The sequence below is a fragment of the Lissotriton helveticus genome, chromosome 7 (assembly GCF_964261635.1).
Source record: "Lissotriton helveticus chromosome 7, aLisHel1.1, whole genome shotgun sequence".
Classification (NCBI taxonomy): domain Eukaryota; kingdom Metazoa; phylum Chordata; class Amphibia; order Caudata; family Salamandridae; genus Lissotriton; species Lissotriton helveticus.
Window position 1 is genome coordinate 450032501 of NC_136068.1, and position 72089 is coordinate 450104589.

General features: G+C 47.6%; 1 protein-coding gene across 1 annotated transcript; it reads left to right on the top strand.

Moving 5' to 3' along the window:
• The first annotated feature begins 33142 nt into the window (after nt 1-33142).
• On the top strand, nt 33143-56559 carry YPEL3 (yippee like 3). The gene is made up of 5 exons (XM_078652387.1): nt 33143-33387; nt 42247-42414; nt 52818-52861; nt 53984-54092; nt 55060-56559. Exons 2-5 carry the CDS (start codon nt 42298-42300, stop codon nt 55147-55149), a joined length of 360 nt encoding a protein of 119 aa, XP_078508513.1. The 5' UTR covers nt 33143-33387; nt 42247-42297; the 3' UTR covers nt 55150-56559.
• Nucleotides 56560-72089: the final 15530 nt, after the last annotated feature.

A 72089-nucleotide genomic window follows, 5' to 3' on the forward strand; every position in this document is an offset into this window, starting at 1 on the left:
CCCAAAAACAAAAAAAGTTATACAAAAAAATGACAAAACAAGCATTGACAAAGTCAAAAGCAGATGGTCAGCGTGAGACCTAGTCGGTTTGCTTATGATTGTTGTGTTGTACTTTTTTCCTATTGCAACCTCAACTTCCGCAGAAACAGGTTTCTTGATTGCACAATTATTGTGATGTGCTTTATGTAGCACTTGCTCCAGCAGATTTCCGCAGTCTGCTGATTGATACACACCATAAATTTAAGAAGGATGAAAGGCTGTGAGGCCCCTGTTGAAATTAATAACTGTGCCCTATAGGGTAGACACAGATTCCTGCAAAAGTCACAATAGTGGACCAGGTATCCACATTAGGCCATGGCATCATTTTCATTACATCATTTGAAATTCACAAATTCGTGTTTAGGTAAATTTTGCTAAATGTTTTTGCCATTTCATGAGTGCAACTTCTGTCTTAAATTGTGCACACTACTACTACTAGAGAGGTACATTTTGTGAGAGGTCAACCTGGCATATGATGTCCACTATTCTAGTGGGCACCTTGCACCAGTCTAAACGACCCTTATTGATGGTGGTTGTAAAGTCAACCTTATAGACAAGCTATCCTAGTGGTAGCATGGACCAGCAGTCTTAGGCTAAAACTTCAGAGAGCATGTGAAGCCAGCTGATTTACCATATATAATCCCTTGAATACCAAATGAAAGGACACCACACAAGGTATATATCAAATATATAGATATTTATTACTAACACAACCCCTCTGCGCTCTTTATGAGGTCAGAGTTCGAGCTACGTTACAAGTTACTCATTAAGCATACTATAAGTTGCTCAAATACAATTCTGCCCTAGGGGCCTCACGAACCATATACTAAGTAAGTGATATAAGAACCACTTCAGGAATAGTGAGTAGACCTAAGACCTAGGGAATCGCTGGGGCTACACTACAGAACCAAAGGTTAGGAAGTAGGAGACCCACGGAAGACGCGTGCAGTGTGGGAACACAGTCGCAAGCTACCATTGACTTACAATGGGGAACGAAGATGTCACAAAGTTACTGATTAAGGACACTTCTGAGTGGACTACGGTGAAACCCCTTTTAACTAGGACACTTGAAGAATCAATACCCACGGGAGCACCGGAGTACTCGAGTTACCTCACCGAGGGAAGCCGGGTGCATAGGTGTCTTTTCGTGTCGGGTTTCGTCGATGCTTTCAATGGAGACGGATGTATGACGGTACAACGCGTGGTATTACCAGGCGTACCGTTACAACGCGTTTTTTACAACGCAAGTCATTACCACGACTTGCGCTGTAGGGGTGCTGGACTTAGAATAGTTACATTTACTATTCCAACACCAGCCTACGTACAGTAGGGAAGGTGTTGGAATAGTAAATCTACTATTTCTTGTCCTTGAGCGCCCTCCAGCGCAAATCGTGGTTACGACTTGCGTTGTAAAAGATGCGTCGTAACTGTAGTGCGGGGTAACATCCGCATTGTAAAGGATGTTCCCCATGGAGACCTGCAAAAGAAGTGCTGCAGGCGGCCGAAGGAAGAGTGTCCGGGTGGATCCAAGGGTGGATCGAGGAGCTGAAGAACCTGAAAGCAGAGGGGACAGAGTCTGGGTCACTAGCCAGTGACCAGGAAGGAACCAGGATGGAACTAGGTGATGTCGAGATGCAAACAGGTGAAGAGGTGAAGCTTGTCTCTGCAGCCACGAGGACCAGGAGGCGTCGACGAAGACCAGGAGCTGGATTAGAGCTGCCCCACGAAGGATCTAGTTGACTGCAGTGTCGGTATCCGGATTGGACCCAACAAGCCTTGGCAACCGCAACCCACGCAGGAAGTGAAGATTGGCGTCAAGTCAGACCAGCAAGGTCTGAGGAGCTTCTCCTTTGCGAGGAAGCTGGAGCAAGCCTGGGGCAACCAGGAAAGAAAGATGATTTCAAAGGTTCGCCTTCAGGGGGCTCACTAGCCAACGGGCTAGCAACTGGGAAGACGCGTCAAGCTGAAATGCAGAAGCGGGCCCCACGAGGCACTCGTGGAGTGAGGGGGCTGAGCTTTGGTGCAAACGGTGCTCGGGTCTGGGGCTTCTCGTGCCCCAATGCACAACTGTGAGTTACCTCAGGAGTCGATGCAGTTAGCAATTTGCAGGATGTCCAGGGAGTCTGGTTACACGTCTCTCGTGTCCGCCACGGGTCTCAGCTTTGCTGTGGATGTGGGTCGGAGTCCAAGAAGTCTGGAAGTCCAGTCCTGAGTAGCTGAGTCTTCGAGTTCCATCGGGAGCGTCAACAAAGCAAACCGGCAAGTTACTGGTGGTGCCTGTTTGAACAGGGTGGTCACTCCTTGACCACAAGGAAGATGTCTTCCGTCTTCTAGTCGGTATAGAAAGTCGAAGGTCCAAGAGTTTCATTTCAGAGTTTCGTTCCAGGATAATCTAATGTTTCTAGACAAAGCTCCTATCTTTATACTAATCTAAGGGGCTAGATTACCTGCTAGGTCCCTCCTATGGGTGGACCCTGAGAAGGGGGTGGTTACAACCCTTTCTCTTTGTCCAGTTTTGCGCCAGAGCGGGGCTGGAGTGCCTCAGCAACTGGTTTGAACTGGGCTATGCATGGAGCACCTTGTGTGCCCCAGGCAGTGTCTCATTTTGCAGCCCTCCCTGCCCCAATACACTAAAAGCCTGTCTGGGGAGGTGCTAGCACCTCCCAAGGCAGGAAACCTATTGTCCAGGCCTCCCCTGCCGGAGTTTCGTCCAGCAGCAGGAGGTCAGGCTTGTGTCTGTGGCAGCAGCATCCATTTTGTGGTGCTGAGGCTCTGTTTAACTTTAATCGGGTAAAGCAGTAACCAACATGTCTTCTCCCTCTAGAAGGGTGGAATGCTACACCCGCCGCCAGAATTGGCAGGAGGGTAGTATTCCAAAGTGTTTGACACCTTACACTACATGTTTTGATAAAACCAAACCAAAGTTAGCATTAACCGAGAGGATTATCATGCACTTAAGAGTATAAGGTATGGCTATATCATAGAACAGCTATAAGGACATGGTTCTGAAAGCTGCAGAGGGGCTCAGCTCATGCTAGGGCACCCTCTCACATAAAACCAAGCACTCTGCCTGCAGGATGGTTAAGGCCTGCCATAGGAGTGACTTATAGGTTACTATGTGTCTATATATAAGGTAGATATAGATATACTATATCTAAGTAAGGGGTGATTACACCACCTTACCCAAACTGAGTGATCAGCCTGTGGTGTCAGTTTGGATGGCCAGCCAGGGGTGGCGTAATACATGCTGCAGCCCCTGGTAGGCCTTGGATGCACCTATGCCCTGGGTACCTATGGTACACTATACAGGGGCTCACCAAGGTGACCCAATACCCAATCAGGTATGTACCTAAAGTACATGGTATCAATTCAGAGAGAGAAAAGCTGGGCTGTGGGTCTGATTAGCAGGCCCATAGCCACACTAAAGTTAAAAAAACAGAGAATCACAGCAAAAAGTGGGGGTGACCATAGGAAGCAGACCCCACTCTCCTACACATTTTTCCTCAAACGAATCTCCTACTGAATTCCCATGTGCTTCTTGTACAAAAAGCAAGCCCTCACGTCCAATTTTTACTCAAGATATGGGGCCAACTATTTGTAAACATTACTTGCATTTTGGAAAAAATGCAATTGTGGCCACTCCTAACCCACATGTAACACTATACTATGTATACTAAATACTACCCAATGGCAGATTGTAAAATATATTTTGTACATTTCAAGTCAAATAGTGCCACGTGTATTATCCTTACATTAAAAAAAAAAGAAAACATACAGACTACCATTAAGATGTATTTACTAATGTGACATACACTTTTCTTTGTCTTTGGAAAGCACACCGCGTTTCGGAATATTTCCACACCGATAGTAGCTTCCCTTTTCTGCTTTTGTTGCAATGGGAGCCCTGGAAGGCTACACCTTCTGTTTATATCACATTTGGGGCCACTGCTATTTCAAACCTACACCTGGACACCTTATGTAGCCCAGGTGACTGTTTATTATGATGAAAGCGAATCCACGAGAAGTAACAACAAAATAAACTAAACGGAAGCCAGAAAAATTATAAATGTCTCTCAGACTTGAAGTAGGATGAGTTATCCTTGGCCCACCTGCTGCAGCCCAACCGCCCCCCCTCTTGCGGCCACTGACGGAGGGGGGCTGAAGCTCTTTCAGCCCTATGTGTGTTGCGCTCTTGACCCAATCCACGTTGAACTTGTCTGCAGGAGTGTTGTACACATTCATTATATGTACTTTAGTGGACGGGATGTGACGTGATTTCTTTTCCAGTGAAACATGTTCTGAGCACCTCTAAAGGTGGCCTTATGATGACGAGGCTGTCGTGCATATGTAGATTTTGCTTGTCAGATTTTATTCCACCCTATGCTCTTTGCCCCTAATTTTAGTGATTCTCAGGAGATTAGGGTCCAATAGTAGTCTGTTGAGATTATGGGCGTACCTTGCGGTTTGTACCGAATGTGCTTCTGTTACAGGCTGATGCTAAGTACAGTGATCACCAGTGGTCACTGGGTGTTTGTATGTGATTTGTTTTACTCTGACTAATTGTGCTTTGTGATGGTTTTGACAGTGGGACAGTTGGTCCTATCATATGTATACTTTTCCTTGTAAACATTATCTTGTGCCAGTTGGCTTCATGTATACCTTGATGAAGGGCCCAACAAATACCCACTCTCTTCCCGGACGGCACATTAGTTCAGATTTCCTCACCCGACGTCTGGAATATGTGCCCCCTTTTAGTCCTTTTACTTCTCCTCACCACCGATTTCCTAGTAACACCCTTCTCATATCCCCCCGCACTCCTTCTCCCCATTTTCCCAACATGGCCACCACTCGAGTTAAGGCTGGAATTAATTGCTACAAAATCATTTATCCTCCCGGCCAGACTAAAGCTTCAGTAAAACTATTGAAGCATAACACTATTGACCGTTTCCCTGATTCCCTTTTTGTTGATCAAGTTTACAATGGTCGTTTTGGGAGGCGCAAAAAACGATTTCATTTTCGTCACTCACGACACCCCCTCTTGGTCCACAGCTTATATAATTCCCTTAATATCACCTCCTCCTCCTCTATCCCTCATGGGAAACAACTAAAGATTTCCCCCTCTGCGTATTTCAACGGCTCCCTCACCATCTCAATCTATAACAACGGTACTGTCATGATCCAAGGCAAAGACACCTGTCTCTCTCTCTTGGACCACCTCTTCCCCTCCCTACTCCCCTCCTCTGCGACCGGGTTTTCCCCTGACTCTCCGTCTAGCTCCACCCATTACTCCCTTTCTCCTCCCCTGACACCCCTATACTCCATTAGGCTGCACACTCGGGAGGCACAGGTCGGCCCTCTTCCCTCCCCCTCCCTTGTGCCCTCCTCTCCCTTTCCCCCCACTTCACAGTATGCCCCCCCTTCATCACGTCAGCCTTACCACTAGCTAATACGCTCCTCGTCCAATCTGCACCATCCCAGTTCTCCAATCTCATCTCCTCCCCCCTATTCCTACCTGCTACTCCCTTTTTTAGTCCACCCCTCCTTCAACCTCCTCCCCCAGCTAACCTTCCTTATGCTCCCCTCATTCCTCCCTCTCCCTCTCTTCTTTATCCCCTCCTCCCCTCGCTTCTTACCCCAATTTCTCCACAATCCCATTGCATCTCTCTCCTTCCCCCCACTCCACCAGCAATGCTGTGCTACCCCCTTTCCCCCCTTGGTAACCCTTTCCATCTCCCTCCATCAGGCCCAGCAGAACCATCTCCTTTCTTCAACTTCCCCTTCTCCCAACCCCCTCACACTGCCAGATGCCCGTTCCCTCACAGCCACCTCTCCTAGCCAACAGGACCTCTCCAACTACCTCCCCTCTTTTCCTCCCAAATCTCCTACACTCCTATGACACCTCACAGTCCTCCCCTCTCCCTCTCCTTCAACCCCACCGCTTTGATCCGCAGCCATCTCCCCCTAAATATGTCCTTAATTCCTTTCCTTCGTACAACGCCAACAAAGACAACTCTCCCTTCACCTCAGATACACCAACCCCCGCTCTCAACCCCCACCTTTCTTCACCTATGAACCCTTTACCCCAACTCTCCTCCTGTCCCCCCACCTCTCCCTACCTTTCACCACCAATTTCACCCCCTCCTGTTGCCATCGAGACACCCAACCTTCCGTGCTCTGCCCTACTCTCTCTTGAAATTAAGCTAGGCTCTCTTATCACCTCCATCTCCCAGCTTGTAGCTTCCATTTCACTTTTAAGCTCCAAGATTTCCACTTTCCCATTCACCTCAACTCCTTTGGAAAATTCTCACCTTCCCACGAGATGCACCTCGCCCCCTCACCCCATCACAACCAAGCATAACCTGTTGTCTGCAAACATTGTTCACTCACACAAGCCCTTGAACACCACCCTTCTTCAACCTGCATCTCCGAGTAACCCAACTATCTACACTATTGCGACCATCTCTTCTGTCAGAACCAAGCATCCACCTAAACCCTCCTGTGCACCCCCATATAAGTACAATATTCCTATCACCCTTCTTAGCCCAAGTACCCCATCACCAAAACAGTCTCGACAGGCTGCGCTGTCTGCTCCACAACTGCAGATCTGCAATAAAACACAAACTCGAAATCTCTGATACCATCACCCTTCACAATAGTGACATGTTCTTCCTAACAGAGACCTGGTTCAACGATACCTCTCACTCTATGTTTGATCTCCTATTACCCACAGGCTATTCTATTTTTAGGAATGACAGACCTATAAAAGTTGGGGGAGGTGTTGCAGTCATCTTTAGAAACTCCCTTCAACTTAAGGCTTCTCCCATCAGCGCCTTCCGCACTTTTGAATGTCTATCTCTTGAGCTTCAACTACACCACCACTCACCCCTCAGATTCCATGTCATTTACCTGGCAGCGGCCCTTCGTTTATGGAGGAACTCACTGACTTCATCATCGACCAATACTTGCAAAGTGACAATCAGATATTTGTGGGTGACTTCAATCTCCACTGGGGCTCTCTGCAAGACTCTTCCGCGAATTTGCTGGCCACCTTCCTCTCTACAAACGATCTTATCCAACACTGCACAGAATCAGCACACTCTAAGGGCTCAATCCTGGACCTTGTTATTTCTAAAGCAGGCATGCTTTCTATCGCTACCCCTATTTACGTAGACTGGTCGGACCACCTCCTCATCCCATTCTCTCTAAAAGGGCTACCTCCTGGTTCCGTGACACTAAAAATATTGACACCATTTCCCTCTGTGAATCTGCTTTGCTGTCCCTTCCAAGGCTAGACCCGAACCTCGATGTTGACGTTCTCACCTCCCAATGCCTCTCAGTCCTTGCAGTCAAAATCAATAACGTCGCTCCTCTCCGAAGCAAAAAGAAAAGGCCCATTCCCTCAGCACCTTGGTTCAACAAATCCCTACATGAAGAAAGGAAGCACCTAAGACTCCTGGAGAAACAATGGAGGCAATCGCCCTCCACCGATAATTTGGCCACGTTCGTTCAGCAAGATCCAAGTACCACAAGCACATCTTCCTTGGGAAAGCATCACACTTCAGAACCCTTCTTGACTCAGCCAAAAATAGACCCAAAAACTATTTGATCTCATCAAGAATACTAACTGCTCTCTCCCAACCTCCAAGTTGGAGGATTCTACAAAGAAATCTGCGGATTTCGCTGTATTTTTCGATGAAAAAGTGAAATCCCTTGTGGATCAGGTCGCTCATCCTACCCCTCCAGAGGAGGGCAAATCACTAGTCATTTGGCAGAACTTCGACCCCATCTCTGAAGATGTCCCCCACGTGCATCCTCGAAACAAAGCCCTCCAACCATTCTCTTGACCCCATCCCTAGTGCCATTGCCATGGACTTCTATACCCATTCTCTTCCCTATTGGACCACTCTGGTCAACTTCTCCTTCTGTCAAGGCTCCCTTCCTGTTCCCTTCAAAACTGGGCAGGTCACCCCTCTGCTAAAAAAACCCACTGCTGATGCGAATGACCTTAACAACTTCCGCAACATTACTAACCGAACCTTTCTTGCGAAGATCACAGAAAGATGTGTTGCGAAACAACTCTCTCGTCATATCAAGGACAATGATCTTCTTGACAATTTTCAGTCCGGCTTCATCCAAAATTGCAGCACTGAAACAGCCCTGCTGCAAGTGATTGATGCCGCGCTGCGGATACTCGCTTCGGGGGGTCTTGTCTTCTTATTCTCCTTGACCTTTCTGCAGCCTTTGACACTGTCAATCATAACACCCTTCTCAACACTCTTCAACAGAGAATGGGCATGGAGGGCACTGTGCTTAAATGGTTTGCTTCCTTCCTCTCTGATAGATCCCAAATGATCAAAATAGCGGACAGTCTTTCATCTCCTTTGGCGGTGGTTCAAGGTGTTCCTCAAGGCTCTATACTTGCACTCACATTGTTCAATCTCTACTTGGAACCACTGGGAAATCTCCTAAGTAAATCCGGGGTCCACTATCATCTCTACGCAGACGACACTCAAATCTACCTCAAGGTTGCCTCTACTCACGATCTCTCCGTCCTAAGCTCTACTCTGGACTCCATTCAAAACTGGATGTCAACCCATCAGCTGATTCTGAATCCCTCCAAAACTGAATTCCTCCTTCCCTCCTCCTCACTTTCTCCTCCCCCGGTTCAATCATGGATGGACCAGATGAATCTACTGAACAATAAAACCATCATTGTCGACAGCGCAAAATCCCTTGGTGTCATATTCGACACAAAACTAAATCTATTGTCCCACATTAATTCAATTACAAAGTCTGCTCGATACCAACTGAGCCTTCTTTGGGGGATTCGTCGCTTCTTCCCGGAGCATGACCTTAAAACCCTGGTCCAATCGCTGGTCCTCTCCAGACTGGACTACTGCAATTCTCTTCTTACTGGCCTCCCCAAATCCCACATGTCCCCCCTTAAGTATGTTCTCCATTCAGCAGCTCGTTTTATTTATGGGGCCAAAAGAAGCAACCACAACACACCCATGTTATCCACCCTCCGCTGGCTTCCCATCGAGGCAAGATCTATCTACAAGACTGCCTGCATCACCCACAAAGCCTTGCACTCCTTCTTGCTACCTGGCGAATAAACTGAAACTCTCTAGAGGCTCTAGACCATCACAAATGCGGAAAATCTACTGCTTGAACCTCCTACTTTCAAGAAGGAAAGATCGATGGCCCAATCCTTTTCAGGCAACGCAGTGAGAATCTGGAACTCACTTCCGCCTCAGCTCCGGACCACCACCTCCTCCCAGGCCTTAAAAACTGACCTCAAAGTTCTCCTCCTTCAAAGACACTTCCAAAGTTACTTCATGCCCTCTCTATTATCTGAAGGAAGACCTTTTAGTATACAAAAAATTCTATTCTCCATGACTATGGAAGTGCCTTCCCAGTGTGTTCCTGTGGTTTGAGAGTCTGCCATTTATTGCAGTACTACCCTTTTACCTGTGTTTGGTACTCTTTTGTAACATGCACACTGTCGTGGGCCAAGGTCGCAGGCGCATGGTGGGACTTGCGCTGCGACGGTAATCAGACTCGGGACACGGTGTACTGTTTTACCGCGTGGTCCGGACTGCCCGCCGGCCACGCCTCCTTTATTTTATATGCGAGCGCGTTACGTCATGCGCTCGCGTGTGCGCACCTCTAAGTGCGCGGCTAACTAGACCGCTGACTCGCGGCCACAAACATTACATTCCTTTTAACCTTTATTTAAAACAATAAAACAGGCGTACAGTCCTTATAGTCACAATAAATTGAAAAACGGGGCCATCCGGCCAGTTACCAGCATGATGGGTAGACAGTTCATGATCAGCCCACGGCAAAGTCTGCAAGTCGGGATGGCGGCGCTGGATTCCTTCTCAGCCCATACCCAGCCGCTTCACCCCAGGCGGGAGCCTTCCGTGGGGTCGCTTGAAGGGACTCCCGGGTGCACCAGGGCTCACCTGAGGACTGGGGGGGGCTGAGCCTGGGGGTTCTGGATAGTGGTGAGCTTGCCTCTCCGCCTCCGTCTTGGATGGCACCGTCATTTTCCTCTGCTCTGCTGGGCTCTTCTGGTTGGCTGGAGCCTTCTCTCTCCGGTTCCGGCTCTTGGGAGCTGGCGGGGTCCTGGTGAGCTTTTTTGAAGGACACATTGCGGGTGACAGTTTCAGGTCCTCGTTGAGCCGTTACCATTGTGCCCATGCAACGTGTGACAGTCCATGGTTGGGGTTCAAATGAGAGTCGGAACTTGCTCCCTGGATACCTGTCCTTCACGTATACACGGTCTCTCTCGTGGATCTCCGGCTCCTTGACCTTTCGCCTAAAACTGGCGTAGTTGTTTGATCGAGTCCTGTTGGAGAGGGCCCTTTGCGGGTCTACCTGGCTTGGAGTCCAGTTAGGGTGACTGGGGAGTGTGTCTCTGACCACTCGTCCTAGAGCGGATGGACCTGGCGCCACTTCGGTGGTTCGGTATGGCGTGAGACGGTACTCCCTCAGGAAACTGTATATTGCCTTTTCCATGGAGACTTCTTCGGCATGGGCTATTCTGATGACTTTATTCAACGTGCGCATGAATCTTTCTACCTCCCCGTTGGCTTGAGGCCAACGGGGGGTCACCTTCCGGTGATGGATTCTCCAGCTCTTCAGATAATCAGCGAACTCCTGCCCTTGGAAGGGTGGCCCGTTGTCTGTCTTGACACTCTCAAAGATTCCATGCGTAGCTATGGTCTTCTCAGACTTTGCAATAACCTCCTTTGCTGTAAGGGTTGTTACAACTTCCGCTTCGGGGTATTTGGTGAAATCATCAATGATGACGAGTACATATCTTCCGTCTGGGAGGTGCCCGAAGTCTGCACTGACACACTCCCACGGCCTCTGCGAGTTGTCCTCTGTGATGACCGGGGGTGGCCTTTCGGGCTGTCCTGCTGCTTGGCACCTTTGACACGCCCTGACTGTTTGTTCCACCATACTGTCCATCTCCGGGAACCACACTTTGGCGCGGAGCCTGCTCTTGGTCTTGACCATGCCTTGGCGTCCTCGGTGTGCTAGCTCCACCGCTTGCTGGGTTAGGCTCTCAGGTATCACGATCCTCGGACCTCTCAACAGGCACCCTTGGTTGTCCAGCGATAATCCTTCTTTTACTCTCAGGAGCGCTTCTATGGACGTCTTGGCTTGTGGTGTCCGTTTTGTAGTGTTTTATCTAGGAACCCGCATCAATATTCCTATTTTATGCCCTTGTCCGGCTATAATCAATAATATCCATACAACGGCATAATAACCATATCCATAATTCAGTCGTAGCACATGCTGTCACATTAAGCAAGGCTACTTCTCCGGCCCCCTAGTAAGCACACCGAGTTCTCTAAACAAAACCAAGCCTCCAGCAACCTGGGAAATCCCCCTTGCTTTTGTTTTGATTTCGTCCTAGAACTACTGTAAAGCACTGTAAAAACGGCCAGTTCTTAGTGACATCTTTATTGACGTCTTATGTCCAACCTTACGTCAAACCCAGGCACCTTTCAGGTATAAATATACCAACGTTGCCTTAAGCAAACACACGGTGGTGATTCTGGAGCAGAGCAGCAATCTACTTGCCCGAGAGCCCAGCTGATGCGAGAGCCCACGGAAGCTGCCCCTCCTCCTTGACGCACTGAGAGAGACGCTGTCTTTTCTCCTGCCGAGAAATCCAGCTCCGGTGTTTCCAGATACCTTCGCGGGTTACTGGGATATCGAGTCCTGAGAAAGAGATACAAGACCTCCTGCTTTCTATTACCCAGGTACGGAGCTGACTAAACCCTTACAGAGAATTCTTGAGTCAGATTCTTGGCAAAACAAACTTAACTTAAACTGCTACTTACTTACTCCTTCCAACGTATTAGGCTTAGATCAGGTACACCGGGGTAGGCGTATTTAGAAGCACCAGTTGAGTAGGATTAGTCAATGTATATATGTATGTATATATTTTAGCTATTTTAAAGTATCATATGGCTAAGAAACCATATCAATGCTTTTACAGTATTATTTTATAATCCTCCTTTTACTGTATGCACTTTACTTTACCATGAGCATTACAATCGTGGCAATTCATTTCTCTTGTATGAGGAAGAAGACTGCTCAATAAATAACACCTTTTATTGAAAACGCCCGTCTCTCTTTTCTCTGCATTCTGGTGAAACTAAGTACGCACATTTGACTGAGTGAAATAGTTGTCTATTGTTTTCACACGACTCTAGAGATACACTCTTATTCAGGGAGAGCAAAGTTGTCATGTTTTATGGTTGTCAGAAGCTAATCCCTTCTTGTCTATCCAGGGAGGTTAAACTCCTCCTCGTATATTTGAGAAAGTTCCTAGTGACCTCTGAGCTAGCTGGCAAACCTTAAGTCTAATATAGTCAGTAGAGACCTAGATAACCTCAGTCCTACGTCTACACTGCTGAATATATTATTCCAATGCGCAGAGCCTATTGGGAATATAGGAACTACACTACATGGCACCCAACGTTTGATAAGGCGATAAATCTAACTCAAGACGTTAGAGTAACTCAGTCTTGCTTTTTCACACAGACCCTTTTTCCCGTAAATACTCCAAAAGACGTCTGGAGTGGGTAAAAGGTTGAAATCCGCCGGAACTTAGTAGGAAGAGATTTCTATGTATAGTTTTTGGTTTAGTCAACGTTGAAGGATACAGTGTTCCAAAAATATTGTGCACCTAATCTTTGTTTCCTTGAAACCTGACCTGCAACAAAAACCTTTCTGTCAGTAAAAATGTCAGAAAGTGAAGAAGAAAGGGAGGCAGCTAGAATAGCAGCTCGACTCCTAGAGGATGACACTAGTCTCCTGCAGACCGACCCGAATGCAATACTCATTCCGGTCAACATAAGAAAAACTATAACTCTTAAACTTATAGAGAATGGACTAACATCGAGAGGTGGTATAGTCGTATTCGTAATTGAGGCACATGAATATCGGCAGACAGAGGTATTCTATTCATGGATAAACTTTCCAGCAGCAAATGCTGTCACACACGAGTTCCACTATTACAAAATAGAGGAACCTCCGGATGAATACACTCCTTTCGAGGAGGTGGATATCCCATTAAAATACCAAGAGCACCTGCTCTGGTTTAAAGGCGCCCTAACACATAATAATCACATCACCAGGCTCGGTCCACTAGGTAGACCAGGAGCAACATGGCCGGTTCTAGCCAGCTACACACCACATCCAGACATTGAAAAAATGTCAAGTGAAGAACTCTTAGTTAAAATAAAAGAATTAACACAGGCATATAGAGAGTTGGATCAATTGGCAACGGAGGATATAACTTTCCTCCAGAAACTGAAAGAAACAGATATAGCAGAACAGCCATTTGAACTTGCCAGAATCATAGAAAAATCCTATGAAGAACTAGGAAGAGATAGTTTGGGTGGGAAACCAGTAAAACCCCAACTAACTGAAATTCCTGAAAGAATATTTATTAAAAATAATCTAAGGGGGCGTGGCCAAGATGGCGTCGAAGTAGGTCGCCTTTCCGAGCCTCTCCGGCGCCGATTCCACACAGCTTCTAATAGCACGGTGCTGGGGGAGCTTCCTGGCTCCAAAAGGTTGGCAGAGGTTGCCGAGGTCTAGCGGAGCGGTCCGGTGCCATCGGCGGGGCTGAGCGGCGTTTGTGGCGGCCGCAGGAGCAGCAGCGCTTTGAGGCCTACGAAGCCCCGGCCTTGCGTAGATCGGAGGCCGGCTCGGTGGGTCGCGGCGCCCGCTGTGGAGGAGGAAGGACCCGCCCGCGACTCGCCCACGATTTTCCCCTGCGCCGGCCGACAGAGGAGGAGCGCTCCTTGCCGGTGGTGGGCCGGACCTGGTCGCCAGTGGGCTCCGGGGGAGATACTGGCCTGAGGTGTGAGAGGAGGCCCAGAGGCGACGGAGCACAGAAACGCCGCAGCGCCCGCCCGGGGGACGGCCAGAGGCGCCTGAGTGCTAGCGGTGGCGGCGCTCACGACGGCTGCGGGGGTCAGTTGGCTCAACTAGCGGGCCCGCATTGGACACGGGAGGAGGCGAGTGGAGCCTGGGCCGGCGGGAAGGGCCCGGCCGGTGGACTGCGCTGAGCGCTGACAGCCCGCATTGAGGACGCGGCCTGGGGATAGCTACGGCGACTTGGCCGCCCGGCCTCAGCTTATGGATCTTCGGGGTGCTACCTGCCCCGGCCGGTGGGAAGCGTGACGCACGTGGAAGCCTGTACGGCCCTGTGGGCCGCGTGAGGGGACCGGGACGCCTCGCAGCACGGACTGCGGTCTGGAGGGTGCGAGGAAGGGGCACTGGGAGCACGGACCTCGACTTTGGGTCGGAGATGGAGTAGGCTGCTGTCACTGGAGCCCTGCACCGACTACCCTGGGAGCGCACCCAGGCAGAGGACATCGCGGGCCATTTTGTCTGGCTATCACTTGCGCCTGGATTGAAGGAAGCTACCTTGCCTTTCCACGCTCTACCTTCCGGGGTGCAGCCATCGGGGGTCGGGCGCCCCTTGACCCTTGACTGTGGAATACTCGCTAAAGGTCTGCCGCCTGGTGCCTTGGCGAACGGGGCGGCTGTGAGGGCATCCTGGACAGAGAGGGGAGGATCGGCGGGGACAGTTGCCATACCTGCGGCCCCAGTGGTCCCCTATACCATAGCATCCTGCCTTGAGTGTTTGAGGAGGGAAGATCATCCGGGCTGGGGGCTGCCCGCCACAATGTCCAATGCGCTACGCAAGGGGCGTCCAGGGAAAGATGGGGCATCTCTACACGGGGGACAGGTTGGACGCCGGAGCTCAGAGGGAATACTTGCGGCGCCTGCCTCTCCCCCAGGTATCCAAAGAATGGAACGAGCTGTTGGGAGCCCCGATTGCCAGGGAGGAGGTGCTTGATGCCATCAAGAATCTCAAGTTACATAAAGCCCCTGGGCCGGATGGCTATACCGCCGTTTTTTACAAAACATACGCTACCGATCTCTGTGATTTTTTGGTATCCCTCTTTAATAGCATGGCCGAGACCGGCTCTTCCACCGGTTCTCTGGCGGAGGCGGTGATAACGGTTTTGCCGAAACCTGGGAAGGACCCCACCCAATGTGCCTCGTTTCGCCCCATAGCGCTTCTCAACATCGACGCTAAACTATATTCTGCGATTTTGGCGCGTAGGCTGCAGGACTTAATGCCGGCAATCATACACCCTGACCAGTCGGGGTTTATCAAAGGGCGCCAGACTCACGATAACACCCGTAGGCTGGTCCACTTAATTGAAAAAGCGAACAGGTTCCGCATCCCGGCGGTCCTGGTGGGGCTGGACGCCGAAAAGGCTTTCGATCGTGTGGACTGGAACTTCTTGTTTCACACTATGACGGCCTTTGGCTTCTCGGACGCATTTATCACCATGGTGAGGGCTAACTTCTGCGGCCCTAGATCTCGCGTGGCGGTAAATGGCCACGTGTCGGGGTTTTTCCAGCACACCAGAGGCACTAGGCAGGGGTGCCCCCTTTCCCCGCTCCTGTTCGCGTTGAGCATAGAGCCTTTAGCGGTGGCGGTGCGGGAGCATGAGGGAGTTCGGGGCCTCCCGTTTACAGGAGAGCAACATACTATCACGCTCTTCGCGGACGATGTTCTATTTTCTGTAGCGGACCCGGAACACTCGCTGCCTTGTATCAGGGAGATCTTGTTGCAATATGAAGAGGTGGCCGGCTTCAAAGTTAACTGTAGCAAATCGTATATCCTGAATCTTACGCTCTCACAGGCTGCGGTGGACCGCGTGCGGCCCTTGACGCCTTTAGCCTGGGCCGATGGTTCCATTGTTTACTTGGGGGTCCACCTGACCCCGACAGTGGGCAAGCTGTTCTCGGCCAACTTCCCGCCCGCGCTAGCGCAGTCCCGAGCGGACTTGGACAGGTGGAAACCGAAATTTTTGTCCTGGCTGGGTAGAATCCATGCTGTGAAGATGGTTCTCCTCCCTAAATTTCTGTACTTATTCCAAGCACTGCCCATTCCCCTGGACAGCGATTATTTTCGACGTCTCAGGACTCAGATATTGCGCTTTGTGTGGCAGGGGGGACGGGCACGACTCTCCTTCGCGGTATTGCGTCGGCCGAGGTCCGAGGGCGGAGTGGGACTCCCGGATCTACAGCTCTACTATAAGGCAGCGCAATTGAGAGTCCTGGTGGAGTGGTCGCAGCAATCGTCAGAAAAACATTGGCTGCATATGGACCGGAGCGTGGCTGGCAGATCGGTCTGGGACTTGGCATGGAAGCCGAAGAAGGACCGCCCCCTGAACGCCTATATCAGTACCCCCACGGGTACCACTCTGAAGGTATGGGACACATTGGCCTCGGATGAACGGTGGACTACGTTCCCATCGCCGTTCACGCCCTTGCACTTTAACCCGTCCTTCCCGCCGGCAGGTCGTGAGGGAGCCTTTGACGCTTGGAGGGAAGGGGGCTGCAGGGCCTTGACTCACCTGTTTCACGGACAGGATCCCCTCACTTTTGCTAATTGCGTGAGGGACTACGGGGTCCCCTTGTCCGACCGTTATCGTTACGCGCAACTGATCCACTGGGCCACGTCCCCTGGGGTACGGGAGGCGGCTACGAGGCCTCCGTCGCCATTCGAGGCCTTCCTTCTACGGACGTCCGCAATGAAGGGTGTTATCTCCTTCCTATACCAGCTCTTGCTTAAATCGGCAATGTCACCTCGGCCTCGCTACATGGAGCAATGGGAAGAGATGCTAGGGAGAGATATCCCTGATACTGAGTGGTCGGCGCTGTGGCGGGATCTGACGACGTTTAACCATTCGCTGCACCTACGTGAAGCGCATCTTAAGACCCTTATGCAATGGTATTTATGTCCGACCAGGCTTCACCGCATCTACCCGGCCACCTCCGATAAATGCGGGAGGGGCTGTGGTTCCCTCGGGGATTTCCGCCACATCTGGTGGGACTGCCCAGCGATCCGGTCATACTGGGAGGAAATCCTCTCACACATTAGGGATATTCTCCAGTACCCCATAGAGTATTCTATGGCTTCTGTCTTGTTGGGCCTGCGTGACCCCAACCTTGAACATCAGACCCGGGCGGACAAGAAAATACTATGGCTGTGTCTGGGTGCTGCCAAGCTCACGCTGGCAGCCGCGTGGAAACAGAAGGAGGCGCCGGCAATTTCTTTGTGGCACGCAAGACTTTGGAAGCTCCTAAGTTTGGAAAGAATGGCGGATATCTTTCTCGGCAATTTCAAGAACTTTCGCTATCAGTGGGGTCCCTTGGTTGCCTTCCTCTCTAAGGGGTTGCCTTCAGCGGTTTGCCCTGCGTCCTTGCGGTCACTCCACCTGTTTCAAGTCTAGTCTGCATGATAGAATGTGAGTTGGTATGAATGGTGTCGCCACCCTGGGAGGGGAGGGAGGGAGGGAGTGTTACTTTCCTGGTTCACGACTCACCGGGGTGCCTGTAACTGGGACCATAGCTTCATTAGTTTGGGCGTGTGGGCCATGGACCGGACAGCATTCCTGCTTGGACTTTACGACACTCAGGCCTGCTGATGGCCTCGCAGAACTGTCCCTACGCGCAGGTGTGGCTATGAGGGTGTGATTTCGGCCCTGCTTGCATGTGTCCTTTTTGAGAAAATGCTGTTTCATGGTCCCGGAATGTACCCCCTGCGTGGGGAAATGTGCGGCACCTCGGTGGCCGTTCTTGTTTTCCAGTTTTTCTCAAAAATAAAACTTTTACAAAAAAAAAATAATAATAATCTAAACACTCCAAAAAAGAGCTGGGATGGAAATAAACAATCCACTCCCAAAGAAAAAAGATTCCAGTCCAGAGGAAGGTCTCCTCGGCGGAGAGAAAGATCTCCGGACCAAGGACACAAGTCTCCCCAGAGGGAGCCCTCTGAGAAAAGATACAACCTTAGAAATAGGGATAATCTAAAGAAACCTGATAGATATCAAGATATTGATACACGTCCCTCTCGATCTTTTCAGACTTCCTCGCAGAAATCGGAAAGAAGAGGATGGTCAGAACAAAGGGAAGAGCACGTCAAGTCCAAAGACAAAGAACCTGCTCATCAAAGTAAAAAAATACAATTTCCAAGAAAGAAGGTAGCCAGCATTAAAATAGTCAAACATGCCGAGGATACTGAGGACACAGCTGAAAAACGGAGAGTGGGCCCAGACAGTGCTAGACAGCGCAGCAGAAGTGACCATAGCTCGCAAGATCCTGATGAATCATCTGGAGACAGTGGACACGAATGAATACATTCAAGTGGAAACTGCAGACAGCAGAGTTAGCAAACCTCATAAAATATACGAGATAACATTACGTATAGAGGGAGATAAGACTAGGAAAGTAAGGGGTCTATTTTGGGATAACCTTTCCAAAGGCTATGACATCCTTTTAGCTGAAAAGGACTGGCCACCAGAGTTTGTCAGGGAGTGCCCTCATGGCGAAGAAATGATTATGCCTGCCTTCTCAAATCACATTCCAATTCATAAAAAATATACACTTGCAAGAAAGTGGGCAGTAGCCCAAGCTCCTGCATTATATAAAAATCATGTAGGATGGGATGAGGACTCTCCTCACAAAATCCAATTAAAATGTCAACCAACTGCACAAAGGCAGTACCCAATTAAGCAAAAAGCTAAAAAACAGGTCAGGGAGATCTTAGATCAACTTGAATACCAGGGAGTGATTGAAACATGCACCTCACAAATGAACAATCCTTTGTTTCCTGTCTCCAAGCCAGACGATTCATATCGTCTAGTTTTGGACTACAGACACCTTAACTCATGTTGCAAGATATTTGCAGTACAAAACTCACACAGTGCAGCACTAATGAATAACATTGTGCGCAAAAAATACAAAACTACATTAGACATCTCTAATGGATTCTTTTGTCAAAACATTGCACCTGAAAGCAGGTATTTGACTGCTTTCTCAATAATGGGCTCGCAGAAAAATTTCTGTCGACTCCCACAGGGGTTCAAGAATAGCCCAGGATTATTCTCAGCAAGAGTAACAGAGTTACTACAAATGTATGATGATGAGGCATTATCTTATGTCGATGACATCTATCTGACAGATGATGACTTGGATACTCACTTGAAAGAGTGAACACCATAATACTTGGTTTCGCAGCAGAGGGTTACAAATTCAACTTTAAAAAGTCACAAATTGCCCATCTAACTGTCCTGTTTTTAGAATATGAATTATCAAGTGAAGGCAAAAGCCTAGCAGACCATTTCTTAGAGAAGTGTGCTGTACTCCAAGCACCAAAAACGCTGAGGAACTTACAATCAATACTAGGTTTCCTGAATTTCGGAAGAACATACATTCTAAACTATGCAGAGAGGGTAAAACCTCTCTATGAATTAATAAAACCTGATTTTAAACCAATCAATTGGACTCAAAAACACACAGAAATTTTGAGATCATTGCAAACAGACATGTTAGCAAAAACAAAATTGCAAACTCGCGATAATACACGCAACCTTGTAATCCGAGTCATCCCAGGAAGATGCGGATTCACGTACCTGACCTCTAATGAAGGAGAAAAGGTACCAATAGCATACAAATCACATTTGTACAAAAAAGCTGAAATGAAATTTAGTTCAACGGAAAAAATTCTAACTGCGGTTCAGACTGCTGTAGCAACAGAAAGAACTCTAGCACAAGGTAAACGAATAATAATCGTTACACCAGTACCAGCCCTAGAAGCGGTAACAAAGGCAAGCATTCCGAATGCTAAAGCGCTACATCCGAGATGGATCCAATGGGTTAATTCTCTTGTTGCAAAAGACGTAGTTTACGAATTTGATCCTAATTTGAAAACACAAGAATGTCTACAATATGAATATGAATGTCCTCTGCCGACCGAAATCCTGCCTCTAGAACACTACGGCTGTATAATATATACACACGGATCACCACAACCCGCAGTTGGGGGTAAGCAAGCTTACAGTGCTGCGTGCGCGATTGTTAAAGGTCGTTGGCACGAAGGAAAATTTAGACCACTTGTCACTAAAACACAATCTCTAGGAGATTGTACAGCTCAGCGAGCTGAACTACTAGCATTTAAGATGGCGCTTGAAAATACCGATCGCGAATTCCCCACACTCATAGTGTGCGATTCATATTACTGCGTCCAGTCTTATAATGAATACTTGCAGAACTGGGTTCAAAACGGTTTCAAAGACGCAAAAGGTGGCACAATCAAGCATAAAACGCTTTGGGAACAAGTAGTTCTTTTACAAAAAGAACTACAAAAGACTCACGTGATCCATACACTGAGTCATCAACGTGATGGCGTTCACGTTGCGGGGAATTCATTGGCTGATGAGGCGGCGAAGGCAGCTGTGCAAACGGCTTCCGTAGCTGCGATCACCCGGTCAAAAACAAAAATAGACAGCGATATATTGCAAGCTGTCAGTGCTACGGTAAAAGATATAATATCACTCCCGAAAGGCTTTCCAGTAAAGTACTCCTACATAACTGATGCAAATAATGTTCCATTTGCTCGAATCCCTGGAGTGGGGGATAGGGCAATTCCAAACATGGAACACAGGTTAGGACTAATTACAGCGGCACACGAAGGGCTCGCTTCTGCACACGCTGGTGTTTCCGCCACAGTATCGTTATTAAAACAGAGATATTGGTGGCCACGCATGAGAAAACAAACTAGGAAGTATGTTCTAGAATGTGAAATATGTCAAAGAATGAAAGTATCAACAGTGAAACGACCAGAACAGACGCTCCTTCTAATCTCAGATAAACCCTTAGCATGTGTTTACCTGGACCACTGTGGTCCCTTACAAAGGGATGGCAACTATAAATATATCATGGTAGCAGTGGATTCCTGTACGAGATTCATTTGGATGTGGCCCCAGCGCTCGGCTGACGCCAGAACTGTTATAAAAGATTTGCGAGTCTATATCGGCACATACGCAATTGGCATGCTACATTCTGACCAGGGTCCTGCTTTTAGCTCTCGAGCTTATAAGGAGGCCATGACCAGCATGGGCATTGCATTGCGGTACTCTTGTCCCTTCCATCCTGAGGGAAACGGGATTGTGGAAAGAAAAAACCGAGACATAAAGCGATCTATAACGGCGAGGGTATTAGGTACGGGTACTGGGTGGGTCCAACATTTAACAAGTGTCCAACGTAGTCTTAACAATCTGCCAAGAAATTCTCTAAAAGGTTTCAGTCCGTATGAACTATTGTTCGGGACTAGAATGCACATTCAGGACCTCGATAGTCAGACTTCAGTGGTAGAAGAAAAATGCTTTGATATCAAAGATCGTTTGGCTATTTTACAGGACTTAAATGAAACAAGAAAAGACCTGAGCAACGTAAAGCTAAAACAGCAGCCAACAGCCACTGAAGAGAAACCACCTGTCCAAGCAAGGCCTGTCTGGATTCCAAAGATTGGGGATCTGGTCAGAGAGAAGATCGTGGTGAAGAAGGAATTTGGGCCTTCTTACAGAAAAGCAGTACCTGTCTTAGCTGTCAACGGAACAAGATCAGTTGTACTACCGCCCCTTGCTGGTAAAAAGGAGAACCGAGTTGTATCCATCGACCTGGTAAAACCACAATCATGTGGCCGATAATAAGTAGTAGGCCCAGTGGACTCCCAAGAAATAGCAGAAGACCAAATCTTGCTACAATCCAAGAGGTTCAAACTGAGAGACTAATCACATTTGATAAACCTGCAGTGATTAATAAGGGACTATGCAATAATGCCATGGAACTTGTGCCTCTTGAAGCCCAAATTGAAACAGTTCATCAAGAAACACCTGTCTACAACGATGTAGCGACAGACTATGCTAATGAAACAAAGAAAATTCCAAAAGCAAATAAAAATCTGGAAGCGATTCCAACAATTGACAGAACTGCATCTGGCTACTTCATCAATTTCGATGACTTTTCTGAGGATCCAAGCGAGTGTGAAGAACAGCCAACAACGAAATCTTTTAAAAACAAAGTAACAGAACTCTTTCATCAACTTAAAGAAACCTATCTGATTTCTCCATGGATTGAATTTTGCATTGTGTTAGGTGTACTTTTCCTCCTGCTTTGGCTCATCATGGTTCTTCATTTGGGAAAATTCATTGAGGGAAAATATAGTACAATGGACACAGCAAGTAAGAACATCAACTTGGTCCTAAAGCCACACAAGTCATCTCACATCGAGAAAAGAGAACTATCATCCGTGAATGTCACAGCTAATCCAATACCCGGTGGGGTAGCTTGGGACAAAACAGATTACGAAATCTATGGCCCGGTCGAGCTCTTGAAGTATCCACACCAGTTTAAAATTTCATTGAGTGACTTTGTAAAACCGAGCACATTCTCTGATGATTGGGACTTTGAAAGTATTAATGATTTGATGTCAGATTTAGTAATGTCATCAAAATTTACAGAACATGATTACTTGCAGGGTTCATCCAATTATGAAGAATTGTACTGCTACAACCACTTTGCACATCACTATTTGCATAAATCTGCACAACCTAGAAATGTTTTAAATTATATTCAATGGGAACATTGTGCAACTCCACCAAGTTCTAAAACATTTTATGAGAAATTCCCATACTTCTCAGGGTTTAATACAAGTGAAGCAGAAGCCTTTTATTTCAAAATGTTAAATAAGACAGGAATGAAAACAATGCTGACAAACACTAAATTAATCTTTTCAGAAGCATTTTATGAACAAATGACTACATTTGGTTTTGATTTTTGGAAAAACAATATTGAAACAAAAACCATCTGGGGTACCAAAGATTGGCAGGTCCAAGGTATAGAATCATTATTTAGAGCCTGCATGATCCCAGAACAAATTATATTCTTGAATGATTCCATTCAACAGACAACCTGTCTTGGCCTAGCCAAAATTAAAGACTTAAACAAACCGTCTATTCCAAAGCCAACACCTGACAGTAATAGCACTACAGATGTTGAGATAGACGTAGCCCATATTCTTAACCAAAATAGAACAAATCCTGATTGGAAAAAATGGTTGATCTGGCCCACAGACACAAATAACTGTCAAGATAGATTCCTGAACAAAATACAGGGGTTCAAATTGACCAGGCCAGACCCTAGATACTCCCAGATACAACATACAGTGTAGGAAAACTCTGCCTCGAATGGCTACACACATCCACAGTGGCAGAAATTAAGCAACACTTGACTTTACTTAAAGACGGTGCTGACTTGCGTGATTTCATAATGGGACCACGCAAACAGCGTCAAAAACGTTTCATAGCGGCCGGTATATATGCAGCTTACAACGAAGCTTGGGAAGAAACGCAAATTGAAACAGCAGAAAAAATACGGGAAATTGACCGTATTAATTTGGAAAAATCACTTTCTGTTGTGGACAATGGGTTAATGACTGTCTTCCAGAATGTATTCACTGGACAGTATTGTATCATCTGCTATAGATATAATAGAGCAGGACTTGCTAATGTTACAACATGGTCAGTCCCAATTACCTTCTATTGTACAGCTTGGCTGGACGTTACAAAATCTGCGTTCAGGCTACGTGCCTTGGCGTTTAATCAACACAACGTCATTATTCTCTATCTTTAACCTTACTGATACACAAATCAGCTTGGCACAGAAAGGAGCGGAATATACAATTCTGAGCATTGAAAAACTTGAGAGATTACCATTGACAATGTCAGAACGACCTGTCATTGAATGGATAATACACGGAATAATAGATATTCCGATAACAACTTTCAAATTTAAATTCTGTCAAGAGCATATACCAGCAGGCCAGTATGAAAGGTTGGGTAAAGGGTACATTAAGTCATCATGGAAATTACCTTACACACACACACATGTTATAGTGAAAAGGAACAGAATGTATTTCTTAGTGGTAATAATTGTAAAAGGTCACTAAGTGGTATACTTCTGTGTCAAGGTATTAACCTGCATGGGGCCTGTGAGGGGACTTCAAATAACCTTTCATGTCACCATCATGGCACACCTGCAACTCGGATAGAGCCATTCTTTAGACGGCTTTCTAACGGGAGCTATATTCTAATAGTGGACCACAGATGTTGTGGCATGGGGCCAGGAAAAGCTTATCTAGTTAGCGTTAGTTCCATGGTCACTTGCTGTATGCAAGTATTGTTTCCAAACAGCACTCCAGACAGGGAGGCAAAAATTTGGCCATTTTTGAATATCTCTTCTATTCGAATTGATACTTTAAGCAGAATGAAGTCTGTTCTTTTGCAGACAACTGTGCCCTTGACGTCATCAAAAGAAACGTATGATCTGCAAGTCGCAAGGACAACGGCAGAGATACATAGCCTTTAATCAACAAACTGCCCCCTACATTTCGCAGAAATGTTAAGCCAAATCCTAAACATGTCTGATACTGGCGGTATCCCACATGTATTTAAGACAATTTTTTCGGGACTGTTAACACCCTTCACAACAGTTCTGGGCATTTTTAGGTCGAGCCTGTCCCATTCCGCAGGAATGGATAGGATCGAATTCATGTCGGCAAAATCCTCTTCAAACTAAGGGGTTTCAGCCCGGCGTTTTCTTGCAGTTCACGTGAACATGCACGAGCATTCACGGCCAGGGCTTCTCCTCCCCTAGCAGCACTCCTCCCACACCAGCAACCCTCCCACACCAGCAACTCCCCCCCTCCCACACCAGCACCTACCCTCTCTCTCCCCGCAAACACAGCCTTGCCGTAGCAGCACTCCTCCCACACCAGCACCTCCCCCCTCCCACACCAGCACCTCCCCTCTCTCTCCCCGCAAACACAGCCTTCCTTTCATTTCTCCTCCCCCTCCCCAGCCAGCTTCCCCCAGGCCGTGTTCCCTCAGATATGCTATTGCATATCGTTTGCTACCTCTTGTATTTTGTTGCTCTTGATACTTGCACAACTGTCACTATTGTCTCATGTAACGTAACGTTTGCTTTTGTAACATGCTCACTTGTAATTTTGGCTTCATGTATCTAAAAACGCCTCCCTCGCGCTCCTTTCTCCCTCTCTCCCGCTGCCTAGTCCTCCCACCCCCTCCCTCTCCAGCGCGCGCTCCACTCACATCTGCCTGCTGCTCCCCCGCCCACCCCCCCCACTCCCCCAACCAGCAATGCCGAGAAGCTTGTTTCCTCTAAGAACATATCGTTTGCTACCTCCAGGCCGTGTTCCCTCAGATATGCTATTGCATATCGTTTGCTACCTCTTGTATTTTGTTGCTCTTGATACTTGCACAGCTGTCACTATTGTAAATGTAACGTAACGTTTGCTTTTGTAACATGCTCACTTGTAATTTTGGCTTCATGTATCTAAAAAAACGCCTCCCTCGCGCTCCTTTCTCCCTCTCTCCCGCTGCCTAGTCCTCCCACCCCCTCCTTCTCCAGCGCGCGCTCCACTCGCATCTGCCTGCTGCTCCCCCGCCCACCCCCCCCACTCCCCCAACCAGCAATTCACACACAGCAACGCCACTCACACACGCAACGCAACTCATCCACGCAACCCCACTCATCGACGCAACCCCAACTCATCCACGCAACGCCACTCACACATGCAACGCCACTCACACACGCAACGCCACTCACACACGCAACGCCACTCACACACGCAACGCCACTCACACACGCAACGCCACTCACACATGCAACTCATCCACGCAACCCCACTCATCCACGCAACCCCACTCATCGACGCAATGCCACTCACACACGCAACGCCACTCACACACGCAATGCCACTCACACACGCAACACCACTCACACACGCAATGCCACTCACACATGCAATGCCACTCACACATGCAACGCCACTCACACGCAACGCCACTCACGCAACGCCACTCACACACGCAACGCCACTCACACACGCAACGCCACTCACACACGCAACGCCACTCACACACGCAACGCCACTCACACACGCAACGCCACTCACCCACGCAACGCAACTCACCCACGCAACCCCACTCACACACGCAACGCCACTCACACACGCAACGCCACTCACACACGCAACGCCACTCACACACGCAACGCCACTCACACACGCAACGCCACTCACACACGCAACTCATCCACGCAACCCCACTCATCCACGCAACCCCACTCATCCACGCAACCCCACTCATCGACGCAACGCCACTCACACACGCTACGCCACTCACACACGCAACGCCACTCACACACGCAACGCCACTCACACACGCAACGCCACTCACACACGCAATGCCACTCACACACGCAACGCCACTCACACACGCAACGCCACTCACCCACACAACGCCACTCACCCACGCAACCCCACTCACCCACGCAACCCCACTCACCCACGCAACCCCACTCACCCACGCAACCCCACTCACCCACGCAACCCCACTCACACACGCAACGCCACTCACACACGCAACGCCACTCACACACGCAATGCCACTCATCATATTGTGCTGCAAAACTAAATACTTATAAGGTCCCACAAGCGAGACCTATTGGCAATGCCAATGCTTGTTCCTAATTTTGTCCATTCTGTCTTTGGCGGCCTACCACTCCTGTTGGGGCTCGTAGCAGGCATTTTATTTTTGATACTTCTGCTTCGTTATGGCAAGCCAAAACGCAGACAAGACTCCAGCCACGATGGAAGAAACGATCCTAGCTATACACTATCGGGACCGCATAACTAAAGTCCTTGGATTGGCCCGGCTAAGAGATCTAAATATGACCTGGTTTCTTTCATTCAGACCCATCTGGCAGAATTGTATCTTACCTGTCCTTCGATGTATGCTATGCGGAGAAGAATGCGTGTTGGACGTCTGTCTTACACTACAATCAGCAGTACCATTGGATACAGATACTTTGCTAAGTCCTGTAACGGCTCATGCATCGTGTTGTCCCCAGTGGTTACCAATCCTGATGACGGCATTCGTTGAGACTTCACCACTGCGATTAAAGGGTAGTGAAGTACGAGATGAGAGCAACATCACCCAGGTACGACCTTCTGTGAGCATTGCTGATCCTGACATCGATGATAGCAATCATTCTCACGACTGCACAGTTGCGGCATTTTCCAACTTGGTCGAACTTTCACCTGAAGCGGTAAACCACTTTTTTGAAAGTCTGTCTGAAATGATGTTTTCCCCCGAACAAAAAGAATAACTTTTAAGCAAACTAGTACACAGCGTTCCCTGAACTCTGAATTCGGCCTTCGGCTTTGATAAACAAAAGCTACTGAACATATTTGGAACTATATTTTTTCTCTCTCCCCTGAAAGCGAAATTATTTTTTTTCCCGATTCCAAAATATTTACCTTTTTTCTGGCACATGTACTCTGCTTGAAGTAGAACTATTCTTAGAGAACAGAGCTTCTATTTTAGGAACTCTAAAGACAATATATCACGTCAGCCTCTAGCACATTTACAGCAACTGTATTTATATGTGATGGAATGGTCTCGACCCTTTTTTCTGTATTAAGAGCCATTTCATGTGTTCGCAGATCATTCATGCCGATATATATATATGCATCCTTTTTAATGAATGATTACACTGCTTGAAAAGCGTACAGTACCTATAATCATTTTCATGTATTTCGCATACACCATTTCAAATGCAAAAATGTATTTTGGGGTGGGTTGGTATACACATGCACCTTTTATGTTTACTATTGCTTAATTTTTAGTAATGATGGACATTAATTTGTGGAGTGGGTGTAGTGTTTTATCTAGGAACCCGAATCGATATTCCTATTTTATGCCCTTGTCCGGCTATAATCAATAATATCCATACAATGGCATAATAACCATATCCATAATTCAGTCATAGCACATGCTGTCACATTAAGCAAGGCTACTTCTCCGGCCCCCTAGTAAGCACACTGAGTTCTCTAAACAAAACCAAGCCTCCAGCAACCTGGGAAATCCCCCTTGCTTTTGTTTTGATTTCGTCCTAGAACTCCTGTAAAGCACTGTAAGAACGGCCAGTTCTTAGTGACATCTTTATTGACGTCTTATGTCCAACCTTACGTCAAACCCAGGCACCTTTCAGGTATAAATATACCAACGTTGCCTTAAGCAAACACACGGTGGTGATTCTGGAGCACAGCAGCTATCTACTTGCCCGAGAGCACAGCTGATGCGAGAGCCCACGGAAGCTGCCCCTCCTCCTTGACGCACTGAGAGAGACGCTGTCTTTTCTCCTGCCAAGAAATCCAGCTCCGGTGTTTCCAGATACCTTCGCGGGTTACTGGGATATCGAGTCCTGAGAAAGAGATACAAGACCTCCTGCTTTCTATTACCCAGGTACGGAGCTGACTAAACCCTTACAGAGAATTCTTGAGTCAGATTCTTGGCAAAACAAACTTAACTTAAACTGCTACTTACTTACTCCTCCCACGTGTTAGGCTTAGGTCAGGTACACCGGGGTAGGCGTATTTAGAAGCACCAGTTGAGTATGATTAGTCAATGTATATATGTATGTATATATTTTATCTATTTTAAAGTATCATATGGCTAAGAAACCATATCAAAGCTTTTACAGTATTATTTTATAATCCTCCTTTTACTGTACGCACTTTACTTTACCATGAGCATTACAATCGTGGCAATTCATTTCTCTTGTATGAGGAAGAAGACTGCTCAATAAATAACACCTTTTATTGAAAACGCCCTTCTCTCTTTTCTCTGCATTCTGGTGAAACTAAGTACGCACATTTGACTGAGTGAAATAGCTGTCTATTGTTTTCACACGACTCTAGAGATACACTCTTATTCAGGGAGAGCAAAGTTGTCATGTTTTATGGTTGTCAGAAGCTAATCCCTTCTTGTCTATCCAGGGAGGTTAAACTCCTCCTCGTTTATTCGAGAAAGTTTCTAGTGACCTCTGAGCTAGCTGGCAAACCTTAAGTCTAATATAGTCAGTAGAGACCTAGATAACCTCAGTCCTACGTCTACACTGCTGAATATATTATTCCAATGCGCAGAGCCTATTGGGAATATAGGAACTACACTACAGTTTGCTCAGCGAAGCTTGGACTGCTCTCCAGTCGTTTGATTGGATGGCGCTCGCCACCAGCTGTAGCACCTCGTCACTCTGAGTGGCTCCCACGATCATCTCTAGCCTCATGGGTAGGGGTCTCGACCTTTCCAGCACTACTTTGACATACTCCTCGGTATCCTCCGCGTCCTCTCTTTTTCCTTGGGTGGCAGCTCGGGGTGTCTGGAGAGATAGTCTGCTGGGTTTGTCGCTCCCGGTCTGTATTCCACCTAGTAGTCGTATTCTTGCAGCTGGAGAATCCATTTTTCAATTCTGGCGGGTGGCTTGGATACTGACCCTCGGAATAGTGGGATCAGCGGCTTGTGATCCGTCGACACAGAGAACGGGTGTCCGTATACGTATACATGGAAGTGTCGGCAGGCCCAATGGATTGCTATGGCTTCCCGTTCTATCTGGGAGTATCTTTGCTCCGTTTCTGTCAATGACCGACTGGCGTAGGCGATGGGGGTCCACTCGTCCTCTCCTTGACGTTGTGTCTTAACTGCTCCTAGGCCGTAGGGGCTGGCATCAACTGCTATGTTGGTGAGTTTAGCCGGGTCAAAGTACGACAGGGTTCTGTCTGCGGACAGTGCCGCTTTGGTGTCTCTAAATGCCATCTCCTGTTGTTCACCCCATTGCCAGGTTGTTGCCGACTTGGTTAGTTCCCGGAGAGGTCGGTGAGGTTTGATAAGTCAGGTATGAACCTCCCACAGAAGTTCACCATGCCCAGGAAGCTCCTCACCTCCGATATGTTGGAGGGGGCGGGCGCATTCTGCACGTCCTTCACCTTGTCCGGGTCCGGTGCTATTCCTTGGTCGGAGAATGTATATCCGAAGAAACAGATTTTGTTCTGGAGGAATTGGCACTTCTCCCTGTGTAGCGTTAGGCCTGACTCTTTGATCCTTTGTGACACACCTCTTAGTCTCCGGTGGTGTTCCTCGATGGATTCCGCGTAGACCAGTAGGTCATCACTGACGCTCAGGACGCCTGGGAGTCCACTCAAAACCTCTCGGATGGTGTTCTGGAAGACTTCTGGATTTCTGGACTTTGGATATGCCAAAGTTGAGACGTCGGTAGCGTCTGAGGCCTACGTGGGTGGAGAACATGGTAATGTAGCGGGAGTCCGGGTGGAGGGATAGTTGATGATAGCCCCACCGGAGGTCCATTTTGGAAAACCACCGCGCCCCATTCAGCTCTCCTAGGATATCATCGATTGTGGGAGTTAGGTGCCTCTCTCTCTTGACTGCTGCGTTGGGCAGGCGCATGTCCACGCATATGCGGACTTGACCAGGTTGTTTCGGTTTGCGCGCTACTACAATTGGGGACACCCATGGGGGCGGTCCACTGACCTTTTCGATGATGCCCTGTCGTTCATGGGCTTCCAGCTCCTCCTCCACTTTCTTCCTGCGGTGGAAAGCGATTCTCCGGTGCCTAAGTGCGACAGGATGAATCGACTGGTCGATGTGGAGGGATACCTCTTTCCCTTTTAGGCATCCGATGCCCCGGAATGTGTCCTCGAACTCCTCCAATATCGTGTCCAGCTCTTCAGTCAGCACCGCCATCGCAAAGGATATCAGTCGGAGTTCTTCCGCTGCCTGCCCGCTGAGAAGCATGCCGCTGCCTTCTTTGGTGACATATATAGTCATCTGGGCCTTCAGCTCCTGGTGCTGCAGCTCCGTCCGAAAACAGCCTATCAGTGGAATCGGTGTTTTCTGCCCATACGCGAATACCCTGATCTTGGCAGCTTGCAGTGGCAGTTTGGTTCTTCGCTGGTTGTATACATCCGCCGCCATGAGCTCTATGGAGGCTCCGGTATCAATCGTGGCTCTCACCTCTTGGTTGTGCATCTTGATGCGACACTTCGGGAGGCGCCTCTTCTTCCGCTGGGGTTGGTCGATGGCAAAGACGTAGTGGACAGGATAGTCATTCGTATCATCGTCCATGTCTTCGTTGTACTGACTTTCTTTTATGGTGTGAGCTGCTTCTTTCTTGGACTTGGTCGACCTGCATACTGCTGCGAAGTGGTTCATCCACCCACACGAGCTGCATCTTTTCCCTCGCGCCGGGCAGTCCTGGATGCGGTGCGGTTGACCCCCGCAGTATCCGCAGTCTCTGCGTTTGTCTTGTGGCTTCTTCCCTCCATATTGGCGTGTCTTAGGTCTGACGACATTGATTTGTTCTGCCGTATTGACTTGCTCCGCCTTGACTGGTCGGTGGGGAGCCGCCTCCATGTGCGACGCCCTTGCTTGGGATAGTTCCTTGGAGACCCCAGCTTCACGATATCCGCTAACGGCTTTCCGTCTTCTTGTAATATCGTCACCCTCAGCTTCGAGGAGTAGCACCTCTGTATTATCTGTCCCCATATTTCCTCCTGTTCGTCGCGGAACCCACACGTGCTGGCTAGTTCTTTGAGCCTGCCGTGGAAGGCATCTAGCGATTCTTCGGCTTCCTGTTTCGCCTGCCGGAAGATGAACCTCTCGTAGTCCTTGCTAGCCATGGGTTCGAAGTGAGCGTTAAGAGCATTGAGGAGCGTTATATAGGTCTTTGGGGTGGCCTCCACGATGGTCTTGTAAATCCTATGTATGTCCTTCCCGCCCAGATGTAGGAGTAGGGCCCTGCGGCGTTCTCTTGCTGTCCCTGCGCCTTCAAAATAGATCTGCAGACGATCTGTCCAGTCTTTCCAGCGAGGCGCCAGGGATGCTGGGGCACCGTCTACCACGAATGGTTCAATGGCGGGAATGGATGCCATATTGGAACGTGGAGGGGCCTAGCTCGTGGCCTGGATCACTCTTGGGTGTGGTACAGTGGTTCTGGCCAAACGCGGCCTTGTCACCTGTGCTGGGGAGAGGTAGATGGCACGTGCTTTAATTCGCGGGTCTGTCTGGGCTACCCTCGCGCTGACACTGACCTGCTGCCTTCGTGGCTTGCTGTCCTTCTGCCCGCTCGGGCTGTATTCTTGGGTGGGCTGTCCACACTACCCTTTCCTTTTCCTTCTTTTGTTCCTTTTTTATTTTTTATTTTGTGGCCTGGATTCTTCTTATTCGCCCTCCAGGCCCCCGCTCCGCACTCAGGGTCGTGGGCGGCTCTCCGGCGGCTCCATGGGTCACAGCCGCGATGCCTCTGCCCTGGTCTGGGGCCCCACGTGGGCCACTGCGCCGCCGGCGCGTTCCGCGCTGGGCCTACCGCTGGATAGGGGTAACGCACAGCCGTGCGCTCCCGAGTGCGGCCAAGTGAGGGTTGCCCAGGGGCATAGCACGGGTTCTCAGACCCTCGTTGCCATTGTCGTGCCCCAAGGTCGCAGGCGCATGGTGGGACTTGCGCTGCGACGGTAATCAGACTCGGGACACGGTGTACTGGTTTACCGCGTGGTCCGGACTTTATATGCAAGCGGGTTACGTCACGCGCTCGCGTGTGCGCACCTCTAAATGCGCGGCTAACTAGACCGCTGACTCGCGGCCTCAAACATTACACACACGTCACTTTTCTCTTGTAACACACTGTTTACTACCTTACATTTTGTTTGCTTTCGATACTTGCACAAGTGCCACCATTGCCTAAGTAACATTTGTTCTTGTGTTTGAGTGTCCTCCATTTATTGCAGTATTATACCTTTATTTGTACTTTGTACGCTTTTGTAACCTGCACACATGTCACTTTTTCCTCCTGTAATGCACCGTTTGCTACCTCGTGTATTTTGTTTGCTCACGATTGTGACGTTTGCCTCATGTAACTTAGCGTTTGCTTTTGTAATTTGTTCACCTGTAATGTTCTCATGTATCAGTTCTGTTCCTACTGTAAAGCGCTCAGACACCTTCGGGTAAAGTCCGCGCTATATAAAAACGCATAAATAAATAAATAAATAAACATGAGAAAGGCGAACGGGAACTGCAAGCCCCACACCTGGCCGGCCACGATTATCTCAGCTGTGGACGCGGCGCCTCCCCGCTCGAGTGGGGTGAAGGATGGGGGCGGATACCACCAGGCGTCTGAATTTGCAAAAGCTGATGCTGATTGGCTAGAGCCGGGGGATAGCGTAGCCTTCCCGCCCCTGCATCGCTCCCTCCCGTCTGGTGCTTTTGTAAACAAGTGAGCAATCAGCTGCTGGGGGAAGCGAGAGCTAGTGTGTCTGTAGCTTGTAGAACCGAGCACCCCCGAAATTAGTCAGGGACCCAGGAGACGATACAAGGTGGGCTCCCGAGCCAGGACAGTCTGCAGGGAGCGCGTCAGCAACGCAACGGGAGCACCCCGTCGGCAGGGAGTCCTGTTCGGGGCAGAGGAGCAACACCCCCAAAACAGTGTGGAATTGAGGGGAGCCCTGTTCAAGTGAGTACCTCCGCCACTTCCAACTCACACGCCTCTGTCGTGGGTAGCACCCGTTTCCTGCTCCATCGCGTGCCTTGTAGCCGTATCCTCTCTCTCTGTTGTGGCAGTGCGCGGTGCACCCGCGAGCATCTGACTGCACCCCAACATTTGCTGTCCATCATGAAAATCCCCGTCTGCAGGAAAGGGGCCGTTCAAGCAAACGCCATACAGCCGAGAACCCCAGCTCCACCCCCTATTCCTGGGGTAAGGGAGGCCCAATTTAGCAAATGGGGGGGGGGCTGAAACCTTTCGGAGTTTTTAGAGGGGGCGAAACTTTACCGTGATACTTAGAGTGTATGGGTTCTAGCTTCGTTTCAACTACAGGGTGGATCATAGAAGCGAGGCTCAGCACCAACCCGAAAGAGCAAACTCCACCTGCCTTTGTTCTGTTTCCATTTTTTTCTTGCTTCTGCACTCCTCGCTGCTCCCCATTACATACCCCCACTCCCCATTGTCCCTTTCCTCCTACCACGAGGGCTCCACTTCGTTTTCTGTCAGCTGTCCATGTTCGCTCCCTCCCCCAATCTCTTGCCTCCCCTTCTCTGAAACCCGCAGTGCTCTGAAGCCCCCCCCCCACACACCAAAATAACCCACGTTCTGAGGCTGCCACATATGCCTCCCCTTTGTTCTGTTTGAATCCTCCTCGCTTCCTGGTGCTCCTCTGTGCCCTCCCCCTCACTCCTGGGCCCGGGCTCTGGTTCCGGTTTCTTTGTTTACGAGTCAGGCGCTGGATGGTTTGTGGGAGATCGGACCTGCTCTAGAGCTTCTAAGAATTTTGACGGCAGTTTATTATTTGAGTAAACACCCTCCTCCCGATCACCCCTACCCCTCTGGTTACAGCCATGGTGCGTGCCCTTAGCCCGGGTCTTAAGACTGCCAACATCCATAAAATAACCCCCTAAATGCAGATGAATGTGTGGACCCGTATTTTACAAAGGTGCAAGCGTTGACACATTAAACCACCCAGGTGGGGTGGGGGTGGGGGGGGGACACATAGCATTCTGAAGCTCGTGGAGTTTAAAATAATCGATCTCAGAATTCCATTGTTTTTTGGCTAAAAATCCAAACCTTACGAAACGTGTCAGGTATGACGTGGAGTCATTTGGCAGCTGTGGTTGAGGTGACCCCCACCATAATTTAAAAAGGGTTCTTCCACAGGGGGGATAGGAATAAAATCAGATTTCCTTTCGATGCAGTCGACTAAAATGCTCACGTTTCCTAGATCCCCTTGCGGCAGTCTCTTATCACAACGTCAGCTTTTCTTTGAACTCTAGTAGTTGTAGTCCTGGATTTAGATTAAAAGGGCTGCGATCCCAAATTGCAAGGGTAAACCTCGACAGGATGATCTAAATCTACTCTAACAGTTACCTAAATTTAAGAATTCCGACTTCACCCCTAATCTGGACCAATACTCCCACTCACCAATGGTTCGGTGGTTGTATCATCAGTCCCAAAAAGTGCTAAAGGTTGGCATTGGTTCTGGTAGACCTTGCTGGTCTGTCATTGGTCCTAGCTGGTTCTGCGTTTGTTATTGGCTCACCAGGTTGCCTTTGTTCCCAGTTGAGGTTTGAGGTTGTGGTTGGTCCCTATGGTTCTGCCTCTGCTCCTATTGGTTCCTGTGTATCTGACTGCCACCTGCCCCAACGTGCCACGGTGCCAGCGTGCAAAGCACTACGGCTCTGTCTTTTGAGAGTGAGTCCTGTTGTTCTGTCGTGGCCCCCTTGGGTTGTGTGGCTCCACCTCTGACCTCAGGGCGCCCTGCTGTGTGTTGCTCCTGTAGTCTCAGTGAGTCCATAGAGCCAGCCAGTCCTTTAGGTCTCTCCTTGGTTTTTGCGGTTACGTCACCAGGGTAGCTGGGCTCTATTCATTCATTCCAGGGCCCTGTATGTCTGTTTCTGCTACTAACGCGTTCACCGTTCTGTATTGGTAGCGCCCGCGGTTCTGTTGCAGCTCGTAGTAGGCCCCTAACCCTCCCTAAATTATGAGTACCTCTTTAAAAAAATATTAGGGCAAGAAAGCAAAAGACAGAATTGACAGCTGAAAGCCCGAAACCGGTCCTAGGATGCTTGTTTCCAGTCCAGGGAGGACCTGGTCTGGCAGTTCGGCTGGACAGTTCCCATTGGGCGCAGGGTCAAGACTGATTTGCATATAGTACAACAGCAACAGCTGGGTCCAAACTGGAATGGCACGGTGAGCAAAAAACGATGGATTTAGGCCCAGATCTCTGTACTGGGGTGAATGTATGACATTTTTCTGCATTCTGTCCATAAAGTGTTCTTTTTTGCATTTGTCACCCCTAGTGGGACGGATATACCCAGACGTGGGTCCTGTGCTCTCCATGCCACTGGAGTCAAGCTATCCGGGCTGAAAACCCGAAACCGGTCCTAGGATGCTTGTTTCCAGTCCAGGGAGGACCTGGTTTGGCAGTTCGGGCTAGTCTGTTCCCATTGGGTGCAGGGTCAAGACTGATTTGCATATGGCTGGGTCCAAACTGGAATGGCGTGGTGAGCAAAAAAAGATGGATTTAGGCCCAGATCTCTGTACTGGGGTGAATGTATGACATTGCTCTGCATTCTGTCCATCAATAGTTCTTTAAAAATATTGACACTTCCTTTATTGCAGGAGCACGTTTTGAGGCTGCAGTTATTGTTTGCAGGAAAGGGTTTGGCTGGTCTGTCAACGCTCTCCTCTCGAGGCCACTGGGGTGAGCAGCAATGACACAATATGCAGTGCGGATCACTCAACCCACAACAAGACACTGCCCTGCACCATGGTATGAGCGACCTTCAGCACCGACAAAATCAAAGGTGCTGCTCTGTAGCACCGCCTCTTGAGAAAATAACAATGCACTTTTCCTTGCTAGAAACAAAATACAGCCCTGTAGGGTTTTACCAATAACAAAGCTCTGTCGTGCAAAAAAACATATACTCAAATTACCCGTGCTTTAACTGCAGCCCCTTTAATAAAAAAAAATAAAAAAACATGCAACACCGTACCCATAACAAGCAATGTCCTGCCTGGAGCAGAATAGTTCAGTGCAGCACCACCCACCAAAGTGAAGAAGCACTTCAATAACAAAGCACTAACCTCTTGCACACTGCACTCAAGAGAACAATGCTCTTTAGCGTACCGTACAACTAAGCACTGCCCTGCACTCCCTCTCCACTGAAAAGCACCGCCCAGCGGCACTTTACGCCAACATGGTTCTGCCGGGTAGCAGTTCCTACGGTACCTACTTACCTACAATAATGCACTGTAAGGCGTCATTTTGTCGGTTACTAAACACAGGCCGTTCACTACGTTCACGTGTCGTCCCCTCCACCTCCTAGGCAGTCTGCTGCCCTGGCACCTACAGGCTACACTACTGTATGGGTGCCTGGTTTCTGCCCCATACCATAGCTAACCTGCCCCGTCTACCTCTGTCACTCAGTTGTCTTTAAACCACGTCCCTTTCTTACCACAACAAACCGCCCATGTCCTTGCACCCCGTGGGCTTCTTGTCTACCCCCATCGGCCCCTCTGCTTTCACAACTGGTTTCTGCAGCGCGAGCGTCTGTTCTCGCTTCCTCTTGTGGGTTTGTTGCCTCGCTCTCACGTCCTAGCCCAACCACCTTCCGAAAAAACGACTTCCTGCTTCCCCCACTTTAATCCTCACTTTACCCTTTGTGGCAACGGTTGGTTAATATTTACGACGCCTCTGGTCCAGGATCCAATGTGTGTCACGGTTTTGTCATGCAAAACATAGCGCCTGGAAGCAGGGTCGGATTGGGATCACAATTCGGCCCGGGCACTGACGAAAAAAGTGGCCCACATTCAAGAGGCGTGGCCCATATTTAAGGGGCGTGGCCCACATTCAAGGGTGTGCCTTTTCATGAAACACCATTTGCACAGACAAGGAATGAAAGTGGGAGGATACCGTTCTTGCACAGGACACAGGGCCAAGGTGACAATGGCATACATGCTGAGCAACTAAAAAAAATAGCAAGGCCCCTTTCTGTCACAAAATTATTCCAGCCCTCCAGCACAGGAGCACCTGAAAAGCAGCAAAGCCCCTGCTATTACTAACCTACTTAGCCCTCCCCAGACCTTCAGCTCAGGAGCACATGAACAGAGGTAAGACCCCTGCAATTAGTAAATTAATCAGCTCTCCAGGCCTCGGGAAAATGTCCTGGCAGGGGAGCACAAAACACAGCTCTCTGGGTCATCCAAGGTAGCCAGGTAGCCAGGGGGAGGCTGAGGTGAGGCTGGAGCATGGGAAGTGCCTTCCCAGTGTGTTCTGGCAGTTTGAGTGTTCACCATTTACTGTAGTATTACCCTTGTACCTGTGTATGGTACCCTTTTGTAATTTGCAAACGTCACTTTTCTCTAGTATCACACTGTTTGCTACCTCTCACTTTTGCTTGCTTTAGATACTTGCACAAGTGCCACCATTGCCTACGTAACGTTTGTTCTTGTGCTGGAGTGTCTGCCATTTATTGAAGTATTATACCCCTACTTGTACTTTTTATGCTTTTGTAACCTGCACACATATCACTTTTTCCTCCTGTAATGTACCGATTGCTACCTCATGTATTTTGGTTGCTCACTATTGTCACTTTTGATTCATGTAACTTAACGTTTGCTTTTGTAATTTGTCCACTTGTAATTTTTCTCCTCACGTATTATTGCTGTTCCTAGTGTGAAGCGCTCTGACACCTTCGGGTAAGGTCCGCGCTATATAAAATCGCATAAATAAAATAAAAAAATTGCAAACATCACCTGGCCCCCACAGCAAGACCCATTCTTCCTCGCCCACTATGCCCTGAATGTGAAGGGCTGTGGGCGAGGTGTTAAGACTAACACCGTTTCTGGGCTGCGTGGGCCCCAGGGGGGCCGAGGTGAAAATGGCTCAAAGGCCTGAGAAACACCTGGCCCCCAGGGAGGCCGATTCTTGCAAACAATCACCCCTCCCCAGCCCAGCCTCAGCTTGATTGCTTGGCAGGGCAGGGGTGAAGGAGAGGCCACAGCTGACAATCGCTGTCCAGCCGCACAGCAAGGCTGCTTTCATTTTCTCTGTCTGTCTCCGTGCACTCTGTGGGCCGTTTTTTTTTCTCCCCTTTCCTAGTCCACTCTCTGTGGACTGGGACAGGGGAGAAAAAAACGGCCCACAGAGGGCACTGAGGCACCGGCCCTTTGGCCCATGCCCGAATGCCCGCCTTGCCAACCCGCCCCTGCCTGGAAGTCCTCGTAGGCTTTGTCAGCTCAAAATGTTATCACGGATCTCCTGATTTTAGCATGTATCGCAACGAAACGTACGCGCTGCACCTCCACATTAGAGTTGTGACCACGCAGTGTTTTGTACCCATACATTTTAATGCTGCTTCTGGTGGTATCACAGCGCCCCCCCCCCCCTATTTTATCACAGGAATCCTCGGCCCTGCTATTCAAAAGAGCTGCGACACCAGACCAGTGGTAGATTGTGCTATAACCAAACACTGATAAGAAGGCCTGCGTATTTTGTCTGAAGTCTCCAGCCTTTGTGGGGTAATGTGCCCTCTTTGCCCTTGAGGCGCACCTGCTCCTCTTGAGCACTTCTAGATTTAACTGCTGCTGAGTTTCTCACATCTCCCCTGTGCCCCTCTTCCCCCCTCCTTCCCGTGTCACCAGGTTCAGGTATTTTTAGACTTCACAGGAGTGATTTCCCCCCCCCCCCCAGCAGACTGTGAGGCGACCCTTTTTTAGGTCCAAGCCTACCAGACAGCACAGCTGTCTATTTTGCTTACAACTTCTTGTGGGCATCCGGAAAGCTCACCAGGGAATACATTTCACCCATTGCTTACTATTGGATTTGTGGTTTGCAGCTCACAGTTGCTTGCTTCCTATTTGCTGGCTTATCTTTTTAAGGCTGTCCAGCTCGAGTTTGTTTCTCATGAGCAAAATGTGTTTACTGTATGTTTCAGAGTACTCGCTGTCTGTAAACAGGCCTTTAAATCTTGTTCTTATCATGTCTCATTTGCTATGCATTCAAAGACCTAGGTCAAATGTCAGGCTTTGTAATATAGGAAACTTGGTGTTTACTTTTCTTTTGCTGACTTCAGAGTGAGAGAATTTTATTGTGACAATCCATTCTGCTGAGTACCCGTGGAGAGAGGACAGGCTGAGGGGTTGTTATTTTTCTAGCCCACAACAAAAATGAACTGTGCTTAGGGCTGGGTGGTGAACTCCGATCCGTTTGCAGAAAACGCATAGCGGAACTCCACAAACTTCGCCCAGGTCAAACTGCTGATATTTCAGGATACATCAGAATGAGAAAAGTAGAAACTAAGCTTATATCTTTTTTGTAATCCTGAAGTTTGGTGGAATCAAATATTTTTAATTGATCAATGAACTAGGTGAACACTTTATCGTTTGTGCGCAGTAAAACTGTATGTGTGTGCAAATGTAATGGTCCTTTCACTTAGAAATGTGTTGTCTGTACTTTACATCACTCCGCTCTACACCGCTTCACTCTCCAAGACTCTGCTCCAATCTTTGCCCTTCCACTTATTGCCATGCCACTCCATTGCACTCCACTGTAAGACACTCTACAACACGTCATGCCACTCCACTCCATGCCCTCCACACCACTTACCCAACTCCAATCTATCCCCTTCCTTTCTATCCTAGTCCAATCTACTGCACTCCACATCAATATACCCCACCCCACTACATTCTAACTTAGTCTACTCCACTCCAATCTATACCACTCCACCCCATCCAAATCTACTCTACCCCACTCCATTATACCCCACTTCTCTCCAATCTACCCCAACCGCTCCAAACTACCCCACTCAAATCTATCCCATTCCAATCGACCCTACTCCATTCCAATCTACCCTACTTTAATCCACCCAATCTACCACACCACTTAAATCTACTCCACCCCGAACTACCCCACTCCACGCTAATCTACCCTACTCCAATCTACTCCGTTGTACACCGCGCCAATCTAGTCCAGTTCAATTCTCACTCTATCCAACTCTACTCCAATCTACCCCACTGTACTCTATCACTATCTACCCCACTCTGCGCCAAGCTACCAAGCTCCACTCTACCCCAATGTATCCCACTCCGCTTTGACCAATATACGCCACACCAATTGACCACGCTCCACTCCAATCTAACCCACATTATTCCAAACTACCCTATTCCAATCTACCTTACTCCAAGCTACCCCACTCCTGTCTAGCCCAATCTATTTCCGCCCCACTCTACCCCACCCCATTCCAATCAACTCCACTCTATTCCAACATACTCAACTCACCTAAACGACCCCACTCCAAGTACCCTGTTCCAATCTACCCCACTACAATGTACCCCAATCTACTTCCTCAATTCCAATGTACCCTTCTCGAATCCACCCAATCTACCTCACTCCACCCCAATTCACACCACTCTTCTCCAATAGACCTCACTTCACTCTACTTCGACCTACATCCCTCCTATTTACTCCAATCCAGCCAAATCTACCCCACTCTAACCTAGCCCACTACAATCTACCCAGTCTACTCCTATCCACCCCAATTAAAGCTGCCCGCGCCAATCTACCCCACTACAATTTACCCCACTCCAGTCTCTCACTCTACCCCAACATACACCACTACAATCTACCCCACTCCACGCTACCCCAATCTAAACCAGTGCACTCTAAACCAATCTACCCCATTCTATGCTACCCCAATATACCCCACTCCACTGTACTCTAATACAACCTACCCCAAATCTGCCCCATTCAAGGTTACTCCAATCTGTCCCATTCCACTCTACCCCACTCCATCTACATCAGCCCACACCTCAACACTAACCTTTAGCCATGCTGAACAGCAGCCACAGTGGTGTACAATATGGCTACAGCACATTGCCAAAGCCAGTAGCTCGCGCATGGACTCAACCTATTGGCTTTGCCAATGCTTGTTGCAAGAGCGATACACGATCTTCGCATCTGGGTTTCTCCTGTGGTAATTTATGCTTCTAGGCAGCCATAATAATTTCCCCTTACAGGCTTGGTTACAATATATGTAAATTTACGCTTACCTTGGCACAACACTATTAACACTATTATCTGCATCTCCCAGCAGCCCTATCCTCTGCATCCACCAGTCCAGTCCCTCTTAGACCCATCCAGAGCAGTCTGTCCCCACCACCTAAAACCGGCGTCACTTAGGCACTTAGAGGCCCTTGTGCCCAGTAGCATACCTATTGTGTCATAGGCCCTAGTGCATGGAAGGCAAAGGGGGTCCTGGCTGCTGTTTGATTGATAATATATATCAGTAATCAGACTTCAGTGGGCCCCTGAGACCTCCTGGGCCGCAGTGCCACTGCACCGTTGTACCAATGGGAGCTACGCCCCTGTTTTTTTGCCCCAGTCTTCCAACACCACTAATACCCTTTCAAGTGCTGTATTTCCTAACTCGGGCCTCGTCAGGCCCCTGCTTCCCTGCACCAAGAAAGCTTTATGCATTGAAGGACCACCAACACATACAAAGACACATCTACTTTATAATTCAAGCAGACTGGTTGCTCTGTGTGTTCAAGATCTGAATATTCTCACTGCTGGAAGAAAAGCACATGATTGGTGAGGGGTACATGTTGTGAGAATTTGTAGCCAGAGTTTTAGAATGAAAAGCAGGTGGCCAGGGTTACCTTAGACGCTGCAGTAGCCAGGCATCAGAACAGCCTCTAGTCTGTAATTTGTATTGTTTGGGATCTGAGGATTTACTGGGACTCTCAGACCTGGGCGGGCTGGGGAAGAGCAGCCTTCTGTTCAGGCTTGTAGTTATCACCCATCCTTTTATTTTTCAGGTATTTTTCACCTCACTGTAAGTTCTGCAGCCTTTGTCTGCTTCTAGCAAGATGGTCCGACTCACCAAGCCCAAGACATTCCAGGCCTATCTAGACAACTGCCACCGCAGATACAGCTGTGTGCACTGCAGGGCCCACCTGGCCAACCACGACGACCTCATCTCCAAGGTATTTATTACATTTTTGGATGGTGCTACACCTTGCCTTGCAGGTACTTCAGAGCCTTGTGCGTGAGCAGAAAGGCTGGATGCATCCCTGAGGGGAAGCTGGTTCAATCGGTGAAAGGGAGAGGCCCTGGCCAGTGTCCTTATATCACTCCCACCACACTTGGAAGCCTGTTAATGCCTGAACCCGCTGCTCGTGCAAGTTTCCACTGCTGGAGGAACATTTCCATTGCCCAGCAGATAGCACTGCGCGAGGTCCATAGCCCTGGCTAGAACTGTTAAGATTGGCATTTCTTGAGGGATCTCCTAGCAGCTTTCGGGAAAATCTACACCGGACGGTACAGCACGCGAGCGATCGGTCCGGATTCAGGGACCACGCTCATGTTCGACTTGAGGAAATACTGCATTTCCTCCTAGTTGCCAGGAGATTGGGCGCACACAATATTACGGATCATATTATGTCCACCTACAATAAGAGGTCTACTGTGTGATCACGCGCCTCTTTTTCCTAAGCTAACTTAATCTTGGGACTGGACTATAGAATTACCTGGCGATCACCACCTTTTGGACACGTGAATCCTGAATGCCATAAGGAGGTTTATTGCGTGTTCATGTGCACAAGTATTTTGCAAAGCCGACTCAACCGTAGAACTGATTATTGAACTAGCTGGCGATGATTCTATTGACACGTGAATCCTGAATACTAAGATAAGTTTTGAAGCTGACGGTGAATACCGACTGGCGTTTTTTATCATCGCATATACATAGATAGATTCTCTACTCTTGGAATCCAATTGTGTTTATACTGCCCTGAGGAAGCTCCCTGCATGGGAGTGAAACGCGTTGGCTGATCTTTCTTGTGATTTTAACAATTAATTTTTCTACACATTTGAACAAATAAAGAAGAAATATTTTTGTACACATTCATGATTTGTTTTGGACTTTGTTCATGTGCGCCCCCACCAAACCTGAAAAGGATCTCCTAGCAGGCCCTGCTGTAGTGAGCTCACATACCATGGAAGTTCACCTTGATGGAGTCATACAGCGAACAGTGAATGTGAAGTGCGTACCAGGCGAAGCAGCTACTCTGCGGAAGGTTTTTACACTGCTGAGGAAGTTGAGAGCGGTGCAGGAGGGTGTTAACCCTGGTGTAGAAGCCTGTACTGCTGAGGAACTTTCTAGTGGCTGGGGTCCCATTGCTCCGCCTGTGAGCTTAAGGGGTGAGCTCCTGGGAGAGCTCGCACCTAGGAAGCTGTGGGAGGACGTTAATGTGAAGTGCTGCTGAGGAAGGGTACACTGCTGAAATCCCTTAGCACGGACAGGAAGTTCTGGGGTCTTTGCTACATCAAACTCCTATTGAGGCCACCAATAGAGAAAGCCCGCCTTCCCGGAGTACCCTAGCCCTGGATTGGCATCGCTGTGAGAGGCCCTCATTGAGGGATGCACTGGAGGAAAGCTGGCACTGAGCTGGAGCCCCCCCGCGGAGATTACTTTGTTTGGGCACGAGGGCTCTTTATGATGGGAGGGGTGGGGCTGATGGAGGGGGGAGGGGTCGGATCTGTTTTGTATGTAAACAGAGCCTGCTGTCTGCACACCTGCTTCGGCAGGTAACTTATTAACTATTCCAGCAGTGGAGGACGAGGAAGCGACAGAGCAAGGATTGGAAGTGGCAAGAAGAGGGAGGGAAAGACTGGGTGGAGAGCGGGTCAAGCGTGGTGCAGGGCGACTAGAAACAGAGCGCTACAATGGTGTATGGAAGAGAAAAGAATAAAGAATTGTTGTGAATAATTCACCTCTTCAGCAAAAATGTGCTGATGGTGTAAACCAACCATGTAGAGTTCTTCCTAAGGGAGCGATATCTGGGCCAAAAGAATGCCTAAAACTAAAAGACTGGGATGGCGAAACTAAGGAAACTCAGCACTTCTAGAAACCATAGGTACTGTTGCATCACAAAGGGACAGTCTGCACCCAAAGCAATGCTAAACCGACCGTCCATTGTTTTACTCCCTTGTAGACTTCGCGCAGCCATAAAAAGCTCCCTACATAGAAGACACTGCACACGTAGAAAGTTTGTGTAAAAAAAAAAAAAAACTACACAACAATAGTTTTCCACCACATCTAGAAATTGTTGAATTTCACCCACAGAAACCATGCCATTATGGAACCCATTCACCCTGCAAAACCTTGACGCTTGGCATCTATATCGCATTGATTCCCTATTACAGTAGAAATCATTTACCCATAAATATAGTCCACCCATAGAAACCCACTACCCATATGGATGCCAGTCACCCAAACTTAGCCTTGACAGGATCCGTCCACGTATGATTGAGGTAGCTGGAACAACTGCATGCTTGTGGAAACTCTGTATCCATAAAGAACCTGCAATCCCAGAAGCTAGCCACTCGGCGAATCTCACCACCTAGGTAGCCCACACTCACAGCAGCTGCTCGCCTGTGGCAACTAGCCGCTTTCAAATTTCTCCCTTGTCCATAATTTGCACCTATCCGTAATCAGTGACCATCCATCTCTAGTCATACCCTTCACTTTTGATTTTTCGTAACACAGTTCTGCTGAACAGTGCTGTTCACAGTCAGGACCATTACATCAGTCATGAATATCAGGGGAATGTGGGACTTGAAAAGCTAGATCAGGCGTTGGAGAGTTTGTGTACGTGCCTCCGTCACAGAGGGATAGTTTGGGTTTAGGACTCTGCTGGTCTCGCATATAGAATCCTGTGTATATGAAACAAACCATAGCACCTCCTCTAAAACAGCAATTAACAGTGAAGACATTCACCAGATGCAGACTCGCCATAAATCAGCGACTGAAACTTGTTAACACCAACAAAAGATTAAGACTAAAGAATGCAGGTACTGCAAATACTTAGGGTTGGATAAGCAAAAAGGCCGGGTACTGCTGGTAATTTGACAAAAATGAGGAATGAATAGTGTCACTCTGTCGTTCAGGAGACTGGTGGTGGCCAAGTTATGCGCCAGCCTGACAGGAGAGAGGACTATAAATAAACCTGGCTCTGCGTGATTGTCCAGGCTGTGAAGCCAGTTTGACAGCAAACATGTCCAGAGCGGCTTGGCACAACAGTCATGGCGGCTAAAAATAGGCCAGTCTCAACCTTTACAGTGAGCTTAGCAGGAAAATGCCCCAGGCTCGAAGACGGTAGCCCTCCGTGCTGAGAAGCCCTGTGCTATCACTCTTTTAGGTGTGTTCACTAAACTCACTGAAGGTAGTTCCCCTGCATACATATTAGCAGAAACTGTCAACAAAAAGATCTGTCAGCTGTGGGAAGGCTACGAACTGATGATTTTACAAACCGAGAATGCTTACTTGCTTCAAGGAATGCGTAAGAGCCCTTGTAAAAAACATTGCTCGTCAATGCACCGGGGGATTGGAAAGTCCCAACTTTCCTCTGACAACCTTGTGATTCTAGCTAACTCACATTTTTTCGACTCCTCAGGGCTAATCCACTGCATTCTGATCTTGGTTATGAGCTTGTTGTGCTGCAAAAAACTGTTCACAAATAGACTGAAATGAATCGGTTTCTGCACTAATAGACCTGTACCCTTTGGCCAGCCCTAATCACTCTCTCTCGATCTGCTTTGTAGATATTATCAAAGGCCCTAATGTTTTTTTGTATACAGTGTTTGATGATGAAATGTTGGAACAGAGAAACCTTCCATATGTTGCTGCACACCTGGCTCGAGTCTGTCAATGTTGATTTTTAATATATATTTGATAGTGTCCATCGCCACTGGGTAGTTGTAGTTAGGATTATGTTTCCATTGAAAATGTATTTGATTGGTTTGCTTATAAATTTGGCTCCGTTTGACAAATCTTCACAAAATTAAAATAAAAGCCTCCTCCACTTTCCGGAAACTCGGGGTGATCCATCAAGTAGGGGGAGGGGAGAGACTTGTTTTTCCCATTAATTTTGCCAAAGGAAATGTAGACCCAATTACAGCCCAACTGGCTGAGCGGATTTGCGCCAAATTTGGCAGAAAGCTAGATCTTGGTTCGTCCAAAGGCTCTTTGTGATTTAGTGTAATTCCGTTCAATAGTTTTGAGAAATTAAAGTCCAAAATGTATAGACATCTGGGCATGGCAAACGGATATAGTTTTTTTTGTGTTTTTTTTTGTTGCAGTTAACGTATCTTTCTTTATTGCAATGTTCTTGGCATATTTTGCAAATGGAAACAGTTGCATCACATGGACCACCCCATACAATAAGCAAGACATTCCCAGGTCCGAGGTTAATGAACCAATACGGGTGTCCACTGAAGCACCTATCAAACCAGCAATCAGCGGCGTCCTCATCATGAATCACGTTATTACTTTTGGAACATGTAAACAAACACCCCTCCATCTCTAACCCCCCCCCCCCCCCCCACCGGGTCCACACATCCCAAGGTCCAACTAACAAACATTCAAGTCTGGGCGTCCTCCCGTCTCTACCTCTGTCTGGGAGACTCTGTTCCCTTCGGATTATCTCCCGTGGTCGTCATCTGTGTAGAACTAGGGGCCTTTCCCTATATCTCCTGGACCATTAACCCCCTTGCCTGTAACACCTCCGGGAGTTTGGCATCCCTCCTAGTACTACGCATGTGCCCCTCCTCCGCCAATGCGCATTCCTTCAGGTCCGCTTTCCAGCGGGCTGGTAGTGGCCCCTGTTGTGTCAACCAGTGGATTGCTCTTTGTCGCCTGGCCGTCACCAGTCCTAATATTAGGAACTTCCTACTGGTTTTGCGTTTAGGGTCTCAGGGAATTAATCCCAGGATACAAGTGCGTACCTCCAGAGCCACCCTCCACCCAGTTATCCTGTGCAGGTCCTCTAGGATTGTTACCCAAAATCCCTGGATCTTCGGACATGACCAAACCATGTGTGCGAAATCTGCCGAGCCATAGTGGCATCTGGGGCAGCTCGGGTCCCTTGAACTGTCAATGGTGTGTAGGCGTTTGGGTGAGAGATATGTTATGTTGATCTTATTGTATTGAATCTGTTTAAATCTATTTGAGACCGCCACCTTGCGGACTCCCTCATGAATCTTCTCCCATTCCCATGGCGTTATCTCCTGCTGGCTTACTTCCTGCCATCTACCTTCCACCCTAAGAGGTGCACCTTTCCTGTCCTCCCCAAGAGCCCTAAACAGGTGTGTGACAAGCTTCCGCCCGCCCGCCATGATAACCATCCTGACATGGGTGTGTGTGTGCTCCGGGGCGTCCGAGAACGTAGGCCATAGCTGTCGTGCCGTTGCTGCTATTTTGGCGTATTGTAGGAAGTGCCCTGGGCCTAACTCAAAGGATTCCTTCTTCCTTGTATGTAATGAACCGCTGTTCTGGGTAGAGATCCGACAGCATAAGACAGCCTCCTGCCTTCCACTTGTTAGTGGACATGACACACTCAATACACGCGAAAGGTGGCATCAGCCAGAAATCCGCCTCCTGGGTGAACTGTTTCACTTTGATAATTCGCTTAACCACCCTGGCTCAGATGGCTGCCAATAAACCGCCCAGTGGGGGGCCCTGCCTCTGGTGTCCATCCGAGTGCCACAAAAGTGCACCCAGCGGTCGGTCCCCATAAGTGTCGGCTAGGCAAAGCGATATAGTTGACAGGGAGCAACTTGTTTTGCTAATAATTTTGGTGCTAATAATTTTGGTGCTATGTGAATCTTCCCAAAATGTCCCCCCCCAAAAATGTCCTCTATATCGGCTACTTCCTGGAATGTTTAGGGTGATCCATCAAGTAAGGGCCAAGAAAAAGGGACGGGAGTTGCAGTCCCAAAATGCAATTTCCCTAGGGAATTTTAAACCGTGCTATAACCAAAATGGTCAAATGGAATTGCACTAAATTTGGCAGAAAGCTTTATCTTTACCCAGAAAGCATGCTTTTGTGATTGGGAGAAATCAAGGTTCAACATTTTTAGATATCAGCACAGTTGGGCATATAAGAGTCTCACATGATTCCTGCAGCCATGCAACTTCAAATAATGGAGCGTTCTAAACGGCCGTAAGGGGCTTTTTTCCCCATCAGCCATCTCAGACTTACAGGAGAGACCGGCTCCTGTGAGTCTCGCTAGAGTGCTGTTTCTGATTGGCTGGCCATAATATGAAGAGAAATGTTGCAACCACCATTACAGGACTTTGGGAATAAGTCCCACTAACCTATAATAACTAAGTTATAAGGAAGCTAGGGTAGGGATACTATGACCCCCTAGCCCTTCTGCTGGGAGGTCCATGAGAGAAGGGTTCAAATTTGGAAAATAAGATTTAGGGCACTGCAATCCTGCAGGAGTCTCTCAGACGCCAGTGCCTCCCCATGTGCTCCCAAGAGAGTCTTGTGGAAGCATTCCTCGAGTCCCATGGGATCGAGACATTAATGGGAACAATGGTTGTGCATATGCGCGGGAGGGGTTTGAGCACAAGGCTTGGACCCAAGCCAGGCCCTCCGGCCAACCCAATGCCATACTCTGCCAAAACCGTGTACCTTGGAGGTTGACATAGTTATGTATGTTATTAATACTTTATATTAAAAGAAATACAATTGATTTTTCTGAAAAAAGGTAAAGGTGACATTATGCTTAGGTATGCTAAAATGTCTTACTTTTACATTAAAAAGAATCCACAGACAGTTGAAACTCAAAAAACACTGAAATTCACCAAATACACTTAACTAAAGAAACTATAATTTGCTCCCTTGCTATGAACGACTTATGACCTCACATATTATTTCACTCATGAAATATGCTGACATAATTGATACATAACTGATGACGTCTGCAATTGCATCGTTGATGACAACACTGTGCATAGTTGGGGCGCGAGTTATTGTTTCTTCAGTTAACTACAACTGTTGAATCTGTGTGGGTTTTTTTTATAGTTTAAAATGTCAACGTTTTGTTTTTAATGTAAAGTAAGATATTATTACATACCTAACTATAGCATCACTTTAATTTTTGAATTTTTCAGTGAGTACATTTTATTTTTTGTGTGTGTGTGTGTATGTATGTATATGTATGTGTATGTATATATATATTCAGCGAAAGAAAGGTGTCGAAGCCAAATTCCAATGCTTTTAATCTAAAATTCAAAGGTGGCAGCCTCCATATCAAGCCGTAGTCCTTGCGCGTTTCAGCTCAATCCTGAGCCTTGATCACAGTTGAGGCAGATTACAGTTGTTGGGTAACCACATGATTTAAATACAAGCTGCAGTGTGTCGCTAGAATAACCAGCATGCCTCTGAAGAATATCGAAAATAACTCTCGGTGCTTTCAAATTACAGGTTAAATGCCCTCCATGACACAACAAGTATATATAATGCTTCCTTTTTGATACTGGTCATATAAAATAAAGTGACTACATGCATTTATTAAAATTCAGTACGTGCGCACTGTGCCCCACAAAAATAGTCTTCTAAAACACTTAGATTCCAAACCAAAAAAAACAGTCACATGCTTCTTCTTTCTCCCATACTCACCTCTCTGGATTTTCCCTGGATTATGGCAATTGGAGGCGAATATGGGAGTAAGAAGCAGCATGTGATTGCTTCCTTTTGGTTTAGAATTCTTTCCTACCCCTTTTTCTGTCCTCTGTTTTGCTCTCTTCTGCTCTGTTTTGCCTTTCCTGCTTGTTTCTCCTCCCTTCTGTATTGACTTTTTTTCTAGTTTTCTGCACTCTGTTTGGTATTTTTCGGCTTTTTTTCTACGCTGTTTTGCCTTTCCTGCTCTGTTTTTCAGCCATCTGTTTTGCCCTTTCTGCTGGATTTTCTGCCCTCCCGTTTGCCCTTTCTGCTTTTTTTTCTGCCTCTGTTATTCCCTTCTATGCACAGGGGAGGGTGGCCGTGCACCCCCCACCCAGGACCCTGCCATGTCTTCTGGGTGCCTTGGTGCTCACCTAGTGTGCAGTATGGAAACCGCAGAGGGATCCTCAAGGCCCCCATGGTCCCAGTCGACTCCCCGTGTTCTGCAGAAATCGGCATTGCTATTGCACAGAGGGAGCTGATGGCAACATGGCTCCCTGTGTGCAAGAGCAATAGTTTCATCTCTTTCCCTGCCCTCATGTCTGTGGGAGGAAAAGAGATGGAACCTCTGCTTCCAGTGGGCAAGAGCACTTTGACAGCTCCTGCCCCATGGAACTAGAGTGTTTGCTTTTGTTTGGCAGGGGCTGTCAGCTCCCGGCAAGCGAAAGCGAAGAAACTCCCAGGGGTGGGCATCCCGAGACATATCAGGAGCTGGCCCTGGTGGGGTGGCGGTCCCCGGGCCATAAAAGGCTCCAGGAGGCACCCTCCTTTACGTTTTAGGGCTGGCCCAGGGGAGGTGGTGGTCCCCGGAGCTATCTGTGGCGCCCGGAGCTATCTGTCGCCCTACTCCTATTGTTTTAAAAGTATTTGGCCCAGGGGAAGGTCAGTGGGGATGGAGGTAATGGGTAGAGGGGCTGCATGTGCCCCCTCCCCATAATACATTTAAAGATAAGCCCCTGGGAGACCCAGGGGCTCTAATAAAAACAAGTGCAGAAGACTGCTCTTTTAAAAAAAAAAAAGCGTTTTGGCCCTGGCTGGGTTTCTGGGGGACCCCAGCACCAAGCCTGGTCAGGGCTGAACTGACCATAGCGGGCAGTCTTTGTAACTGGGAGCAAGCAATTTGGGCCCCCTGTAACAAAATTGTCCGAAACCGGCCCTAACAAACAGCTCGGCCACACTCTTATCCCCCTCCCCTACAGGGGGCTGGCCGAGCAGTTTGTGAGGGCCAGTTTTGTTTCCCAGTCCGACCCTGGTCACAGTATTCGTGTCCTGCCCCCTTTTTTCTTTTTTTTTTTTTTTTTTTTTTTTACTTGATTTTTTGGGACTCGTCTGAGTCCCAAGATGACTGCCAACACTTCCTGCTTGAAGTGTTGTCAGCCACTCAGATCTCAGCACGAGATCGGGAGGGTTAGTAGAGCCTTTCCGTCCCTAGATAGACAAAGGAGTTTTCTTTTAATAACTCTAAAACTACTGGATGGATTTACTGCAAATATCAAAAAGCACTCTTTCTATCCCAAGATCTAGCTTTCTGCCAAATTTGGTGTAGTTCCATCCAGCAGTTCTGGCTGTAGTCTTAATCAAAATCCCACTGGGAATTACCATGGAAAACACAATTGTTTTTTTAACCCCGCCCCTTTTCTCGGCCCCCCACTTGACGGATTGCCCAGAACATATGCACATTTAAAATCACTGGCGTACTCTTTTGGGAAGATTTAATTGAGATTCGTCAAACAGCGCCAAAAATATAGGTTAGTTAAAAAAACGCTTTTTCCTACGGAAACATGGTCCTAACTTTGTCTGGTCCACTTCATCCATTGGTGTTTGTTTTGTCATTCACCTTTGTCTTTCACATGCTCCATTAGACAGAACGGGGCAGAGGGTCAGCCTACTTTAGCCTTTGGCTAGCTTCACTGTGAATGCCAACATATTTAGCCATCAAAAGGAGCAGAATTACACAAAAAAAGTGTTCCTTTCAGTGCCAGAGACTCCTATGGCTAGGCGTGCTGTTTGAAACACCAAGATATTTTTGTTGTTAGTTAATTTTTAGGTTTCGCCTAAGTCAGCACACTTGCTGTCAGCAAAATCTTTTGTTAAAAAAAAGCTTAAAAAAGGCTTAGATGTGCATTTTTATGCATATGATTGTGTTTCTCTTATTTTTGTACCTGTTGAGGATAGAATGGCGCCAGCCCCTGTCTTCTTGAGATCCATGACTTGGTAGAGGCAAGAAGGTCTAAAGTAGGGTCCATCAGTTTGTGTTGTGAATAGGACAGTCACACTCCGAATCACTTAGCTAGAATAGAGAAGAAATGGAACTACTCTGTGTGTGTGTTGTGTGACAATGATTTTTTCTTTGTAAGTGTTTCACACGACGCACGACGTGTGCTCAACTCTCCGAGGAGAGTGTTTCTAGGGAAGTGGTTGGACTGTATGTGTCTGAGGCTCGATGATATATGGTTTACCCAAAGGGAAAAATCTTTTTTTACTTTACAGTAACTTGGTGCTCTATTCCCTTTTGGTCGTAACAGAGCCCCTCTCATTTGTTTAAGACAATGATTGAGACACACTCATTTGAATCTTCTATCTGGAGAGCTTGGATTCATGGTTGAGCCATTATTTCTGTGGGTGTATTTTTAAATTAATACATCAGCAGTACCCCAGGAATCGAAAGTGGTGGAAGACTGTTAGAATGAGTAACATTTACAGATGTCTGTTAACATTACTGCTGTAAGTTGAGGAGTTTTTGGGTGATCAGTAGGATACCCGCGCAAAGTGACGGATTACTTTTATGCATGTTCACAGTGATCTTTTCCCATTGTATTCCACGTTTCTATTTTTCCGACTGATGACCACGTTGCTTCTTGTCTTTGTCTTTACAGTCGTTTCAAGGTAGCCAAGGCCGCGCCTATCTCTTCAACTCTGTGTAAGTATGAGCAACACAAGTGCAACTAGAATGTCTCTTCTTCCATCTTTAAGTGTAATCCAATTGCCTTTCTGTCTGTATCCGCTTTTCCTTCATAAGCCACTTGCCTCTCTTGGCTTGTATGGGGTTGGAGGGAGAATCAGTACTAGGACTAACCACTTGTTTCATTGGGACTGTCCTTCCCTGGGAACTTCCGTGCAGATAAAGTAAATGTACCCGCACCAGCGTAAGCACAGCCTGTCTCCTCTGGGAGTAGTCCGTAGTGACCCACCCTGGTGTATCCGCCAATTCCTCCCGGCATGCTTTGTGCAGATAGTGACTGTGTCTCCAACCAGTCCCTCCCAGGCATGCTCCATACATGGACCTACTAGAATTGTGTGCCCACCTTTCCATCTGGGTTCGTTTTATATTGCTAAATGTAGCCCAGCCTGTCCTTAACAGGTGTCTGAACCCAGCATGTGTGCAGCCTGCCCCTGTAGGTATGTTTCCAAAGGGAAGACACCAGTTGCTGTCCTACTCAGCAGCAGTGATATATATTTTCATGTGTGATGAGCCTTCAGTATGAACGCTCTGTAGGCTTCTTGAACAAAGTATTTACTGGTGGGGGGCCTCCAACAGGCAGTGGTTTACTCCTGTGAACTCTGAGTGAGAGCCAAACGAGTGTCAGGGGGGAGGGTTGTTGGATACAAGCTACAAAGACCGTCATTTTGAAATAGGCAGAGAAAAATCATGGATAGATGTTTAAATCAAAATTAGGACAATTATGGGATTGCAATTGCTAACTTCACGAAAATAAGGCTTCTACAGCATTGCGTATTGAAGTCCTGTAGTATTAAAACATAAAGAATATTGTAAAAGCAGGACTGTTGGATATTCCCACTTGAATGGATTTGTTTAGTTCTAGTGAGTAGTAGGCTTGCTGTTATCTTCCTTCTGTTGTTTGAGTTCTGGATAACTTACACCTTCGGTGCTGAAGCACCTGGGTCTTGTTCCCTTGGAAAAAGCTTTGTGTGAGGAAAGTGGAACATGTTTTTTATTTTGCATGCAATAACATGCCCTAGTAATTCTGGCGCCTACTGTGCTGCATTGACAGACCAGTGCCTTTGTTACTCTCCCATGCAGGGTGAATGTAGGTTGTGGACCGGCCGAGGAGAGAGTGCTGTTGACCGGTCTTCATGCTGTGGCCGATATTTACTGTGAAAACTGCAAGACCACCCTGGGCTGGAAATATGTAAGTATCCTAGGATGCAGAATCCCTTTACCGCTTAAGAGCATCCCGAATATCACCAACATTTGTGGTACACGGGACGAGAGCAGTAAGCGCTATATTGAATTGGTAGATCCGGCTTCAATGTAGGATGGTAGGGGTAGTCTTCAGACTGTATGGAATCAATCATTGTCTCATTAAAGTTGAGCCCCATCCACTCATGAGGCCCAGATCGATCTTGGAGAGCTACTCTGTCCTTAACTCATTCTCTATTTATTCAGGTGTGGCTTCCCCCTCCCTACAAACTGAGCATAACATGTTCCCCGAGTTCCTCTCTCTCACGCTAGAGGTTTCATACCTGCTCCAAGTCCTTATACTAGTGTGTTTCATCTAGCCTGTCTTGGAAATTTCTCCAACATGGAGAAATGCAAGCCCTTGTTTGCCCCAACTTGTGAACCTCTTGATCCTTTCTAAACCAAGCCATCTTTCCCAGAACAGAGGCACCTTTCCCCAAAAGCTATTCAACTAGTTTCTTTAATAGTGTAATCTTTAACCATTGAGTTTTCCTTAGGTCACAAATAGGTTTTGGCATCCAGGGTCGATTGTGGTGTGTCATCCTGGTCTCTACTCTTTCTTGCTAGTGCATCGACAAAATTGTTCTAAAAGGAGCTCCCTCATGAGAGAGAGGTGTTGGTCCTATAGCCATGGCTAGTTGTTAACTCAACTGATCTCATCAGAAGGTGCCTGTGCAACTGGAGTGAGCGACAGTGGGGTTAACTTCCATGTCCATTCCTTCCTCGTCTCTGTTTTCAGTGTGAATGAGCCTTTTGGTCTGTTCGCTTCCTAATACTGTTCTTAGCCAAAAAGTTAAGTTTAGTCTGAACAGGTGAATTCTTTCTTACTTTCCTGCCTGGTCCAGCCTAGGCTGTTTGGCCACTATTCTAGGAGCCATTCTCCCTCTGATGTGGTTTTCGTGTCCTCCCTCTTGCAGGAGCAGGCATACGAGAGCAGCCAGAAGTACAAAGAGGGCAAGTACATCATTGAGCTCAACCACATGATCAAAGACAATGGCTGGGACTAGGCGCCGGCGTGGTTTGGGACGGAGAGAACCAATGCCGCAATTCTATCCCTGATGTTCCATCTGCGCCCTGGAGCCAGATGCCCAACACCATCACTGCCGGCTGGCAGACCTTCCAGAACCTTCCATCATGGACTGTTTTCCTACAAGATTTTTTGTGTGTGAAAAAATAGTGATTATGGACTGGGGGGTGCTGAGGGTGGGGGAGTGGGGTAACTGTTTACATGTTGAGTCATGGCGAGAAAAAGCATTCTCTTTTCTCCCCTCCCCGTGTTGTCTGTCCTCATCTTTGATGACAGGGCTTGCCAGAGCAATCCTGAAATGCAGTGGAATACAAGCGATGGGTGTCTTCTCTTTGTGCTGTGTAGCAGTTCTTGGAGTTGGTGGATACAAGTGTTGTGTGCTTCTTTCACTGTGGTGGTCTTACTCCACATTTCCACGTCATATAGGCCTTGTGGCTCAAGCTTGCTTGCTGGAGAGCGTTTTTGTAAGGCCAAGATTAGGACCTTAATGGGAGCTGGAGCTGTAATGCTTAAATGGAAGCTGAGTGCAGAGCAGAATTTCATCACAAAATTGGATGTTTATCTTCAGAGGCCTTCATGATTTCCAACCTTGAGACCTTGTCTTCAAAGTACAGAAATAGGAAATGAGGTTTTGGGTAATTATTCACCCTTTATTTTATTGCTCCGGCCCCCTCACAACCAAAGATGTCCTCTGTTTCAAAAAGTGGCTGAATGTCCTTCCCTTACAGTACTACTTTTGATCCAAGATCTAACCACACTGGTGAACATAAGGATTTGTGTTGGCCAAGACACAGCTTTAGATATAGTGGAGGGAGCCCTCGATGGGAGACGTCTGAGACTGTTCAAAGGGACGGTGCCCTGTCTAGTGCAGCGAATGAAAATGTGTTGTGCTCCCATCTCTCATGCATTCTGCACACAATGGCTGGAAGGAGACCGCAGTCTTTAAGGAGATGTTTATATGGGTTGTTGAGAGGCAGATCAACTGGAGAGACTGTCTGGTTCAATCTGCTGTTACAAACAGGTGTTGCCTTCTGTATCAAGCCTGTCTTTGCTTCTGCGTTGGATGTGAGTGGTAGGAGGAGTCCTCTTCCAGGGGAGCAGTTAATAGGAGGAGAGTCCCACATTGTGTGGGACACTGCCGGAATGTGTGCTGGTCACGCCCGGAGGTGCATGCGAATTATTTAGCAGCACATGTGTTTGTACATATTTCTTTGTGATTATATGTTCTGTTACGTCAGACAGTTTGTATTTGATAACCTGAACACCCGGCACTTATTAGAGTGTAGTGCATGTTGCAGATGTGGTAGGTGTATCTTATGAAAGTACCTGTTTGTCATTTTATATTTAACATATGTAAGAGTCATTTGGAATAAATACTATGTTGTTCATGCTTGTGGATTTGTGACCTATTTCGATTTTTACACATTATCCCATATACTTTTAGAGATGCTTGCAGTGGGATAGCGTTAATATTAAATTCAACCGCATTTGATATTGTAGTTTGCTCACAGTGACATTGCTACAATAGTAAAACTATCAGGTATTGTATTTTCTTTTTTTTTTTTTTTTATTTCTGTAATTTTTTATTGTATAAAAAATATATATTTACATGGAGCATGGAATATACATGAGTGGAGGAAGAGGGAGGAGAAAGAGGCAAAAGAAAGAAAAAGGCGCCGGGGGGCGGGGTGTATTTGGCCACCGGCGTTCCGTGGCTTTGCGTTAGTTCGAATGTCAGTTTTCCAAGTCCTGCTTGTCGTCGTCTCCTGCCGCCCCCTTCGCGATGCTTGGTTGGTGTCCTTGTCCCACGCCCCGGACGATAGAGAGGATAGAGAAGGATAGAAGTCGAAAATGAAAGAGGAGAGGAGCCTTGCATACTGGAGGAAGCCAGTTTATTTTATAATCTAACTTCCAACACGGAACTGACCAGTTTACTGCAACTTACATGCTATTCGATATATCGATTATAATGATAATTTACCAATGCATTGATTGATCAAATAGTAAATGTAATTAATAATAATTCGAATTGATCCTTAATAGAATAGGTCCAATATGAAGTGTAATGAATTTAAACTGATCTTCACCAGAATTAGTCCTATAATTCTAAATTGGTTCTAACTAGGGTAGGTCCAATATTAAAGCTAGCCGATTTGTTATTGTAATAGAATAGCCCTATTACATTTATATGATTGTATTGTTTCCATAGTTTGATAGCTCTAATAATAATAATAATTTGAGTCTAATTTTTATTGTGATGTAGCCAGAGCTGAATCAGTCCAACACCACTCATTTCAATGTATTACCTACCACTATCGGGTAGCTACATTATTTACTCTGTGCCAATTGATTATTGTGATATACCGGCAGTGCTATGTTTATCCCTTTACTAGGTTTGTGATAAATAATTACCACAGCATACTTGCGTTCATTTGGTAGCAAAGCTCCCATTTTAAATCAATTCCACTATATTCTTGTAAATATGTAGCAGAGGGATCACTCCAAAGCTAGCAATATTATAATTCCGTTTTATTGGAATTGCTCCCTTATTAAAGTTAACTATATTTTTGAGACTGTACTCACATTATCATGGCTCCTACACTAATTTCAAGGTTTCACTTATTATGATGCAATTGATCTTCTTGTCTTCGAAAGCTGCCTATATCTAAAAAATTTGGCAATGGATTGCTTCCATTTTATTCACTGAAAACATTAGGTTTCCACTCTTTGCAAATATTGGTTGGTCCAGTGTGTGAATCCAGTTCTTTGGTTTTCCCTATAAACCGTGTTAGTTTCCTCTGATTGAAGTATCCTTTGAAGTACTGTTTCATAATTAGTTGACTTGGCGGGGGGGGGGGGGGAGATAGCCATTGATTTACCTGGAGTGAATGGCCATTGTTTGACTTTCGTGACCAGTATGTGACCCCTGGGTAACAAATGTGGTGGCCATTCTGCATCCCAAACCAGTATGAAGTGGTAAAGCAACCTCTTTTTCATTCACGTTCACCCAAATCGCCTTTTGTTCCAAAGGGCCCGAAGTGCCCATCACCTCTATGCTTCAATAGATAGGTTGCATTGAGGCGAGCGAGTTATTGAGTTGGTGTATAAATGATTGCATTTGGTGTGTTGTCCTGATTCTTCTTCTGTCTGTGTAGGACCATCAAAATTGCATATCTTATGGCTCGAAGCAGATTCTTCGATATCGCATCCGCAAGATTTCTTATTAGGTGAAGACAGTGCGGATCATAGCTCACACCTGGCTCAAATTGCCCTGGTTCCATGATAATTTAACTTAACTCCACTGACTTAATTAAATATGAGTGTTGCTGATTCGCTTTCATTTATAGCTCATAATAAATGATTGATTAGGAAGCCCACTGGTCTGCTTGTACAGAACGTTGCTCTTTCAGCATTTTTCCTTCTCTTCTCCACATCCCGATGCACCTCCAAAACTTGCATTTTTCTGTTCTAGTTGTTGTAACCTTTTTTAGTTGTGATCACCCTAACGGGACTGGGATAGGCTAACCCAGGACAATGACGCAATATGCAGTCTGAGCCTTATGGGACTAGATGGGCTTAGTCGATCTGCCCGGACATGTTACATTCAAGCCTTTATGAAGCACTATGAGAATGCGCCTACCGCCTCAAGATCAGCATGGGATATAGGAATTCAACAGGGATGTGGTACTTGCTGCCTTTAGGACCTGATGGCTCCTAATTTGGTTTGGAGCAACAGTTTGGTCCCTTGAAAACCTGGCTGGCTCACCGAATCGCACAGCGGTTTAGAGCCTTGTCACCTATAGGACAAAATGTCTTTGTTAGTTAGCAAGGGTTGCGAGGTGTGTCACCGGGGCTAGATGGCTCACAGATTAGCGTTTGGGTACATAGCTGGTTATTTTTTAGGTCTGAATGGATTTGAGAGGGGTGGAAAATAGGCCCAGAGACTTAGTGTCACTTTGAGAGCTAGGTAGGCACCACAATAGGTTTATCACCTTTAGGAAATTGTGGGTTCAGAGAAATGCTACATGGACACAGAGCTGATTCCATCCAGTAGTGGTTCACCTCCTTCATGTGCAACAGATGCCATTAATCCAAATGAAGATCTCCAGTTCAGACTGGCTCTGAAGGTGATGGAGACAGTCTTGAATGTGATGTGGGCAGAAGGGAGGAGCCAATGAAATGACCAAAGTGTAGGAAGGCTCCAGCGCCCCTTCGCAGCCCCTTGCTCCGTCAGTAGGTGAACGTGAGACCTTCACAGGCAGCTGGCTGGGATACAGAGAGCAGGGTTTTGCCTCTGTCTAGGCGCAATCGGCCTGATGCATTAACTACAGTTTTGAAGTGAGGTTTACCACAACGACTCGCAGAAGGAAGAGCAAAGCACAAGGTGGCAGAGTCTTCTTCGCAATGTGTCTCGTGACTTGAGAATGCTGAGAATTCGTAATTAGAGAATCTTGTTGCTGTAAAATGTTTGTAGAGAAAATCTTCTAAAGGTTTATTCCTTCGAGTCATTGTTGTACCCTAAACCGGCTATACCCGCCCAGGCTCCATCCTATCGATGGTCCTCCGGGTGGAACTATTCTGAGCCCTCCTGGCTGACCAAAATCATCCTGAACCATCAAGAGGTGGATCAGGTACAGCTATCGTGGTGGTTTTAATACTGAAGCAGCACTGAGCATCCTAGGACACCTCGTCATTCAACTCCGACATTTCAAAGCCAAGCTAATGTTTAACTCCGATTCGTCAACAGAAGTAGACCAACTAGGGTACAAGAATAATTTGAAGGAATAAGCCTTTGGAAGATTTTCTCCTACAAACATTGTACAGCAGCAAGATTCTCTGGTTACGAATTTTCAGCAGTCTGAAGTTGTGAGACACATTGCGAAGAAGAATGCCATCTGGTGCTTCGCTCTCAATTCTGCGAGGAGTTCTGGTGAACCTCACATCAGAACTGTAGTGCATGGCTCAGTCCAGTGGCTCCTGGACAGAGGCAAAACCCAGCTCTCAGTATCCCAGACAGCCGCCTGCAAAGGTCCCCCGTTCACCTACTGACCGATCAAGGGGCGCTGAAGCCTTCTTACACTTCGTTCATTTCATTGGCTCCTCCCCTCTGCCCATGTCACATTCAAGATTGTCACCTTCAGAGCGAGAGACTAGACGTGTTGTCCTCCCTTGCAGAGGAGATCGAGCTCTCCTTTTGTCAACACAACAGAGTGACAGCATCACCAGACCTGAGGACCTTTACATCAAAAAGGACAAAGGAAGCTTTCCACTTTGTATCCAGGCTCTGTATCCTCTTGCCTTTGGTGCAGCGCGGCTCCAGAAATTTTCCATAAACCATCACCTTAACACAGGGAGCTATTCACAATTTACTCATCAGTGGGCCCATAACACTGCAATTCATTCATACACGCATGTACTCTGCTCCGAGGATTCAGTGAAGACCAAAGAAGAACCGCTGGATTATAGCGGAGTGTCTAAAACTAAAATTTTATACATTATTTACATCTGCAGTTTTAATCTTGTTACCATGGTTTTATTAAAGAAAACATTTAAAACACCCCACCATTATTTTTCGATGGATCAGCTAGTAAAGGTTAACTAAAGGACAATACCTGCTTAATTCTCCATTTATTTAATTTTATTTAGAGATTAAATCTCCTAGCATGACCCCTAAGTATTATTTTCAATTATGCATTAATTATCTGAAAGAAAAGTTAAATTCAAAACATTCATTGATTAACATGACAGCTTAGAAAAATAAGCAAGGACCATACTACCAAGATGTAGAGACGCAGATATCAGCAATAAGGCAGAATAGTTCCCAAAGAACACCTCTCTATCTCTCTCGAAGTTCCCCTCTCATAGGACTTCACACCCATTCAAAAGTTAAAGTTCAGAATTTCAAAGTCCCTGCGCCACAGGAAAATTGCGCGGTCCGACAGCATCTCGGGGTGCAGAGATTAAGTCGAAAAGAAAGCTTCTTTCATCGTCCCAAATGCCCTCTTTTATACCCTTTTTCACTAAATTATCTATCTCAGTCAGTCAAAAAAATATCTTATCTATCTAAAATGCATAACTCTAAAGTTCGGAGTGTCCATGATTGGTCAATTAAGGGGTGGATGAGAATCACCTCATCGCCTTACTGTTCAATTTCAGCAGAGTCATCGTTATAATAGAAAAAAATAGTAGATCTATAGTTCATGTCATGCTTCTTCCGTTATGTCCTTTAATTCGTTATTCGATGCCCCATTCCCACATTCAAGAGGCTAACATTAGAAAAAGTTGGGATCTATTCCAAGTGGCAGGCCACGCTGTCCTTGACCCATTCTACACAGGCACAGGTAGCTCGCTCTTCTTCTCAGCGCATGGGTGCTTAGACCGCCACCTCAAAGTCACAGCTTCCATTTTTCTTAGGCCACATAGGCCTCAATTTGGGAATTATTATAGAAACAAACACAAATAAACTTAAATTTGAGAAATAAAGCAGTTCTGTTTACCTCCCCCCTTCTAATAATATCCCAGTTAGTATTTACCTAGCTTTTAAGCAACACATATGCGTGAATTTACTTACCAATCTTCATGATTTATGCCACAAATAAACAGACAGAAAGCATATTCATGCAATTTCCGATTAGATTATAACAAATGCGTACTTTTTATGACGAGATATATAACAAATTAGCAAATTACGCTTCGCCATTACATGCAATTTTAGTATCCCACGTGTATTTGTGTAGGTGTATTCTATTCTATGTTGGTTACTTTCAAAACCACACGATTAATACATGTTACTGTTATGGAGAATTGACTTAACAAGGGGTATACAAAAATCTATTTTTGTTGCCACCTTGCTCCATCACCTTCATGGTCAGTCATGCTCCATGTCCCCTCCTGTCCCGGAAGGAACTAAGGTCGAGCCTCTGCAGAGGGCACCTGCTCTTCACGTAAATACGGCAGGGAATCTGACCCTTGACCTAACTAATTACATTGTAACAGTCCATCTTGGAAGCCTACATGATTTCCTCTAAACACAAGCTTTGGCAAAGCTAATACGCCTCACCTTTGAGACCTATTGGCTTTGGCAATAGTTTTTACCACGCTGTATCGCGCACAGACTGGTGAAATTAGGGCTAGCTTTAGGGCAGCGCGACTGGTGTAGCTGCACTGGGTGCTGACCTAGGGAGGGGTCGCTGACCTCAAGGGGAAGAACCGATTAGCAATAATGTACGATTTAAAAACACCTTCAGCAGAGTTCCTTGTGCGTCCAGTTTTTAGGTAGCATCAAAAATGTCGAGATAACCCTTGTGATTAATGTTAATGCTAGAGAGAGATCAGAATTTTGTCTAGTTCTGGTTTTGGCTTGCACTAAAGTAGCGTAGAGGGTTAATATGCCTGCTACAAAGAACATGTACCGTGCAGATTTTATATGGATAGCCGAGTAGACTACTGCTTTTGCCACAGAGATCCTTTTGTTACCGCAGTTCATAAGATATAACCCTAATATAGAACAGTGACTGTTAGGAACTGTCATCAAAGAGCTACATGCAAACAGCGTAAAATTGGTTAGGCCGTTCTGTCCCCCCCTCCCTCCCCTCCCCCTCCCCCCCAAGTCTTTTATAATCTATTCCTAATGTTGCCGAAATGTGCTTGTTCGGGTAGATACACATTCTTATTAATAACGTTAGCCATTACCAGTGCTTTCAAATAAATGAAATGTATGTGAGAGAGGGGCTGTGGAGAAATGAGGGGCACTTTTGCCTGGTAGTTATGAGGGAATCCGAGGAGGTGGTCATAAGGCCAACAGCTCAAAAGCCGGCCCTGGGTGAAAATACGGGGTGGTTGGGGAGCATAAGCAACATGGAAGGCGTGGGGGGTCCGTAACAACACCAAGCATGCACTAAGAAACACAGAGTGCACAGGGGAAAGCAACTGAAAAGCATGCACTCCCGACGTGTGCTAAACAACAAGCATTTACAATGCAACAGTCTCACCTTTGCAAAAGTTAGAGCTATTGGCATTGTAAATGACAAAATTGTTAATTATGTGTTGGTTTTGAAAACAGATAAATAAATGGCATTGTCATTTACAATGCCAATAGCTTAATCTCTCGCAAATGCGAGACCTATTGCATTTGCACGCACACATACACAGAGCCACACACACAGAGCCACACACAAAGAGCCACACACACACACAGAGCCACACACAGCCACACACACACACAATGCCACACACAGCAACACACACACACAGAGCGCCACACACACACACAGCCACACACACACACACACAGCCACACAAACACACAGAGCGCCACACACACACAGAGCGCCACACACACAGAGCGCCGGGTGTGAGGGCGAGGGGGTGTGAGGGTTAGTGAGGGTGGGTGAAGGGTTTGAGGGGGTGAGAGGTAGTATTTTATTTAAACAAATTTACAACAAGAAAATCACAAACATTGGCAAAGCCAAAAGGTAGCAGCCAACATTACCAGACTTATTGACTTTACTAATGTTTGTGTTTTTTGGCAACAAGTGTAGCGTACTAAGAGTGTTTGAAACATGATCCAACCCAGAGAGAAGTCTTGCTGTTAAATTTTGTAGTAATTGTAGGTGGGCCACGTTTGTGTTAATCTCTACCATATATATCAGAGCTGTTACAACGAGAGGTAGGGGACTGCCAGGGCTGTTTGCCCCAGGCACAGCACTTTACACAGCCACACACTGCTACGGTCCAATCTTGGTATTTAATCCAGATGTAGGCTTCACGTGTTTTTGTGGTGTAGTATTAGACTGGGGGTGTGTTTTTCTTTCTCCCCTCTTCTCCATTGGCTGGAGGAGGTCTGTAGATGGTCCACGTTTGAATAGGTATGTCCATCTCAGTTAAACATTAAGACCATTCGGTGATAGTTTTTGTAATTAATGGACATATGTTTAGTTGTTGGACAACTGTTGAGGTGGAGGTCTCTCACCAGTCTGCAGCTTAAGGAGCCAGGCTAGGTGTCTATAAATCCTTAAGCGGACAGACCCATTCATTTAGTACCTCCTATCTTGTCGGACTGACAGGGGCCTAGTGACGTTGTGTTGTCCCTGCGCTAAGCACCGCAAACAGTTGCAGTCGCCAGCTCAGGACAAGAACAGATACCTGACACTGTGACAGACTGGCTTCATGGAGCAGCTACCTGGATGACTGGCATTTAACCAACAGGGAATCTGTGGATGCACACCGTCAATGTGTAGGTGAGGTGGTGTCTCCTCGATCACAGATAGTCAGTCCCCTTAGGGTGGTTGGCCTAAACCTAGAAACCAGGCACCAAAAACTGCCACCAGTGGGTTACCCTGGTGGCATCGAGTCAGCTTCCTATGAAAAGACGCTGCCAGTGCAATAAACCCTGTTGTTTCTGGGGCAGCCCGTGGCCCGGCCAGATAATATCACATGAGAGATGTCAGGAGGCTGTGCTGTCCTCACCTGTACAACTGCGCTTAAACCTAACTGTGATCACGGGTGTGCAGCTGACCTTTGCGGCATCTCTCTCCTGTATGACAGCTGGACCAGGCCTTCTCACTAGAGCAGGTACAGGGACACTATTCTCACCCTGGTGAATGCAGGACAGTGGCAGAGCTCCGCTACTGATAGTCTAAAAGGCCACGGCCGATGCCTGCAGCGAATATTCCAGGTGCAGACTCCTGTCATAAGCGATCGGTTGGCTGCGATACCCCCAGAAGCTATTGGAGAGAGGGTGTAAGGCCAGGCCTTTCCCCTGCATCAGGTATCGGGAAGCTGTCCTCATAGGGGTGAATACAGGCCTCTCAAGATGCGGTGTTCAACTGCGGTTGCTGCACCACACCTGGTCACTGCAGCAGCTCATGGGGCCGAACCGTGCAGCAGGCCCTTTAGGAGCGGACTCCCCTCTTTGGAGTAGGTGTCTTCTCCCTTCTTGGGAGCTGCTCCTTCTGCGGGGAGTCTTCTATGCTGCTCCGGCAGTGTCAGCTCGGCTAGCGCTGGGAGGGGATCTCCTGCTACGACAACCCGGCTCCAGCGGTTGCGGAGGCTTCAGTCCGCAGCGTGTCAGCTCCCGGGCCAGTTGCTCAGGAGGCGGCACGTCGTCCTGGTCTCTGGTGTTCGTGCGCACCCCGACAACTATATAGACAACGACGAGAGACTACGATACGGATCATAGTGTATGCCAGCCTAGCTACAGGGGTACAGTCCCAAAGTAATAACAGGACGTGCGACATATCAGGTCGTTGTAGTACAAGCCTTGAAGAATAATATGATACAAAAGGGGATGATGGACGGAGCATTTGAACAAATCAAACACTCACCCCCAGTCAACTGATCTGGGTTTAATCCATCACCATTCTTTAGTTCACTCAGCCACCCCAGTTCAGACATGGCTATATGCAAATCAGTCTGACCCTGTGCCTTGTGGGAACAGTCCAGCCCGAACTGCCAAGCCATGTCTTCCCTGGACCGGAAACAAGCATCCTGGGACCGGTTTCGGATTCATAATCCTCATCATCCAGGCTATCTTGAATCCAGTGGCCAAGTGAACAAGGGACTCACGTCTGAGCATACCCTGCCACACTTAGGGCAAACAAAGCTTTTGGCCGCCATAAGTGTGGCAGGGTATGCTCAGACGTGAGTCCCTTGCTCACTTTGCCACTGGATTCAAGCAAGACGGCTGTAATGCCAGAAACCGGTCCTCGGAAGCTTGTTTCCGGTCCAGGGAAGGCATGGCTTGGCAGTTCGGGCTGGACTGTTCCCATGAGGCACAGGGTCAGACTGATTTGCATATAGCCATGTCTGAACTGGGGTGGCAGAGTGGGCTAAAGAACGGTGATGGATGGATTAAACCCAGATCTTTTGACTGGGTGTGAGTGTTTGATTGGTTCAGATGCTCCGTCCATTACCACCCCCTTTTGTACCGCTTTTGGCCGCCATAAGTGTGGCAGGGTATGCTCAGAAGTGAGTCCCTTGCTCGCTTTGCCACTGGATTCAAGCAAGCCGGGCTGAAGACGGCTGTAATGCCAGAAACCGGTCCTCGGAAGCTTGTTTCCGGTCCAGGGAAGGCATGGCTTGGCAGTTCGGGCTGGACTGTTCCCATGAGGCACAGGGTCAGACTGATTTGCATATAGCCATGTCTGAACTGGGGTGGCAGAGTGGGCTAGAGAACAGTGATGGATTAAACCCAGATCTTTTGACTGGGTGTGAGTGTTTGATTAGTTCAGATGCTCCGTCCATTACCACCCGCTTTTGGCCGCCATAAGTGTGGCAGGGTATGCTCAGACGTGAGTCCCTTGCTCACTTTGCCACTGGATTCAAGCAAGCCGGGCTGAAGACGGCTGTAATGCCAGAAACCGGTCCTCGGAAGCTTGTTTCCGGTCCAGGGAAGGCATGGCTTGGCAGTTCGGGCTGGACTGTTCCCATGAGGCACAGGGTCAGACTGATTTGCATATAGCCATGTCTGAACTGGGGTGGCAGAGTGGGCTAAAGAACGGTGATGGATTAAACCCAGATCTTTTGACTGGGTGTGAGTGTTTGATTGGTTCAGATGCTCCGTCCATTACCACCCCCTTTTGTACCGCTTTTGAAGAATAATATATCTTGCTAGAAGGCACCCAAGATAGTACACGTCCTTATATCACTGCAATTCTACTTCACTTCACTTCATGGGGCGCACAAGATATAGCGCGTCACGTCGCTGCCGACTTCACACAGAGCCAATGTCTCATTAAGCCACAACCCGTGGTAAAGTTGCAGTCCACAGTCTTCTGGTAATAACCGATACACCAAGGCAGTGACCTGCACTTTCCAAGATGGCGGTCGCAAGCATGTACACCTGTTGCGGCTTATTCACTAGCCCAACACCCCGATCCTCGCTAAAGTAGGCGCGCATCACCAGCGGAAAGGTTGGAGGACGTTTGGAATGGCTCCCTTAAAAAGACCCTTGAAAGAAATCCTGTTACATGACTAGACTCCAGCACTGACCGTTTCACTCTTGGCGCATGACTACCGCTCCGGCTGCAGACGATTGGCAGGGAGACTTTCCAGCCCACAAAGGGATGGGCTAAAACAACAGCTCGCCATGTCTGTAAGCCCCCTCACTTTCAGACTGGGGGGCGTGTTTCTTTAGACTTTCTTTCTGTTGATTGACTGAAGACGTCACAGAGAGAAAGAACATGAAAAAACACGCCCCTCAATCCGAAACGGACGGGGCTTAAAGTGACAGACAAAGCTCTTCTCCAATGGCTGGCCGCCGTTTAGGAAGCCATCCAATGGAGAAGAGCTGGCTTGTTTAAGCTCCATACTAGAAGACATAAAATCTCGCAAGCGCAGCCTACGCTAGCTGAGACCTAAAAAAGAAATGAGCACTGACAATGTCAACAGATCTCGCCTTTGCCATACCTAATGTCTGCCTATGTCGTTTAGACATGTTGTACACCAGTGTGGCTGCTGTTCAGCATGGCGAAACGTTTTTGACATAAAGGAGAGGGATTGGCCTAGACTGGAGTGGGGAAGAGTACTGAAGTGTAGAGTAGAGTGGAGCAGAGAGAAGTGACATAGAGTGGAGCAGTGCAGAGAAGAGTAGAGTGCAGAGGCATGGTGTAAAATGGAGTGGTGTAGGGTGCAATATGCTTGATGTGGAAGCACACTTCCATTACATACACTTTTTCAATTAAAATCACCATTACATTTGCATACATACAGTTTCACTGATAAAGGTATATAATAATGTTTTGTGTGGAAACGTCATCTTGTAGTGTATTGATTTGTTTTGATTGTTTTAACATATTTCTTTACAATACATTTCAGAATTACCCAAAAATGTGCTTTACTTGGGCTTTTGTAAATCTGAAATATTACCAGTTCATTTAGACATTTAAATTTTTTTGTGTGCTAGAAAAAAAACACCGTACAACCGTCCTTAAGAGCACACCCCTCTCCCCGGAGACAGCATGATTGTCACATAACTCCTTTCACTTTGAAGTCAGAGAAAGAAAAGTAAACCCCAAGCTCCCTGGAAGAGAGAGCCTGACATTTGACCTCTGTCAGAAAGCAAGCAAATGTGAGTTATAAACCACAACGCCAATGGTAAACGGGCAGAATGCATTCCCAGGGAAGCTTTCTGAAGGTCTCCCAAGATGTTGTTAGCAAACCAGACCGCTGTGGTGTATGATAGGCTTCGACTTAAAACGTATTGCTTATTAATGAGGGCAGGGAAAGAGTATTAGCAGTACTCAGTAAAGCATCCATGCTCTAAGCAGGGCCGGCTCTAGGCTCATGGTGGCCCTGGGCAAGGAGCGTAGGTAGGGGGCCCGGAAAAGGGGGTCCGGGCGGGGCAGAGCGCGCAGGCCAGTAAAGAGGGGAGGGGGTCAGGGTGTTTAGAAGTGGAACAGAGCCGGAGGCCGCCAAATCCCTGCCAGGGGCCACCACGCAAATATGTATCCATCCTCAGAGGATTAATATATTAAGGATATATATTGGCGTGGTGGCCCCTGGGGTTTGGTGACCCTGTGCAGGTGCACAGCTTGCACATGCCTAGAGCCGGCCCTGCTCTAAGGGAGGGACACTCAGGGACTCACTGTAAAGTGCACAAAAGCCAGCAAATGAGAGAGACAATGAAGTCAACCAATGTTAAGTAATGGGTGTAATGAGTTCTAAGCCTCTAAAACTAAGTTTCTAAGTGAGGTAACGCAAGTCTTCACAAGTTCAAAACTGTGTAAATATTTCATATTCTCTTTGTTCCAGTTGTCAATTTATCCACCTCAGAAGGGAAGGATGAAAGCATAAGTTTACCCTGCCAGGTTTTGTACTATAAACTTCAAGGTCACACTTGATCCATTCTTAACTAGTTCAGCCACCTTGAGTGCGATTACTCAGTATACATGCTAATCTTACATACACATAAGCAGAACCAATGCCTCTTTGGTGAAAATATCTATTTCTGAATTATTCAGAAAAGTGCGATATTGTGAATAAGAAATCTGCTGTATCTGCGTAGTTACCCTATATTTTGTGCCTATTTTTGGATCCTTACATTTAGCTGGCTTTAGAACCATGTGCACTTTAACTCTGCTAACCTGCAGTAAAGTGCCCATGCATCCCCCTTAAACATGGTTGAACTGGCATATTCTTAACTGGAATATTTAATTTACCTATAGGTCCATAATTTATGGTACAAGATAAACCCAGAGCCTTAAAGGTAAATGCCACTAGCGGACTGCAGCATTTTTTTGCCCTCCACAAGAGTTAGCCTAACTGCAGCAGTGTAAAAATGGTAGTTCTACCTATCAAATTAATCTTTTTGGCATGTTACAACCTCCATTATCAATATTATTAAGTCACATCTATATTGGCCTTGTCCACAAGGTTGGGTGCATTGTATGTAGTAAAGATAGGACATGTTAATATTACATTTCTACATGTCCTTACACTGACTTGTACCTAAAAGGTATTTTTCACTGTGGTCAGCCTTACTGTCTTTTGTAGAAAACAAGAGTTCAGATTAAAATCTCAATACTGTAAAATTCGAATACATAGACGATGTGTCTCGTTCTCAGTGTTCAGGGGCCCGTGGGTTAGCTTTGGGAGGAGACAGAGACAAGACTCTGATGCCAAACGAGCTGTGACATGTTGGCATCAGAGGATGCTGCAGTTGGTGGCTGGGTCTTTAGCTCAGTCAATGAGGAGGGCATATGAGCAGGCATTGCAAAAGCTTTTGTATTCAGGAGCAAGGAGGACAAACTGTGCAGAGGAAGTGTTGATGAGAAGAGAGGACATGGTAAATTTCCTTATGGGTATGATAAAAACAGGTTGGTCTAGGGTGTCGATTGCAGACAAACTCAACTCTCTGGCTTTGCATTTGTAGGTAAGCTATTGTGTGGCTGCGCGCCTATCTTGGGTAAACTGGAAACATGGCTGCTGGAAGGATGGGCCCAGGAAAAAGGGTGTGGGAGCGCCTGAGGAAACCAGTAAGGTTGGAGTGAGCAGTAACATGGCAGAGTGCACCCTGTTTTCTTGCCTGATGTGTTGCATGATTTTTGTGGCTGTAGGAAAGTGCCCTTTTTAGGTCTCGCCTATTCTATCCCGCAGGGATAAATAGGTGGGATTATAGTAAGCGGAAAAGAAGTCTACCTAGCTGCGGATCGCGTACAGTTCATGTGAGCTATGCGCATGCACATCATCGCCAGCCACATCACACACCACCATTTGTCTGTGCCTCTGCATCAGACTTCAAAGGCTGCTGCTCCCCCCGCATCAGACTTGAAAGTAATGCACTCCCCCGCCACAGCAATGCCAAGAGCTTTTTTTTTCTACATGGCTCGTTACTTATTTCCTGTCTTTCTCTGGCTCCCATTTTACTTTCTTCTGTGACTCATGCTTTTTTCGTCGGATCGTGCATTTCTTTCCCCACTCTTTCGTCTGCTAGTGCTTTTTTCCCCACTCTTGTCGGCTCGAGCTTTTTCCCCCCCACTCTTTCATCAGCTTGAGTATCCCCTCCCCACTCTTTCGTCGGCTCGAGTATCTCCTCCCCCACTCTTTCGTCGGCTCGAGTATCTCCTCCCCCACTCTTTTGTCGGCTCGTGCTCCCCCCACTCTTTCTCAGTGCATTTTTCCCCCACGCTGCCGCATGCCTCACACTGCTGCACGCCTCACACTGCCGCACTCCTCACATTGCTGCATGCCACACACTGCTGCACGCCACACACTGCTGCACGCCACACACTGCTGCACGCATCACACTGCTGCACGCCACACACTGCTGTACGCCTCACACTGCTGCATGCCACACACTGCTGCATGCCACACACTGCTGCACGCCACACACTGCTTAATGCCTCACACTGCTGCATGCCTCACACTGCTGCACACCACACACTACTGCACGCCACACACTGCTGGATTCTGCACACTGCCACACGCCTCACACTGCTGCACGCCTCACACTGCTGCACACCTCACACTGCTGCACGCCTCACACTGCTGCACACCTCACACTGCTGCATGCTGCACACTGCTGCACGCCTCACACTGCTGCACGCCTCACACTGCTGCACGCCTCACACTGCTGCATGCTGCACACTGCTGCAAGACACATTGCTGCACGCCACACTACTGCATGCCACACACTGCTGCATGCCACACACTGCTGCACGCCTCACACTGCTGCACGCCTCACACTGCTGCACGCTGCTGCATGCTGCACACTGCCTCACACTGGTGCACGCCTCACACTGGTGCATGCATCACACTGCTGCACCCCTCACACTGCTGCACGCTGCTGCATGCTGCACACTGGTGCACGCCTCACACTGGTGCGCGCATCACACTGCTGCACGCCTCACACTGCTGTACACTGCTGCATTACTCACACTGCTGCATGCTGCACACTACCGCCCGCCTCGCACTGCTGGATGCCTCGCACTGCTGTATGCCTCACACTTCTGCACGCCTCGCACTGCTGCACGCCTCGCGCTGCTGCACGCCTCGCACTGCTGCACGCCACACACTGCTGCACGCCACACACTGCTGCACGCCACACACTGCTGCACACTGCTGCATTACTCACACTGCTGCAGGCTGCACACTGCCACACGCCTCACACTGCTGCATGCTGCACACTGCTGCACGACACACTGCTGCACGCCACACACTGCTGCACGCCACACACACTGCTGCACGCCACACACACTGCTGCACGCCACACACTGCTGCACGCCACACACTGCTGCACGCCTCACACTGCTGCACGCCGCACACTGCTGCATGCCACACACTGCTGCACGCCACACACTACTGCACGCCAGACACTGCTGCACGCCTCACACTGCTGCATGCCTCACACTGCTGCAGGCTGCACACTGCTGCATTACTCACACTGCTACATGCTGCACACTGCCGCACACCTTACACTGC

Coding starts and splice junctions, on each gene's coding strand:
- YPEL3 (XM_078652387.1), top strand. CDS start 42,298: ATGGTCCGACTCACCAAGCCCAAGACATTCCAGGCCTATCTAGACAAC. Junction 42,415..52,817: donor ACGACGACCTCATCTCCAAG/GTATTTATTACA, acceptor TTGTCTTTACAG/TCGTTTCAAGGTAGCCAAGG. Junction 52,862..53,983: donor GCCTATCTCTTCAACTCTGT/GTAAGTATGAGC, acceptor TCTCCCATGCAG/GGTGAATGTAGGTTGTGGAC.